General features: G+C 41.0%; 1 protein-coding gene across 1 annotated transcript; it reads left to right on the forward strand.

The window, feature by feature from the left end:
* Nucleotides 1–41,423: 41,423 nt before the first annotated feature.
* Nucleotides 41,424–60,553, forward strand: kcnk13b (potassium channel, subfamily K, member 13b). Its single transcript, XM_034228742.1, has 3 exons — nt 41,424–41,952; nt 52,234–53,012; nt 59,404–60,553. The coding sequence occupies exons 1-3, from the start codon at nt 41,628–41,630 to the stop codon at nt 59,557–59,559; spliced, it is 1,260 nt and encodes a 419-aa protein (XP_034084633.1). The 5' UTR covers nt 41,424–41,627; the 3' UTR covers nt 59,560–60,553.
* Nucleotides 60,554–60,948: the final 395 nt, after the last annotated feature.

Below are 60,948 nucleotides of genomic sequence, written 5' to 3' on the forward strand. Positions count from 1 at the left end.
CCAGTATGAACACTTGTATAGCCCTTAATAAAAACATTCGTTCCTCAAGTTGTAAAAATGTGCTAATAACGTTATTCTGAGAGTTATTTCCCTCTGCATTATGAACGCGCATCTAACCCACGGGACCGCGCCGCCCGGCACGTTCATGTTACGTGTTCAGCACTACATGCGTTTATCTTTACCCATGGATGCACAATAAGAACGGACCCATATCGCCTTACTGCCATCCCACGGAGCTGTAATAATGGATATATTGCACATGATTGCTGTAATTTATCATTTGTAAAATAGTATACTACATGATGTAAATCTTGTACCGTAAATGTTGTATTAAATAAAGTTAATATTACCGACGTTAGATTAACGTCCCTGTAGCTCCTTATTGCACTAAGAAGCTTATTGCACTGTGTGTGTATATATATACAGTGCATTAATTATTTCATGCTAAATGAAGCTATGTTGCTTGGATATCACTAGATCCTGTTACAGCGTAATATAAGTACATAACGATTTATGTGTATATTAGCATAACAGGGGCGGATCTACAGCTGCAGCTGCCCCCCCACGGTAGAGCCTTGCCCCCCTAACTTTTGTATCCCTAAAACTGTACTAAAACAAACCTACACTATTTCCACAAGCTTCTCAAGCAACAAAACAAGCAGTACATTAGTTAAAAGTGAATCATTTTAAATATCATTTTAGGCCCGTTAAAAACGCAGCTACGGCCCTGCATTAAACTGCGGAGCGGCGTTCACACAGCCCGCGGCTCACACCGCTGCAGAGAGGGAGCGAGCTGTCCCAGCACCTATGGATCAGCTTCCCCTGGGAGCATTTCCCTTTCCACTAGTTTTGTTTTTACTAAGGACAAGAGCTTGAAACTAAATATTAATAAAACGCTTTAGTTTGAATCGATAGCGTTTAACAGACGGGCGCTGTTTCGGGCATTAAGTTACAAAATACTACGCAGACAGCGTTAGCTGGGAGATCGATCACTTTGCTAAACTACGCGGTAGCCTCCTATTAAATCCACGTAAACTACACATCACAGCCATGAGGCCAGATCAATGAAACCAGGATACATCCTTTACCGTAAAAACTGGATCCAAACACAGCTGCCTGTGTGCGCTTGATCAATACTTTCTGATGTTATATTTATGATATGCTACATATTAGCTAGGCTACATGGCCCTAACGTGTAAAGTTATACAAGCATTTGTACCAGTGCTTTTCACAAGTAGACTCTTGCAGGCCAGAGTATAGGAGTGATTCAACAACAACAAAAAGACATATGAGAAGTGATCAGGACGAACAGAAAGAAGAAAAGGAAAAGAGAGATGAAGAGACCAGGAGGGTCAGAGCAGGAGGAAGAGGAGGAGATGAAGAGACCAGGAGGGTCAGAGCAGGAGGAAGAGGAGGAGATGAAGACATTAGTGAAGAAGAAGAAACATATGTGAGGAATAAAGATGAAGTGTCAGAAAGAGGGACAGAGGCAGGGATCAGGAGGCAGATGAAACTCCAGCTGGACCACATGGTATGTTCTTATTCTCCTTACATATTCCATTACAGCAGCACAATCTAGCAGCTCTTAGTATTGACAAATATTGATTGAAATGTGTTGCTGCACAGGTCACCTGTAGCTCTCTGAAGAGATGGGTGATGTCATTTGTGTACTTAATTATAATTAAGTACTTACAGTATGCAGAATTCAGAGTATTCTCTGAATCGGGTGCCTTTTGGGTCTTTATATCTTTGAAAAATGAAACCAAAATGTTTGGTCATAACATCTGGTAGTGGACTACTTACATTTTCCCACCTCAGGCACAAAATATAAATAATTACTAGGAATTTCCTTGAAAAAATGTAACAGGGTTGAAGTTTTTGACAAAAAGTAGGCATGAGACCTTGTTTAGCTAAGATATGGCACCACATGGAAGTCAAGGACATTACAAAATTGTAATATTTTGCAAAACTATTGTTTATTTTTGTAATAAACAATTATTTACTATTATTAATTCATACAATATAGTTGAAATGTTGAGCTTGTCAATCTTAATCTGAAAATACAAAAACTGAAATATAGGTAAGAGAAGAAACTGACACTTCTGTGATGTAATTCCCTCAATGCAGATCACACATGGACTGATCCATTATTTTAATAGGAGGGTATGGTATGGCGTGACGGGGTTGAAACAAACTGAGGGACAATATTGCAATTTCATAGATAATTCAAGTATTTTTTCAGAATTGATTTTTGATCAGTTAAAGTTGACCAGCATATGATTATATTAGCAGCAACATTTTGGGATAATTGGCCATTTTGATTTGTTTAATATTAAATTAATATGTAATAATGCTTAGTGAGGACATGCAAATATGTCTGTCTAAGACAACCCATTTTTGTGTCTGTCTAAAACAAAATATATATTTAATTTTACATTGTAATGCAAAACAACCTGTTCCATTAATTCATTGCTTTAAAATACATGTTGTAGTTTCCTTTCATTTAAAATAGTTGAGGTAAGCTTGGGGGACTCAAAGGGTACCCGATTGTTTGTCTGAACACCTTGTTTCTCTTGTGCATTAAAGAACACTTGTGTTAGGGCATGAATTAACAATAAATAGGAGTATAAAATACCACGTACTGTCCGCCATCCTATGCCACCCTGGCATGACCTCTTGCCTCCCCTTTGCCCCCCCATGTAAAATGTTCTAGAACCGCCACTGTAGCATAATTACTAGCTAGCCGCTAGCTGCTAACTGCCGCCTCGTTAATATCAAATCCATCATAATAACATCCATTACCATGCTGTCATGAGCGCACATACGGGTACTTCTCAGGCATGCCGGGTAATCTGTGACGTTTCGCTCTCTCAAAAGTTTGGCCATTTTATCATCATGCGCTAATGAGCAACTCTCATAGGACTTAATGAGGCCCCGCCCCCCACACTGTATCCAGTTATTATATTATACATCCATGAGCAAGATCCTCAGCTCGATGATTGGATGGTTTAGCCGCAATGCATGCTGTGATTTGGTGTTTATGTGATGTGAAATCTGAAAACGTTTTTTAAAAATGAAAATAATGCTTTATTCCGAGTGTGCTTGCTTTTCTCTTTGAAAGTCATCATATAACGGCATTGTAATACACGGTTCGGCTGCATTACATATTACAGATCTGCCGTAGTTCTCTATTTATAGAGCCCTGATGAGAAGACTTCTAGACAAACAGGAAGAACTGCCGCCATAACTGAAAACGTGGATCATAAATATATAAGCAATTAAACAACATCTTACATTTCTTTTCACACAATACGTCTCCTTGCAGTATCAACACTAATTCGGCTGACTTTTATATTTGATCCAATTGGTAGATAGGCTGTATTTACACCATATCGGTGCACAGCTGATAGAAAGGGACACCTGGTGGTTAAAGCACGTTATTTATTATTTTATTGACCCAAATAAAATACACAGAACTACTTTAAAATAAATCAACACAGCACTTGGGGAGTCCTCTGCACATTTGAAGGAAAAAATATATAATTAAAATGGGCCCACTTTGAAATAAATAAAACATATAGCTGCACCCTAAAAAGAGTTAACTGATTGAATTATGACTGAAGATCGTCAGCTGTCTTCCTCTTCCGTGTTTTTCCTCCCATACGTAAAGGCCGCAGCACCTTTGTCAACTTTTGTCCGTTGTTTATTTTTGTATGTGTCATGCACAGTATCACCTAAAAAAACAAAATACGAAACATTTCAACTGTGCAACAAAATATAAATAGTCAAATGTTTTTATTTTATTTCCTTCTTATTTTTGTCTAAACTCAAGGGAGCCAGAGTGGAGGGCTTAAAGAGCCGCATGCGGCTCGAGAGCCGCGGGTTGTCGACCCCTGATCTAGGGAAATTAAAGAACATTTCTTCTTGTGTTTATACTATAATTGTCATTTGTTGCCACAGTGGCTGCTGTTAAGCCAAAACGTTTTGCCAAAACAACTTAAGTATAGATGTGACAACTAGCAGTTTAATAAAGGAGTCCTTTATTAAGTTAAATGTGCTATATAAATAAAACTTGATTTGATTTGATTATAGATAGATAATTCACCTTTAAGTGCATTTTGATTACCTCCTCATAATTTGGCTTGCTGGTATCACTGGATGGTCAGAGCCAAAGGACCATATATGTGTGTGTGTGTGTGTGTGTGTGTGTGTGTGTGTTTGTATGTGCATATGTGGCTTCAAGCATACATGTGTGTTTGCTTGCATGAGCTTGGCACGTTATTTTTGGAGTGTGTGGGTTCCAGCCTATAGGTATGCGTGTGTGTATGAATGTGTGTGTGTGTGTTTTGGCTGAGTCACGGTTGTTCTGGCAGGGTCGGGCTGTGATGGGTTTCTGAGTTTGGAAGAGGTGGAGGAGCGGACGTGGGAACCCTCTCTCCTGTTCTCCCATCTGTTCTTCTTGGTGGAGGTGCGAGAGGTGATAAAGGTACTGACTATGTGTGTGTGTGTGTGTGTGTGTGTGTGTGTGTGTGTGTGTGTGTGTGTGTGTGTGTGTGTGTGTGTGTGTGTGTGTGTGTGTGTGTGTGTGTATGTGTGTGTGTAGGACAAACTTATAGGGACAGAAAATCACAGGCGTATAAAGAACTATACAGATATATGTAGGGAAATAGAAAACATGCATGTATGCCCATGCACAGACAGACACACACACAGACACACAGACACACACACACACACACACACACACACACACACACACACACACACACACACACACACACAGATGGCAGAGTGGAGGGGTTAAGGCTTCCTGAGGTCTGTGCCTGAGCATCCTGTGGGCAGCCTCTCTAGAGCCAAATGTCTCTTCTTCCTCCTCCTCCTCTTCACCTCCCCCCTCCTCCTCCCCTTTCTCCTTCCCTCCTGACATGACACTCATTCATCACCTGCAGGCAGGGACTCTGTTTTACAGCCATTAGGATGCAGGTGGTGCATCACTCTAACCTTGGCCGAAGGTCCGACTCCTTCAGCACTACTTTGAGGATCTGATGTGGCAGTGCGTGCACCTTGCTCTGCATTTTACTCCTGTGTTTACCATTTATCTACCCTTTATTTGACTTTGAGAGTGAAACTTTCAGAGAAAACAAGTTTATTACGATGAAGGTCTAATTGCTGAGATCTGAGGATGCCAGAGAGGGCTAGAAACATGAGCAGTCAAGCGTTTGGACAGGTGTCTAAACGAGCCAACAGTTAGTTATTTCAACTCTTGGAAAGGTAACAGCAAAGATATACTTAGCAAAGGGCCAAAAGGCTCAAATGTCAGGTGACCCCAAGCCTGGTCAGCATTTTATTTTTTATTTTGTCCTGTGTCAAAGGTTCTTGGTAGCTTTGATCATATTAATTTAACATCATCCTGTTTTAATTTTCCCATGTTTTACTTGACTAAAAGTCTGGGCACTTTAACCAAAACTTTAGATTGAGTAGTTGGAAAGGTTGCTCATTCAATTTGAGGTCAGATACAACGTCCCGTTCAACAGCCTTGAACGTCGATACTTGACAATTCAAACCCTGCATCATGACGTGTTCAAGCCAACTACAGTATGAGTCAGTTTTCATTTAGTTAATGAAAACATTGATCCTCTATAAAAGTTGGGACGAAAAATAAACAACTCCAACCCCCCTAACTATACATCAAGAGAACACCTATTCCTGAACTGACTTAACTTGGCATTAAACATAACTTCTGACCTATGTAATAGCCCATTATAGATTTAATTCATTAAATACTGGACTGGATCAAATACACTACTCCTGAAGTAAAGCTGCTCTAAACACAACATACATTGAAGACATTGATTTAAAGGTGACACTAGTTAAACACTGCTTGAGGTTTTTTGTACTCATTTTGGTGGCATACATTAGATTAGATCACTTTCATGATCTATTGGGGGGATTGAGTTGTTGCAACTGCAATGAATACTGTTAAAAAATAGAACAAATCCAGATTATTGAAGATAATACATGAAACAACTGCAACAACAATGTATGGAGTAAAATACAATACATTAAAGCATGACCTCTTCTCCTTAGAGAGTCTCTTTATGCTGACTATAAGCACATGTATAGGTTGGCAGATGTACAGTGAAATAGAATCACATTAAAAACACATGAATACGGTTATGACTTGATAGGATGAGACAACACATGTTGTCTTGAGAAATTCACCTCCATACCTCCCACACACGCTTCCCCCCATAATCCCACCTCCCCTGAGTCTCTCCAAACAGGTGACATCCTGTGTTGTATCTGGTTTGAAATAATCTCATACAACAGATGGGTCCTTTTCCCCGTGCCTGCCAGCCAGCCCTGCACCGCGGGCTCTGGTGGCATCGAGGATATGATACTGCCCACGCCAGGAGAGCGGTCCAATTCTCATCGCAGTGCCACCACACACATCGCTCCATCGGTACCGGTTTCTTTCCGGAATTACCGGTGGGCGTTTGATTCACTTCCTGTGCTCTGGGCTGAGGTGTTAATGCTGGTGTTTTTCTGAAAGTGTGGTGGTCAGGGAAGCTGAAGAAGAAGAGTTGTTTTGTGGAGCTGAGGCGACAGGTAGGTAGGCAGCAATCTGACTGCACAATGCAGAAGTGGGCAGGAGACCAACACACAGCGGAGGCAGGCAGTAATGTATGAAAGCAGGTATGTGTCTTGAGTGCTGCTTATTTCCTTTGTCCCCTTGGGTTTGCCTAATCAGCTAAGCCCCAATCTGCCTTTATTAACAACACGAGGATCAGATAATAAGTCAATTGAGCGACATGGAGAGAGGAATAGATGCATTAAAGATGACATTTTCTCTAGGACCACGCTGAAATAGACATTTAATGTTTTTTTATTGAACAATCTCAACAACTACTTGATGGATTACCATGGAGTTTGATCCGGACATGCATTTCCCCGCCAGGATTGATGCAGTTATTTAACTTAAAGGTCCCATGTCATGCTTTTCCGGTTATTACCCGTCCCCTTGTGTGTTATGTAGCTTGTTCTGCATGTAAACGGTCTGCAGAGTCACAAACCCTCAAAGTACACCCTGTAGCGAGTAAAACTCTAACACAGAAAAGACCTGTCTATGCTGCCCCAGAACGCCTCGTTGGAGATTCCTCTTTTTTCATTGTTTTCTTCCTGGGTAGAGTGACGTGCCCATACCCAAATGGAACCATTGGTCCAAATGGATCATTCCGTGGAGCCGTTACGTTAAGACTTCCTCACACACACACACTCAATCTTTTCTCAGCTGCAGCTCTGCCGATTTCTTCTCCCTGAGAGGGCGGGACGCGGCGAGGCTGTGAGTCCAACCCAGTCTCACAAAAAAACGTGTAATAACTACGTTGGTCCACAACGTAGGACGTAGTATTTCTACAAAAACGCCTCTGAAATTGTAAGATCCCTACGTTTTTTTTCACCATTCATTCCAATGGCTGGCGTCTATGTCACGTGATCTTCAAATTTCTCCCTGCAGAAAAAAAAAACATGGCCGAACTTCGTTTTATTCTCGGTGTAAAATGCCTATTTTAAAGTTAGTTTGGCCATTAAAATGCCTTTTGATGTCATTTGATGCAAGGAATATGAGTTGTTATTTCAGATTATGTGTGCAGTGGATGCACATGATCTTTAGTTTGCTAGTTATTACGAAGATTACTTCAGGAAATTGTGTCTATACAACGTTTTAATTGTTACCAAGGTGGTTGCTAGGGACGCTGCTATCGATATTGAGCACACACAAACTCCCAGCCAGGCTGCGGGTGTGTGTGCTCAGGCTGGTTTCGGGCTGGGTTTTGCTGTGTCTCGCTGTCTCGCAGACGGCCACTGGGCTCACAGGGAGGGGGGTGCAGGAGCTCCAACAAGGCGTTTAGGACAGAGAGTGAATACACATACTATACAGAGATGCTGTATGAGAAACCAATGTGAGTTTGGAACATTGCACAATATAAATCTATTTTAGTAGACCTCAACAATGGAATTATGATCAGTAGAAATGACCATGACATGGGACCTTTAAATATAGGGTCAATGTGAGATAAAAATAATCTGCACCACATTGGTTAATAAGCAATAACCTGCAAAACTACTGGCATTATGTGAGTGCAAATTGCCAATGGGATTCACAATAATGTGTGATACCTGAGCAATTAAGAGAGTGAACATTGTTAACATACCTGTTTACAGTCATCATGTTGGTATTGTCTCTATTAGTATGTCAGCATGCATGTATGTGAGCATTTAGCTAAAAGCACCACTGTGCCTGAACAGCATAATAGAGCGCTAGCATCGCTGTACTGTCTTAATTTGCGTTCATAATACTGACAATATATGGCACGATACACTATGAGTACCTTGATGGTTTAGCCATAAATGTCAATAAAATAGAGTGGTATATTATATACTTCTCAATCGTGATGGTCATGTTAGCCACTAAGCAGAAGAGGAGGAACCCCCAACTTGTGAAAATGGCGGCACAGGACCACTGTGCTATTTTTATTGGCTACGTTATGTCGTTTTTTTTAATTTTTTATTAGTAACATCTTCAAGTGAGCAAACAAGCTAGCAGATATTTTGGAGGGCAACAATCAGTTAGACATTTGTGAAAAAAGCCGTCAAATGTTGAATATGTCATTTGCAAAAATGCCTCACAAACTACCTCAGTGATGTACACAGTGTACTAGACTATTGTAAAGTGCTCTAATGGTTTATCCAAACTAAGACAGAGCTTAGCTCAAGTTTCTTTTGTTGTGCTAAGCATCCCTTTGCTGTAGCCTCATATTTAACAGACTGACAATGAATGAGAGTGGTATTGATCTTCCCATCATATCTAGGCGAGATAGCAAATAAGCACATTTCTCAAATGTTGAACTATTTGTTTGAACTTCTTTTTAATTTGGATATTTACAGCATCTTGACTGGTAGTTACAGCAGTGCTCTTTTGAAAAGCCTGATCTGACATGTTTTATTATGTATTGATACAAAACTGTGAGACCTGGTGGATATTGCATAAGGATACATTTGAGTTTGAAAGGCCATTTCGCTACAACTACTACACCCATTCAGATGCTGATGTGTGTGTGTGTGTGTGTGTGTGTGTGTGTGTGTGTGTGTGTGTGTGTGTGTGTGTGTGTGTGTGTGTGTGTGTGTGTGTGTGTGTGTGTGTGTGCTCACTGCATCCTAAATTAATCACGCCACTTTAACATCTTTGTGTTCTCTGCTGAGCCAGCTCTAAAGTTAGAGTGAGTGTGAGAGAAAGGAAGAATGCTAAGCAGCCTCCCCAAACTCTCCGCATCGCAGGGGAAACTCAGCACGGTTACAGAAACACTCCTCCTTGTCCTCTTCTTCTTTTATATCCCTCTATATTCTTCTTTGTGCCAACCACCCCATCAATTCTCTGTCCACCTCCTCACATATCCTGCATCCGTTACCTCATTAATAACACCTGAAATCCTCCCTCCTTCTCAATACTTTCCATCTTCCACCTCCTCCCCCCTATCCTTTTCTTACTTCCATGCCCTCCGCCTGCATTTCCTCCCCCCCCCCCCCCCCCCGGTGCCATCGGAGCACTGTTCTGTAACAGCTCAGCTGGTGACGGCGTGCCATGAGACTGCTCCTTTTGTGCCCCGCTGAAAAGGACTCATAGCTTGTGAGTGTGTGTGTGTGTGTTTAAGGGAAGGGGATGGTGGGGGGGGGGGTCAGAAAGATTGACATGGGCATCCATCAACGAGCATGCGACGTGCCTATTGCTGTCACAGAGATTTCAGTCGAGCTTGTCCACATCAATTATCTGTGGTAGATAACTGGGACATAACTCTACGCCTTTACACACACACACGCACACGCACACACACACACACACACACACACACACACACACACACACACACACACACACACACACACACACACACACACACACACACACCTACTACTACTACTACTACTACCCTTAAATGCCACCTACTTCAGGTTCCCTTAAATGTTATTGAAGCCAGTCACTCTCTTACAAGTATACAAACACACACAAAAGCTCAACAACGTCAAAGTCAACTCTTTCAGCAGTGGCTATAATAAAGACACACAAGAGGGCTGCGTGTGTTGAAGGCCAGTAGAGCATGACACTGAAGAGAAGAAGAAGCCTTGATAAAAGCACGAGCAACTCCGTCTTCTCCCACTAATGGATGGGTACATTTCGAAATATAGTCAAATGTTTCAGCCTGAGGAGCTGTCCTCCTCTTTTTCGGTTGAGGATTGTAAAGAGCTTTCCTTAATACACTGAGAAGGGTTTTCAAAAAGGAACAAGTTGCTCAAAGTGTTTTGATCTAGTGCAAACATATATAGAAAATTCCCTTTGTAAGAACGATACATGCGGTAAATTGAAGACCACATGGCAAAATGGTGGTGTGATGGTCAGCCATAAAATATGATGAAAATGACAGAATAAAGAAAGGACCTGTGGGGGATGATATCATCATAATGATATTCAGCCTAATGCACCATCTGGAGTAATGGCTTTTGGATGGTCCTTTGACCGAGCCCCGAGCCACAGTGATTTAATGATTTATTGACAGTGGCATGCCTGATGGCTATACGACTAAATAAAAGCTTATAATCACGCCATTCTGAAATCATTATTTTCTGTACATGCAATGTAGGAGGCTCAGGCAGATAATACGGAAACTAATCCTCGATGATCACAGCCTGTAACTTGGATACTTTGATGCTAACCAGCTCCAGAGGTTGCGTTAACCGAATATTTCCCGTCTATGACGGATTTTTTTTAACAATGACGGAAAAATCTGAAAGCCGTCCGTCATTTTTGAAGTCAGTTTGTGTTTTGACCTGCTTCCCAGCATGACCAGCAGTTGAAGCTGCAAACGTGCTGGGACACATAATTACGGTGGCCCTGAAGTGCAAGACACTACAGCATTTCAGAAAACACCACAGCATTTCACAAAACACAACAGTATTTCACAAAACACTACAGCATTTCACAAAACGCCACAGTATTTCAGAAAACACCACAGCATTTCAGAAAAAACGCCACAGCATTTCACATGGAAAGGGTATTCCTTTAGGTAGAACACTTCTTGTTTGTGATTGGACAGAGCCAGCCAGAGAAGCACTGCGGTGATTGGTTGTTTTTGCTGCCAGTCAAGAAATGACGCTTCGTGATTGGTCAACACCCGACAGCGAAATATGTCCCAACACATCAGCCATTAGCACACACTCAGAGCTCACAGCTCCTCATATCTGTTCAGAAACTGGACAAAAGTTAAACATATACAAACCACAGACTGTCTGTGTCATGGCGAATACAGTCGCTGCTTTATTTATGTCTGTATGACGTTGTTGTGAGTGTGGACGGAGCAGCTACAGGTTAGTTTAGCCTGATGGATCCGATTCCATTCAGAAAACACGCATTTTAAAAGCTTTTCGCCTGCCGTCTTATCTGCAGACTTGTCAAAGCGTTAATTTATGGTTTTTACTAACCGTTATCAGTATGTAGTTACTTCGGCATCACTTTGAAACGTGTATTACAATTAAATCACGGTCAAATATGTTCATTTTGTTGTAGTTGGTATCTCCCATAGAATTTACATGGAGATACGCCCCGCCCCCTCTCAGCGCCTCTTGTTTGAATGACAGGAGCAAACACAGCTGACAGCCGCGGTGAAACTCGAGTGATTAGAGCGATGCGAATATTGGGTGGTCTACCATAGTATTTACATGGAGATAAGCCCCTTAAAAACCATGAATTAATAAAGCATTAATTCTGTGTTTACTCCTGTCATTCAAACAAGACGCTGGAGAGGGGGCGGGCCGTATCTCCATGTAAATCCTATCGGAATCGGATCGATCAGGCTAAACTAACCTGTAGCTGCTCCGTCCACACTCACAACAACGTCATACAGACACAAATAAAGCAGCGACTGTATTCACCATGATATAGACAGTCTGTGTTTTTTATATGTTGAACTTTTGTCCAGTTTCTGAACAGATATGAGGAGCTGTGAGCTCTGAGTGTGTGCTAACAGCTAACGGCTGATGTGTTGGGCCAATCACGAAGCGTCATTTCTTGACTGGCAGCAAAAACAACCAATCACAGCAGTGCTTCTATGGCTGGCTCTGTCCAATCACAAACAAGAAGTGTTCTCCCTAAGGAATACCCTTTCCGTCCAATGTGAAATGCTGTGGTGTTTTGTGAAATGCTGTTGTGTTTTGTGAAATGCTGTTGTGTTTTCTGAAATGCTGTGGCGTTTTGTGAAATGCTGTGGTGTCTTGCACTTCAGGGCCACCATACATAATAGAGGCAAAAAAAGTACTTAGGCATTTATTTATGTGTTTTTACATCAAGACCAGGTTAACAGGATATGTGCAACTATTTGGACAAATTAGAAAATTGTACAACTTGTATGGACTTATTGGTCTTATTGGGCTACTTCCAAAATGATGGGGGGGACCTGCCTAGAGAGAGCTATAGGTGGTGGCTGGCCTCTGGCAAAAACTCGGCACATCAACCTTCTAGAGCTACGGGCAGTAGTACCGCTCCTACAGCACTGCAAACCCTTACTACAGGGCGAACATGTGCTGGTGAGGAGCGACAAACACACCACAGTGGCTTACATCAACAGGCAGGGCGGAGTCAGCTCCGCCGCCCTGTTTAGCACAGCGGAGAACCTGTGGTTGGGGGCCTCAGAATGTTTTTATCTCTGAAGGCCCCCCACATTCCGGGACTGGAGAACAGGGCGGCCGGCCTCATGTCAAGACGAATGGTGGTTCTCCCTGGCTCGGCAGGACAATCCACCTTTGGGGGTGATCACGTTTCCAAAGCCATGGCCAAGATAGCTGCTCTACGCCTTTTCACCGCTGCGTCTCATTCTCCCCCTCCTGGAGAGGGTGGGATGAGAACGTCTGTCAGTCATCCTAGTGGCCCCAGGTCGCCGCTTGGCACCGTGGTTCACAGAAGTGACACAGATGATGGTGGACCAGCCCTGGGCGATTCCTCAGTTCTCGGGGGCGATGTCTCAGGGGCAGGTGCAATAGGGGCGTTACCCACTCTGGGCCAACCTCTCCAGGCTTGGCTCCTGAGAGGGACAGGCTGAGACAGGGGGGACTGTCTGACAAAGTTATTCAGACTATCCAGGCAGCAAGAGCAGGATCCACCACAGCCTGTTACAGGCCAAAGTGGATGGGATTCCAGCGATGGTGTGAAGAGGGGAGTCTAGAGCCCCTATCTTGTACGTTGGGCTCTATTCTGTCCTACTTACAGTTACTGGTGGACAGGGGGCTTGCTCATTCCACAATTAAAGTTTATGCAGCAGCCATCTCGTCCTGCCATGAGGGATTTGGCGGCAGGTCAGCCTTCAGTCAGCCGCTTCTGTTGTGGTTTTTGCAGTGGGGGGGTAGCGCCCAGTAGTGCACGCCTCCGCCCCGCAGTGGGACCTGCCGTTGGTGCTCGAGGCTCTGGTCACTGAACCATTTGAGCCTCTGGAGCTCTCCTCCCTGAAAGCACTATCATGGAAGACAGCGTTGCTACTTGCCTTAACTTCGGCCAGGGGAGTGTCCGAGCTGACCGCTCTGTCAGTGCACCCAAGTTGCTTGTTGAGCCGGGGTGACCGTAGCGGGGTGACACTCAGACCGAACCCCTCCTTTGTTCCCAAGAGCCTAAGGAGCTCGTTCAGGTCAAGGGCTATTCAGTTAGGGGGCTTTAATCTTCCACCCCACGTTGGGGCCAGGGAGGCTAAATTGCACCTCCTCTGCCCAGTGCGTGCGCCGGCATGTTATGTGGAGCGCACGGCTGCCACTAGGCACACTGAACAACTGTTTGTGTGCTTTGGGGGTGGCGTGGCCGGTAAAGCTCTGTCCAAGAAACGCCTGGCAGGATGGCTCTGCGAGTGCATCTCAAATGCCGACGGACAGGCGGGGAGAGCCTTCCCCACGGGGTCCGTGTACACTCTACACGGGGTATGGCTGTGTCAACAGCCTTATTTAACGGAGTGCGTGTAGAGGACATATGTACGGTGGCGTATTGGTCCACGCCAGGCCCCTTCAAAAGGTTTTATCTCTTGGACATGTCTGGCTCCTTCTCGTCATTTGTGCTTGCTGAGGCAACACAGGACTGGTAGGGGGGGGGGGGCTGTGGGTAAGCAGGTATCTGACCCCCTTCCTCACTATTTTCCATGCACACTCTTCACGGGGTAAGCGTGTCTGAGTGTGCCCTACCAGCCAGGTAAACTGCGGCCCCCACTTCTCCACGGTCACAACCGGAGGAGAGGAGGTTGCGGTGCAGTGGCTGTTAACCAAAAGCCGGTCAAGGGCAGTGTGGTGACTCGATGTTGTTGGACGACAGGGCGTTTAGGCATCAGGGCTCCACCCACTGTGCCCATAGAGTCCAGTAGAGGGCGGAGCCTGTGTGAGATATAACGGTGGGTTACGTATTCTAACCCTAGTTATATAAGCACAGGCGGAGCCCTCTACTCGGGCCCTGTCTGTCCTATCCTCCTTGCTGAAAAGAAGTGTAGGATGACGGGAACGGGAGGTGTGGCCGCCTTATATACGGTGGGCTTGTGCTAACTGATGACAGCATGTGACCTGCACTACAAGGAGAGAGAGAGGAACAGTTGTCTTGAGTTTGTCTGAAGCGGTGCACAATGCCTAGAGCATGGTTTCAACAATGTTTCGGGAAAAAAAGCGTATTTTCTTTCTTCCTGGGAGTAAGACGAGGAGATTGATCCCACTCATCTGGTAAACATATAGCTACATCTATCAGCTAGCTAGATCAGCTAGCACTAAAACTCTACAAGTGTAAAGGTTGGTTCCTGCCCAAAAAATAGTCTGGATCATAATCCCAATTGGTCTTTTTAACACTTTGGATTTTGAACAGATAAAAAAAAAGCCATAGGTCAGCTAGCTCAAACTAGCTGTTTTGAATAATTAAGGTAACCTAAGCAGTTCCTTTTAATTAAAATATATTGGAGTGGTATGGACCCTTTCATCTAAGGAAAGAATGTGAATAAGTGCAATGTCCCGAAAAATTTCAACCTGTTTAAAAAATACCCTTCAGTACTCTACAGTATCTGATGAGCTTGTATTATCTATTCTTCAGAAAAAGCCAATGAGGGACTGAACGACAGAGTTTCGGGAGACGGTCTTCCAGGACAATGCACTATTGACCCTCTAGGATCAGTGCTAACTCTTTGAGCTTCACACAGCCGGTTGGACTTTGGAGAAGTGGGCTTATAAAGATAAAGTAGAGGGTTTTACTGCATGGTTGGGAAAATCACTGAACACATTCTCTCCTCTCTGTGAAGCCACACAGAGACACCTGAACGAGGCATCTGTGCTGGGATCTGCCCCAGTGGAGATGCTCGATGTCCACAGGGGCTGAGGCAGAACCCAGGTATGTTCAGTTCTGCCACTGAAGGAGGATATGCAGAACATTGCTGTATAAGAGCACATGTGTTACGTCAACCCATTGCAGGGTGAGAAAACTGTCAAATTTGGCTTTTAGAGCATTTTCCACACTGGTTTAAAAAAAAAAATCTAGAAAACAAGGCAGTCCTTTGTGAGTGTGATCCAAAACTGAAACATGTCAAATTAAAAGAAAAAGGTAAACGTGGCGTGTTTCTATTCATTCAATGAAATGTTCCAGCGCAATTATTATGGTTTCAGCGACAGCCTAAGCGCACGTCTCCTGCCTGCCATAAGACAGTGAACACAAAGACACACGCCGCAGCCATGCTAACAGGATTTTTTACACTTCCAGACAAAATGAGATTATTTTTTGCCATTGACATAATTCCAGGCAAGCGTTCATGTTGTGTCTCAGCCCTGCTTAAGCTCATATTGCACTTCTGGTGGCTACATCCAAGAAAAAATAAATCATAATATAATAAGGACGGAAGCCTGGTTTCACCTACAGGGCTGAGTGGGTTCGGACAGGACTTTGCTCATTATTCACGTTATTCATTCTTGTGTTTTTTTATGCAAGGAGAAATGAATTGTCTGCTGGGCTGTAGTTTAAAATAAACAAGCGGCGCTTTCAATCCAATTCCAAGTCGGGGATGGTAAGCCCCGGCAATAGCCACTTTATCCTGTGGTTGATAAGTGGTTATTGTGGGCAGGGGATGATACAGTGATGGTGAATGAGCGGCTGCAGACATCCCATCCTCCCGGCAGCATCACAAGCACTTGATCTTCTTAACGTCCCTCCTGGTGAATATGAGCAAATTAACCACCAACTGTGCTTTGATCTACCTTTCTTCTCCATTTTGTTTGTCCTTCACGCATAGATTACAGCTCAGACAATCTGCTGTTTAACTCTTAAAATGCTTTAAGTGCCACAAGACACCGCACATATACTCTTTCTAATTTGGATGTCAATGAATTTAAGTGTCAAAAAGATCTTTGATCTAAAGTTTCTATGGGCCGCGCTAATTAAAAGATCAACATCTAACAGGTATGTCTGGTGGAGACGGCAGCGCAGACACTGTAGTAGTTAATTTCCCATACTACTCCTGTGTGGCTTCAAATTGCAGCAATTGGATTTTAATCTGTGTACCACTGATTAGTCATTTGGCTCCCCAGCCGCTGTGTAATTTGTTCCACAACAGAGAGCGGAACAGGCACGTGCGCACACATATACTGTACACACTGAGTCACACACACACTCAGGCAAGCATGCAGAAAAACACACACACACACACTGAGAAATGTGGACACTCGAGACAAGCGGAAAGAACTGATGGAAAGACGGAAAAAGAAAAGGAAAGACTTGTGAGGCAAAGATGAGCAAGAGCATTTGAGAGATTCTAGAGTATCTCAGCTCCCTCTCATGGTGTTTCACTGCATGGCAGGCGGTTCAAAAGATTGATTGTCTTCACTGAGTAAGCGTGCAGATGTCCAGATGGGATGGACAAGGTCATTCACTCGAGTCAATCTGTTTGGACTGTCACTGCAAAGTGGCAGGGATTCCTCCAGCCAAAGGTCAAGAGCCTAGCAGGGGGCCTCAGCGGAGAAGAAGAGAGTCATCTCACCTGACAGGCAAGGGGCCCGAGTGTGGGCGCCGTGTGTTTTTGTGAGTGTGATTGAGTGTTAGTGAACGCAGCTTAAGACCCTTTATCCTTTACTTTGGGCCACCTCTCTGTGTAGTTACAGTTTATAATGCTTCAAAACACACAGACACAGTATATCATCATCACCGTTCCCATCAACATCCCTTAACACCTGCATTGAGGAGATGAAGGCTTGGATGCAACAGAATGTCTTGCAACTTAATAGCTCCAAAACAGAAGCTATTTTAGTTGGCACCCCAAACCATGTCCAGTCATCCCCCATAACCCACATTACCTTCTCTGGCCAAAACATACCCCTCTCCACAGCAGTTACCAACCTGGGTGTAAGATTTGACAGACATCTGACCTTTGACACCCACATCAAACACCTGTGCAAAACCTCCTTCTACCACCTCAGGAACATTGCAAAGCTCCGTCCCACACTCGCCCTGTCAGATGCTGAACAACTGGTCCATGCCTTCGTCTCCTCAAGGCTCGATTACTGCAACGCTCTCCTCATCGGGACTCCTAGCGGGAGCCTTCAGAACAGTGCCGCTAGGATCCTGATGAGGGTGAGAAAATACAACCACATCACACCCGTTCTTCATTCCCTCCACTGGCTTCCTGTCTCATTCAGGATCGAATACAAGATCGCACTGCTCACCCATCAATGCATCCACGGGAACGCTCCTCTATACCTGAAGGAACTTCTCACATCACAAACCTCGACACACAACCTCCGCTCCACAACCAACCATCGGCTTCGCTCCCCGAGGATTACGCACAATGGGGGATCGGGCTTTCTGTGCAGCTGCTCCTCGTCTGTGGAATTCCCTCCCAGACCACCTGAGGACTCCACAGACCACTGACGCCTTCAAGAAAGGCTTAAAAACCTTTCTTTTTAAAAAAGCTTTCAAAGCTTTTGATGACACTTTTGTTTATTTTGTTTGTTTTTATTATGCCTCCTGTAGCACCTTGGGATTGCTATTAGCAATGAAAGGTATTTTCAAATGTATTATTATTATTATTTGCAAAGATAATTTTTCACCCTTAAAGGTCACCTATTCTGCAAAATTCACTTTTTCATGTATTTTATGTTGTGTTAAAGGTGGGTAGGTAATTTTGGAGAAACCAGCTCGAGTGTGCTAGAATTTGAAAATACACAACGGAAAAAATCTGCCACTTCCTTCCAGAGCCCCTCCTCCAACACACACGAACGCACACATGACCAATGACAACGAGATAAGTTTGTGCACAGATGGAAGGCTGACAGGCAGGTAGGCCATCCAGTTATTTTAGCCGGGCCGGCTAAAATGATTGGTCGTGCTTTTTACAGTACTACGGCTTCCACAGATGACATTTTGTAATGGATTTGTTGTCAAAGCACTTAAGATATTCATTGCTATCGGGATGTTAAGAGCATTCCATGGAATATAACAAAAAGTGTACCTCGAGCCGGTTTTTCAAACGTACCTACCCCGCCTTTAAGAGATTGGGAAAGTTTCAGGAAAAAAGATTCTCTCTTTTTGTCCTGAACCATCCATACAAAAACCTAGAATGAACTGATTAGATTTTGGTCACTTTTTGATGTCACAATGTCACAACTTATCACCTGAATCTCCTCCTAGAGCACCATTGTTTTAAAAAAAAAAAACAATCACTTCACAGAGGGGCGTGGCCAGCAACAGCTCATTAGCATTTAAAGCTACAGACACAGAGTCAGCACTTTTGAAACAGGGCTGAAACAGAGGGGTTTGTGAAATGCTACAAAGGGTGATCTGTTTGGTGTTCCTGCCAAACACTTCAAAGACATGTTTTGTATATATCTGAGACCTATTATATATTGAAACATATTATAATAGTGGATCTTTAATGTTTGCAGATGTTTGAGAATTCTGTCATTTGATCATAAACTTGAAAATAAATAGTTTAATCTAGTGTTTTGACTTTTAATGTTTTGGTTTATATGTTCATAAATGTTTCATGGGTTAATGGTGAACTGCTTTCCACGATCCCCCCTGAAAAAAGACAGCAAATGTCTTACTTTTACATATTTAGCTCTATAATCTATTCATTTTACCACAATATTTTCAGATTAGTAATACTATATGGAAACCAATAACTATCAACATTAGAACTGTTTTTCAGTCCCAACAGTAGTATGAAAAGTTTCATTAAAGAAACAAAGTTGTTTCATAAACTATATTAGGCTTACCATGTTATTATTCCCAGTACTTCAATAATAGAACTATGTAAAATGGTAAAAGATCTTTGTTTATAAGTCGTGAGATAAGCGTTAATAAATAACAAGTGTGATTTTAGTGAAGACAAGGGAATGTACATTGATTTTCATCTCCATTATAAAAAGTGTGTTGCATACATTTGGCCACTAGATGGTAACAGTAACATATCGCTCTCACTGTGCTTCGACAGCATCATCCCATAGGATCAAGTGCTAACTGTAGGACTTATTTTGAAGTATTGGACATTAGGTAATGCTTTTTTCTGTAAGGAGATTGATACACTCCCCTGGTCACAACATTTCATTTATATTTAAATAATATTAGTTTGACTTGCATATTTAAAATTTGCATGAAGACACAAGACAAGTTATTGGATTTTGCACATAGAAATGTTAAAATGCTAAGGGCAACAGGTGAAACTCAAAATAATGCAATATCTGGCCACTTGAGGACAGCAGAAAGCGTTTAAAATAAATACTTTGAAATCTCACATTTTAAATCAATAAGGAGCGCATAATAGTGAACATGCTTATTTGCAAATAACTTTTAGCTCTGTTTTGGTCTCCACTTTTAGAAATAATATACACTGTAGATGTATTGATTAATACCTTTGGCCATATAAAGAGCCATTACGCTAGAAATATATAGATCTTCAGCAGAAAGACTTCACACTCCGTCCTCAGCAGTTATTTTCCAACTTAAACCCTGTTTACGGTTTGGTTTCAGGCAAGAAGTGTGGGTTCGTTAGAGCTTTTTTTGCTGAGAAATGTGGCCTGCTGAGGCTGAAAGCAACACTCAAGACAGCGGAAAGACTGGACCAAACTGTTCAAATTGATGTAAATGACACCAAAACAATGGGAAAGTGTAGGGGATCTCGAGGTGATGATAAGAATCAGAATAAGCATCTGGTTTATAGTCGTTCAGTCTCACGTACAAGGAATGTTGTTTGGTGTAATGGTGCATAGTGGGACAATATGCAAGCAACATCTAAAACAGAATACATTCACAATTTAAATATGAAAAAATGATGTGAAAACATTTCACTACACATCTAAATAAAAATGAAAGCGCTATGCAGTTTGTAGTAGTTTTGTGCAGAATCAATGTCTTTGTCACACAAGCTAAATAACTATCTGACTTATACAGTATTATAGCAGTGTTGTTTCTTTAGTTCAAGATTTTAAATACCCAGCATCATTCTTTGGTTTCATTCCACTTGAACCTTTTATATATCAGTTTTATAGTCTTACAAAGATTGAAACTTGACCAAAGAGCATCTCCCTGTCAGACACGAAACACTGGTGTACCGCATTTGACTTACAAATGTCGACCTTTAATTGTACAATCACCAAAAGGTGTGTGTGTAACTAGCAAGGTTTTTAATCTGTCAGTCACATTTTCTGACAGAAAATAGCAGCTTTCAAATAGATATTGACCTTCAGTTGTGTTTTTTCAGTTACATTCCTAAGGGTGTGGCCTCTCTTGTCCTGAGAATCAGACTGTGATTGTCCCTTGCTCTTCGTGTTTCACATTCCACTAATGTAGCCGGAATTCATATCGATGTAATTATAGATGAATCTCTTCAAAAGCTATAGCAGATTCCCTTTTCCTCCATCTCTGTAAGTACCTGTAGGAATACTTGCCATTGTATTGTAGTGTAATTTCCCCAGAGAGTGCATCAAGAGCCATTCATTGCATCACGCTGCTTTGCGTTTAACCTCTGACTCTCTGATTGGTTCAATCTTGAACCTAATTCCCAGGTCTTAAAATAGCTGGATAGTTGTTCCCTTTCTATCCTGATCTCTATGTTGCTCTATTAAACTCAATGAGAAACCAACTGCATTCAAGTATCCTATGTTGCATCCACCTCTGCTGGCTGCTGTGATGATGGCCGTTTACTTCTTGACTGTTAACAGTTTTAATGGAAAAGAAGAATTAAGTTACTAAGCACTAAAGAGGGTAAAAGTCATTTCCTAATGTTGATTTTCCTTTAATCCAGGTGACATTTCTTGAATGCTCTCCACTGACTTTAAATCAACCTTATCTACATTGATATCGCCCTCTTTAGGAACTGCCCATTGGTTCGCCATCCAATTATCACAAAACCCCAAAAGATTGGACCATTATACCAAAAACAAACGCCCATTGTTCCAAAGGCACGTTGTTCTGAATGGCTTCTTTGATTTAGTTATGTTGAGGAATTATGAGTGTGATTGGTCAGGGCAAGGGTACAAATATTAGGTTAGGCCAATCATCGCAGAGTAGAACGGGTCATGTGAAAAAAAACTCACTATCACAGAAATATGATGATGCCATTTTGTTAGGATGCCAACAATAGGCATTTGTTTTACATGATATAAGGATGTCCGAAAAACATTCTAATTATAAACCATTTTTTAAACATGTGTAAACGACTAAATATTCTGTGTTCAAAGCTTTGAAACAAAGTCTCCACTTGATAGAAATGTCTGGAGTAGTCCTTTGTATGCGCATTGCAAAACTCCTCGAGGAAGCATAAATTAATTTTAAAAACCAATTTGCCCACAGTTTGTTTAAAAGCAAATAGCAAGAAATACACATAATATGAGATAATATAATAGCTTTTCTCCATTATGTGTAACAAAAAGGCCACATTAGTTTTGGTTTCCTTATAAGTTGCATTAAGCTGGTGTTGGGTAACAAGCACATTTGAAATGTCCAGTGCTATCCAGTGCTTCATTCTATCACTGTGTTTTGTTGGTCTTTATTTACAACTCTGATTCTGATGCCAGTATATCAGACAGCCTTTTACATTTTCACAGTGCATTCACTCAATCATTTGTAATAAAGAAAACCTCATGACACATATTCTCTGACCTTATAATATCTATTTTTGCTGCTATTGCCTTTTTTCTCTATCAGGCCTTTTCTATCACGCTTGCTGAGTCACATGCAGTTACATAATCAAACCATGGAAATCCCCAAAACTGCCACTTTGCTGCTGATATAGCCTCTTAGTGAAGATTTAGAGTAGCTGTTTTTTACTCACACTTATTGCGGTGGATTAGAAGTGGCAGCCTTTCTTGCCTCACACACACAGAGACACACACTAGATCAGGGATATAAAATAAAGATACAATCAGCCCTCCAGAACTCCCCAATGCTTGAGAAGCTCAAACACTCCATGGGTTCCATAAGCCACAGTTTTATGTCCCGATGCAACAAGAAGATGTTAATTGGGTAGGCAGTTAAGGAGGATATCTAAAAATAGTAATGACACCGTAACACCAATACCTAAATGGGCTGGCCTAGACCTGGACTCCTTCAGGAATCGAGAGTTTGGGGGATAAGAAGTTCCAAATAGCACTTATTGGGCTGAAACGTGACCTGCCTTCAACATTGCAATCACACACAGAGACATTTCTACCCGCAATAAAAGCAATGTTAGGTCCTTCAGGTGCATACCATTTCTCAGGACAAGAGTCATTTATGCCCGCCTGTAAGCTCTTTCTCATCTGTTTCACTTTGTCATCTCTTTCGTGCTTTTCCAGCTCCTTGTGATTGTTCCACTGTCCTCGCGGTACCCCTGTGCGACCTCCTACCAGAACTCAACAGTCTTAGTAACAAGCAAACTGATGATGGTGCTAAAGAGCCAATTTATGTTTCAGTCACGTAATTTAAAGACAATGGGAGGGCGTCACATTAGCTGGAATACTCTTTCTTTCTAATTTAACTGGAATTACTCAATGGTGAATATGTGGTTGTTGTAGAGTAAATTAAATATTATTCCTCTATGTTCTTGATACTTGTCCCCTGTCCTACCCCTACCACTAAACCTGCTGGTACTATCACGTGTTGGTTACATGACGTCTTCAAAAACCCCAATCGGTGCTTGAATTCATCCTTAGAGGTCTTCAAAAAGGCTCCTGATCACCCCTCCCTTCTTCTTAACACATTTGCTTCTCCACCTTGGCCCCTCCCCACCTTTGGCCCCTCTATCGCCAACACACCTCCCGCCCAATGGGTTGCCAGGGAACGGTGACCCCTTGAAGTTGTGTGGGCGGACGGCTGGACAAGTGGAAGTGTGGATGAAGGCAGGAGAGCGAGGTAGGGGGTGATTAAAGAGCCTCTAGTGCTTGACTCTATCTTATGCTTGTTTTTGTATCCTCTTCCCTCTAGGCACTCAGAAACTATCTGAGCCCAATTAGACGTTTTACTTATCCCGTGAGAACTGATGGCATTGTATCTATTGTGTTTGTATGTGCTTGTCCAGTGTTGTTATTTGTACGTATTCAAGTTGCATTGGGGAGTTCAGAATCTTGCTAATGACTACACATCTACTAGCCGTCCGATATGGCTGAACAAACACTTCTCTCATAAATCAAATGTAAGTGGTTGTGAAGGAGAAGAGGACCATTGGTATCACTATGCTATAAAATCAGAAGCACTAATCATACTGTATACAACATTGGATAGACACTAGATACCATTTTGCCACAGCCCGTTTTCAGTAGTTGCATCCTTGCTTATTTGCTAGCAATTTATGCACTAATTTCAGAGAATGCAGAGCAGGCTCAAAAGTCCTTCAGTGTGAGATTACCCAGCTCCCACCTGGTGGAACATTTCCATTTCGGATAAGCTCATATTTAAATCTGCTTTTTATATTCACAATGGATGAAATGATGATGATGGTATTTTGTGCGAGGGGTGGCACATAGTAACAAATCCAGAGAACATTGTAAGCGTGACCCTGCATTCCTCTCCTGCTCTACAAAGCTTTTCAGCATATTTTAGCTCATTGATGGAGCTTTTTCTTTGGTTTTCATCTATCCAATCTTACTTTTTTTGTTAACACTCAGTGTAGTAGACAGCTGTTTCTGTGAAAAAAGTTGAAAAGACCACAGCAAGCAAAATGCAAGCACTACACAATTAGATAAACTAGTCGCAGACCGCAATGGAAAACTTAGCTGCCAAATAGATACTTGTTGTGGAGTTGGTGGAGACCAAATAAGAGCTAAAAATTGTTTTAAGCTAGTTCTGCATCCAACATATTCTCACATTAACCCTTTAGTTACACTAGAATGCCATGTTACTTTTTGATTAAAGCTTACCCATGAGTTATTGTACCTGTTGTCAATCAAACAACCAATAGTGCTGTAAACGAGAACCAGTTAGTGCCGAGCAAAATGAGCTATCACTGAAATGTAAATATAGGATTCAAATCAAAATCAACTTTCTATCCTCATACGTACGCAGCACATTGCACACTGTGGAATCTAGACACAGCATTCAACCCATCCTTGTAAAGCAGTAGGCAGCTACTCTAAAGCGCCTGGGTAGCAGTGTATGAGCCTGGTGCCATGCTCAAGGGCATCTCAGCAGTGCCCAGGAGGTAACTCTAAAAGTACCAGTCCACACTCTGTACTTGGTACAATCGGTGACTTGAAACCAGCAACCATCAGGTTCTCAAGCCAAGTCCCTCAAGACGAAGCTACGGCCGCCAAAGTTGTAATAAGTTCACTATAGTTATTTAAGTAGTGTATTTGGAATACGATTTTTATAGGTGCATCTATGTTTAACTAATGTAATAATGAATTAAATCACCTTTGTTATTCTGAAAAAGACACAAAGCTTCTGTATTTAACGTTTAAAAATACTTTCATAGACAGATAAACGGTAGTTAAATATCTTTGTTTCAGTTTTTAAAGTATTGACATATTGGGCAATATGCTTATCTGCTTTCTTGCTGGAAAGATCAATACTACTCTCAAATGGGATAACATCATATGAAGATACAGTCAGGATGAAAGCAGCTCATTTTCACATAAAGACTGGAAACAAGATGAAACATTTAGCCTGGCTCAGTCCAAAGTAAACAATAATAATAATAGTAATCTGCCATATCAGAGTCTCTAAAGCTTAGTAATTAACATTTCATATATTTTTTTTCATCTGCAAACACATTCCGCCTTGTCTCTGCTGGTTGCTAGGCTGCCAGACATTACATCACTGTTTGTGTACAAGATGGAAAAACCCAGATATAACGTCTTATTAGTCACATTTTTGAAAACTTTTGACACAGCCAGGTTAACTGTTCCCTGTGCTTCCACGATTTAGGAAAGGCTTTCTAATTGCTTGCACTTTTGTTATATCACTCTCTAAAGACAATACAATTAACTGTGATGTCTGAACCTCAAGGAGTTACTGTTTGTACATGAAAAGGAGATACAAATGTCTATGGTTAGTTAGAGACGCGAGGAAAGAAGGAACATTGCAGACACTGCCCCGAGTTCACAGCTTGGGAGCTCTCTTGCCTTTTGCAATATCTATTCAATAGATCCCCAGGTCTCTGAGAAGGTTTATTACAGCTCCATGCTGGTGGCTAACTGCTGTGAGAGTAGATGAGGAAGGGAGAGATGCTAATTTACAGCTGTTGCAGTGACAGCACAATCACAGAGGGAACATGGATTGCTTCCACTCCAGCTGGATGCGGTGGAGATAATGAGGAAGGTGCTTGGTTGGTAAGTTAGTGTGTGCAAGTTTTTGATACGCCTTGCTGCTGTTATTGATTTTCTTAGCATTTAATTAGCTGTTTATCATTCAGGGAAATGTATTTTGAGGCAATTTCAAGCAGCTGTGTGATTAATACATAATTTGCACTACAATGCGGCCAGGCAAAGTAATAGAATGTACTATTTTAAAATGCATAGATGTGACAGGTTTTCTGTTTTAGTGCTATAGCTTGCAATAACTTGAGGTCTCAAGGTTTTATTAGAGGGAAACGGTTTGTAGAGTGGCTTAGACAGGCCGGGGAGTGTTACGATTCGTAGACACAGCGTACCTCCCTATCTCTCATCAATATCCAACTAAGGCTCCAGTGGGGACCTTGTTCCCTGAGTGTGCCTCTCCACCTATGTTTCTTACTCTCTTACTTGCCACCCTTTGCCCTCAACCTATTCTAAGGGAGTGCTTGTTCTTCCGTCTCGCTGTCTGTGTCTGTGTATTCTCTTGTTCCGATTAACCCAGCCAAATCTTGTTTCTTGTTTTGTATCTATATCTACGCCGGTATCCGGAGTCGAGGCTGATCCTCTTGCTGTGGTCCAGTGTCCTGGATCCTCTATCCTGAGTTCTGGATTAAGTCGTGGACTTCGGGTCGTGGCTGAACCTGTCTCTGCGGTCCTGCCTTGGGTCTCGCCATGCTGCTTCCCTGATGGCTTCCACAGGATTGTAGCTGACATCCTCGTAGATTCATCTTCTTATTACAGACACATGCATTTCCTAACATTCGGTCTATATGCTGTAAAATGTATTATCTCTTCGATTTACACACGGCATCTATTGCATGTCTGTCCGTCCTGGGAGAGGGATCCCTCCTCTGTTGCTCTCCCTGAGGTTTCTCCCATGTTCCCTTAAACTGTGGGTTTTCTCTGGAAGTTTTTCCTTGTACGATGTGAGGGTCTAAGGATAGAGGGTGTCGTTTTTTCTCATACTGATATTCTGAACAATCTGTGCTGTTGTATTTAATGTAAAGTGTCTCTACTGTAGGCTATTTTTATTATATGTACAGCACTTTGGCTCGACCAAAAATCGTTTAGAAATGTGCTATATAAATAAAACTTGATTTGATTTTGATTTGATTTGATAACACACTGTAATATGTCTTAATGCCTACACCGTGTATTAAAGGTCTGATGAAATATATACCCATTATCAAATTCCGTACCTTTACTTGCACTTTGTGTATTAAAAGCTTAGGTGGGACCATGTCATATTTTCACAAGTCGCATGTAAGTGGTTCGAAGTCTGTCCAAAATGTGTCAGTGCATGTGACACACAAGTACATAATCACCTGTGGCAACCGTTTAAAGAGCTATTTGCTTAATAGATTATATATCCTGGGAAAAAAAGTAAGACCGGACAACGTTCTTGAAAACAAAAAGCGATATAACAACAAAGAAGAACAACAAGTCAAAAACTTGTTAATGGGGCACATCCCCCTAACACTATTGATGCTGTAACACAGATTTACGGTGCACAGAGGCGGAGGTCTCAGCGGACAGACGAGACAGCTGCTGCCGCTTTCATCAGCCCTTAATGCAGGCCCTAATCCAGTGTTAATTTCGTCAACGAAAACTATGACGACATTTTTTCGTCAACTACCTTTTTTACATGACTGAGACAATGACGAGCTAAAAATTGATTCTTGATAATACAAACTATGACGAAATGTATATATAGTTTTCGTTGGTGAGACGAGACGGGACTAAGGTGTTAATGGCGGACTATCGGACATTCAAAATGCAGGGTATTTTCCCCCAATTGTCCGTCTTGTCTGTCAAAATGCATCTTACGTTTTTAACTTGCAATATAATTATTTCCGCTCTCTTCACTCCAGAAGAGCGATATCCGTGGGTGTTTCTCAATGTCGAGGACGCTTCCTTGGTAGGACAAGTCTTCCGAGTCAGGTCCTTCAGAAGCTAGGCAAGAATCCTTCCTAGCATCGGAGAACCAAGAATGGAACAGGCTAACAGGTGTGCAGGCAGTGCTGTCCCTCCCTACAGGCCGATCATGCAGATAATTTACTACACCACTGAATATACTTACATTTAAATGTGCAAAGATTTGGGAAATTGGTCCGTGCGCAAAGCATTGTGGGGATTTTAAGACCGCGGAGGATACACATGTGCATCCTCGAAATTTCCCACAACGAAGGACTCCGGCCTCGGTAGAATTCCAAGGATCCTGGACATTGGAACAGTCCTTCGGCAGGACTCGATGACGTAGCATCCTTGAAATAATAGGCTCGTTTGAGATGAGCGAGACCGACGCAGACCTGCGCAATTGCGACCGCCGTCTTGCTAGTGCGTTGCATGATGGTTAGTAATTGTGTCCGACTTGTTCTGGAGGCTCGACTGCATGAGACGTTGAAATCTCGCGGGACAAAGACGCGAGCAGCCTTGAGAGTGAGGCGGAGCAGTGGTTGTTTCTCAATGTCGAGGAAGGCTCCTCCAGAGCCACTATTTCAAGGATGCTACGTTATCGAGTCCCGCCGAAGGACTGTTCCAATGTCCAGGATCCTTGGAATTCTACCGAGAATGGCGTCCTTCGTTGCGGGAAATTTCGAGGCTGCACATGTGTATCCTCCACGGTCTTAAAATCTCCACAATGCTAGAGAGGAGAGATACACAAACAATACTGCACATAACACCTATGAGATCGAACCACGCTTTGACAAAAATACATCACCTGAACACAGTATAACATTGGGGCGCATCCCCTGAGTGTCACCAAAACACACATTGTAACCTGCGTAGAAGGTCTAGACATGGGACAGAAAATGCTGAGAAGTTTCACAGGTGGGCTGGAAAGGTCTGCCACACCTTTAGCTGTTTAGGGCTGCAGTTCATCAACTCACCAACAGGCTGCAACTACTCTTCAATTAAGGCAGAAGTAGAGAAATGGGTCAGATGGAACATTTAAAACTCACTAACTAGTCTGAGCTCTGGTTTAAAGACTAAACACACATTGCAATGGCTTTGAAGCAGGTCATCAAATACAGCTTAAATAGAGAGTAATATCACCAGCCACTTCACTATCACAGGCAGACTCAGTTCCCAAGAGCAGGGCACTGGAGTGGGCAGACTTCGAGCCACAACAATCTTGCGGCACTATAACTGGTTGCTTGCCTTTCCTTTGGACTGCTTTAAAGCTGCCCCCTTCTGCTTCAGAACTACACACTCGGCAGCCAGGATCCAGACAAAAGAAACACAAGCTCTAAGTTGTACAACGCGACAGAGGAACACAACGACAAAAGGAATCGCGCTGAGCAAAAACCCTGAAATTCAAGAGTGGCAGCCTGCTGCAGGGTGGTTTCTTTTTAGTTGTTTAAATAAACCACAGTACCCTCTGGCTTACAGTTTTAAAATTCTTAGAGAATAATCAGTTCACAGACTGAGGCTATGTCATTGCACTATCTATCTAAAAGCATTCTTTGCTCTCTGGCAACATCCACATAAACCTTACCTGATGTTTTCTCAAGACATCAAAAACACTGTCTACAGGCTTCTGGCACTTACTTATGCGATCTTAGACTAGTGTCTGTAACCTTGACATAATTAAGAGTATCTTGCACAGGAAGAGATGAGAAAACCTCCTGAGCCTTAAAACTAACCTGCAGTGTAAATGTATTGTCCACACATTTTGTGGAAGGTGCAAAGCAGCAGCAATACACTAATAAGCACTAAAGTACTTGAACTAGATAAATGCTTTTTAATCTCGTCAAATGTGGCAGCAGAACCAGCTATAATTGTGTAAAAGGTATAAACTGAACTTGTCTGCAGTTCTAGCTGACACATCCAGTTATCCGCCTCCCACTTTTGAATTGAAGCTCCCTCCCGAGCTGGAATTTTTGCTCATGCTCCTCCTTTACCCACTGGAGACGAGCTAACCGCACTTTAAAGCTCACCTATTATATATTTGAACAATATATTATAGGGCCATATCTATGTCTCTGAAGTGTTTTGCTCAAAATACCAAACAGATCACCCATTGTAGCCCTGCCTCATACCCCTCTATTTCAGCCCTGTTACAAAAGTGCTGATTCTGGGTCCATAGCTTCAAATGTAACCCGAGCTGCTGCTGGCCACGCCCCCTTTGGAGCGCATGCAAGCAGTGAGCTCTGTGAAGAGAAGGCTGTCTGCTCTACCGGCAGATACTCAGCAAAATGCTGCCGTGATTAAACGCCATATTATGTTCCAAACAACATCAAGGATTATTCCTGAAACAGTATGGAGCTCAAACACTTTCTCTCTTGCGGGTTTACCACAAGGACAGTACCTTTTTTATATCCTGCTTCTTTACACATATTCTGTAGCATTAGCTCTGAGTGTTAGAGATGCTTGCTAATTTAAAAACAGACCATACTACTTCCAAAACACGTTGCACATGGTTTCTGATACAGCAACATTTCTGACAGGGGAAGATAGGTTGGGACGTGGTCGGAATGTTGCCAGCAGTTCAACGTAAAGCTGGCCCACACTTTAGTAATGTCGTCATGACCGAATCAAATCTGGATCAGCTCCATTGTACTCCGTTTTTTAGAGATGTGGGTAAGGAGGAAAAGAGAGAGGGTTGTATTTCTTTACACTTTGTGAGTCTCCTCACATATGTATGTATAAAATACATCAAAAAGTGCATTTTGCATATGAGGTGACCTAGGGTATCTAATTTAGAGGAGGCCATACTCAACACATACAACAGTCAAACAAGTTTGCAACACTAACGCCACTGCTTCAGCCTACCAGTCTAGATTATCAGCTTCTTATCACACAAACAAAGTCCCAATATCCTGCCTTACCGCAAACTAAACCTACCTGGCTAGGGCGACTTGATAAGCACACATAGTGGCCATACCCTGAAACGCCGAAATATAACTTAATCCTCGCCCAGTGGTACTACAAAAACAAAGATAAGCAAAACAGTTAAAGCCCGCAGGAAGGACTGATAAAGCCCAGTTAAACACATTCCTGTCTAAACTGAGGAAGTTGTTGACAACTAAATGATTTTGACAACGCTATACATCTAACTTCACTATACACCACATGGGCCACCGGAGACAAACACCAAGAGGTGAAAACAAATCAATTACTCAAATAATTGTATTTCACCATCCCGGGTGAGCCCCCAATTGTTAAAAAGGTCTACCTTGCTGTATAAGTCATCAGCAAACTCTATTTTATGATCTTTCTCTAACAAAAACTAGAAAACTATCACTTCATTTAGGTACGATCATGATAATCCCCTCGGGGATTAATAAAGGTTCATCTTATTTTATCTTATAAGACTTGTCATCAGCAGCTTGACTACTAATGACCGACTCACACACATGTGTGATTTTTCCTTTGAGAGACAATTACAATGATAATTGATTTAAATGCTAGGATCTTTACCAAATAATTAATTGGACTCCAATAGGGTGCCATGAATGAATGAAAGACTCAGGGATTAGTGTCCTTGGATTGAATAACCAAAGATGATAGAGTGTTACATCATGGGCAGGAAGAGCTGATATGACACATCAAAGGGCCAGCCAGTGGAAAAAGCCATAGCAACCAGTCTGGCTCACCATGACATTGACACTGAGGGCAAAGACACGGTGTGTGGTCTTTTAGAATGAATTATACGTTTGATAGTCGCGCCAAGGCTGGATAAATGGCCAAATGGCAATATGTAAGTGTACTCTTTTCTAGGACACACTTGTGATTAAAAGCAACAAATCCCAGTCCTCACATCGATTATTAGTGTGACCAGGTCACTTGAATAGACTCAGAATTTAGCTATTTCATTCATATAACACTAACGTCTGAATGTACAAGGTTGTATAATAGAGAGATGCCATCCTGAAAGAAAGGGCAGTCTCAAGTGGAAATAACTGTCCTCCTCTGTAAGACCTGCCACATCAGAAACATGTGTGAGAAGACGATAGTGTGCTCTCTGGCACCGAGAGGGGAGGAACATAATAATGTTTCAGAAAGTGAAGCTTTAGCACAGGTGAATGTTAGATATAAACTGTGTTTTAGCCATACTTTTTAATCTATTTTGCAACATCAACAACCTTAAAAAAACGATTTGGTTTCAGTTTGCAGTAAGAAAGGTTGCTGTTTGTCAACAAACCAATCCAGAATGTGTGTAACTGCGAGGCCACATAACCCATTAGTAATCAATCAATTTAAATTAATCCAAAAAGGCATGAGGGAAACTGATTCTAAAGATTATAGCACGGTTTTTAAATTGCTTGTGTTAACAAACTTAACCAACAAAAAAGTACCTGAAGCATGAATATTGCATAATACACAATAAAAACAATACTAAAATGTGCTCTAAATAGGAACGTTAGACATATTACACAGTTTGTGTAGGCTTCCCCCCACTGCAGCAATCACTGACTGATGGATTTGCACCAAATAATGGCATCATTATATTCTCACTGATCAGCATGAGTTGTGCAATTCTCTAAATGTTAAAGGGCAAACTTGTCATTCAAATTGTCCCATGTTGATAGCATATTTCAGATGTGTTAATTCAGGAGCATATTACTGTAACATTCCTGAGGCATACATGATTACACCTGGCTGCAGGAGTCATTTTAGAACTCATTCTGGAGAAGATATTGAAAGACATAAAAAAAGATCAGGGTTCTTAAAATCTGAAGTGTGAAAAATCTGTGGAGTGTTTGACAGAAGAAGAGTTGTTTCTTCTTCTGAGCTGTTCCTGACATTTAGAAAGAAAGGACCCAAGGAGTTTTCTTCTATGGCGATCTTTGCCAACGGATTTCCATGTGAGAAAGTGCTTTGGAACTAGCGGTGAATTTAAAGTGGTCAGGTAATATTGTGCTCTAATTATATTCAATACAGTACATCTTTCATTACTTCTGCTAAGGATGTTATGGGGTTATTTTTCTTAGTACAGACAATTTATGAATCAGACAACAAACAACATTATTGGTTAACACAATTAGAAAAAGAAACATTTGTGATCTATGAGTTGGTTTGTTTATCAGCAGCATTACTTCGGAACTACTGATCCATCATTAAAATGGTGAAAGGGAGTAGCATAGAACCCATACAAATGTGCAATGAACTCAAATTAGATGACATTTAACACACGTTTGTTTTTTTTGTTTTTCTAGAACATTGCGGGATAAGGCCTCGGCAGAGTCTAGTTTTCTCTACTGTGAAATTAACTGATAACATCAGCGGGGGAACATGCTAGACAGGTTTATTGTTTCCTTACCTCACCATTAGAATTGAGCATATTAGCATGCATTGACTCAAACACTCAACACAAAATACAGTTAAGCTTGAGTTCTGAAGATTTTAGTAAACCACATTGTGGGAAAATATGTACAATATAAGATGATGATGGCATTAGAAAGTCAAGAGATCTAACGTCTGAAGGTCTCAGTCAAGAGAACAAATGTCTGAAGGATTCATCCTGTGGAAGATTTAACCGCAATCCATCCAATAGTTGTTGAGCTATTTCAGTCTGGAACTAAAGTGTTGGACCAAGCAACATTTATATTAACATCATCATCATTGGTCCTATTTGGGGTGCAGCTCAATATAAGGATCAGATCAGTTTCTGGGCTTCAGAATTTCCAATAAGAAAAAGTGAACCCTCCAGCAGAGGTGGGAGAAGTCCCATCAGTCAGGATGGCCGACCACAAATCAACTGTCATCGACTACACAGGGAGTACGAATGCTTTCTTTGACATCGTTGATGGTATAGAGCCAGAATAAAGGTCAGGTATTCCAATTTAGTTTTGTTATTACAGCTCTTCGGTTTCCGCAGCTGTTCGCTCTCCCTTAAATGGCGTAAGCTCATTATCCCTTCCCGTCCAATTACAATGGACTTAAGAGGCTGCAGAGTGTGTACTGGCTTTGGACAGTCAAAGTGCCACGCTGCTAACCCACTGTGTTTTTTTTTAAAAAGGCACAAAAAAGCTCTGGGCATCATAGGCACATATGTAACAACATGAACTGAACCACGTATGTGCTAAGAGAAAGTCTTCTGCTTAGACTCCAACCCAACGTAGCAAGGCCAGAGTCCTTTAAAACATAGTAATCTGAGAGAAGAAGAAAACAGGAAGAGAGTGTGCTTAGGAAAAAAACGTAAGTCATTCCTTGAAGCCACGGCAATTAGCTAAAGGGGAAACATTTTCTCACACCTCCAGCTTTAGCATTTTAATTAATGTGGTCAACAAAACGTTTCTTCTTAAATCAATACTTTTCAGGATTTCTTTATATGATTTGTGTGTGTAATGGAAACTTGAGTAAACTACTGATGAATGTGTTATTGATAAGGGAAAAGCATTCATTTCTAGCTAAAATAATTGAGGCCTTAGGGTAATTCAGTCTTCATTCAATTTTTGTGTTAGGGTTGAGGAAAAAAAACATGAAAACACCAAAACAATGTTTTACAATACTTTCTTAATTCATACCCTACCTGTTGTTGCAGTAACCCTAACCCAATAACAGGTCAAGTTGTGTTTCATAACCTGTAGAATAGAGTGCAGTGTATTTAAGGTGATGCATTGTGGGAAAATCCCATTGAATGATAATGAGAAAGAGAATTAGAAAGAGAGACAAAGCTTCGCCTCCTGATAAATAATATTTATGATTTTCAAAATCGTTCTCTGGAACATCTTGTTCTTATTCACAGTCCAAGAATACGCACTGTAAGCTTCTGTGCACTTTTTTGTTGTTTATATACAGTACTTAATAACCTACTTTCCAGTTACTATGGTAACTCCATGCTCAGTGGAGAGATGTCTCCAAAAGAAAGAAAGAGAGATAATCGCTGCGCATGTGCTCAATTCAAATCGTGTGATTTGGTTGAACTGGATTTTTGTTCACTGTATGAATAAATGATTTGTAGTTAAAATTGTTGAATGGGGTTCTCTAAAAGCAATTAAAGCTTTGAACATGGTGAAGGTGAAAGCTTTGGTTTGTTTGTTTGTTAGAGGCAGGACAGAAATATTTGGTAAAAATGCAATATGCCATGCAAGCGGCTCTAAGAGGATATACTTAATGAAAATGGCGTCAATTTATATCATGTTAGCATGCTGACATTTGGGCACTAAAGATGGAGTGGGATAGGATGGAAAAAATGACCCGATGATGGTTAAACTCATGGAGGCATCATAACGATATTCAAGAGATCACCAAATCAAAGTAGCTTTTGTCTTTTGGGGGGATTAATTGTTTGCACCAAATATCTTGGCAATCCATCCAATACAAAACAATTACCAATATCTAGAGCCATGGGGCATTTGGCTAAACAAAGGCCAAGTTCCACGAAAAAAAGAAGTGTCACCTTTTTCGGCATTTTGATGTATATACAGTAGTTATAATGGAAATATGTGAGGAACTTGTGTATTATCTAAAAAGAGACGATAAAGAGGGCATGATCTAAGAAGGAAAACTTATACAAGATATTCGGACAAATACACCAAGAATTAATTGCATCCGGATGATAGCTCCATGAATATCAGATCAATTGTGATCACCACCTGCCTCCTCTCAAGCTCCTAATCACAAAAGATTTGGCAAAAATATAGTAAACAGTATGACAGCAAACATCCTCCCAGCAAAATGCTGCCGTGATTAAACGCCATATTATGTTCCAAACCACATCAAGGATTATTTCTGAAACAGTATGGAGCTCAAACGCTTTCTCTCTCGCGGGTTTACCACAAGGACAGTACCTTTTTTATATCCTGCTTCTTTACACATATTCTGTAGCATTAGCTCTGAGTGTTAGAGATGCTTGCTAATTTAAAAACAGAAGTGAGTGCAATTTGCCCTTTTTGGAGTCTGATTGCAATTATTCATGTTGAATGTTGCCTATGTGGCCACGAACACAGTAGGCAGAACAACAGAGAGCAAAATAAATTCAGTTTTTTCAGATCGCCAGGTATATGTTCTGACTCAACTAATGCACAGTGATTCCTCAAAACATCAAGCAAGGAATTTGAGGGTGAAAGAGAGAAACTTGGGATTTAATAACTAAGTGTTGGTGTGAGGCCCCATATAAATGTACTTCAGCAACCACACCGTCTGAAGCCATTCATAGTTTCACTCTAGCTGTACAGTATGTGGCTATCAGCGCTGAACTTGGTCAAATTGACTGTATAACATGAGGCTAATTTGCATAGAAAGGGACATTTTATTATGCATATTACCTCATTTAAAAACATGCAAACAGCACATAAAAGCACATGTCAATTGCTTGGCAGTGCGGTGAGTGGAGTATTCCTCACTTAGCTGGGGCTTGTTTCTTTTCTTTTCGTTTGTGCAGGTTTAGCGTGCAAAAAAAGCCATACAATCCTTTTAAAAATTCTCCACAGTGTGAGCCAGACCGGAGCAGCAAACCCTTTAGTCGAAGATTACAAAAATAAACGCTCAAGCAAAAGAAAGTGCTTATCGAATGATCAGACCAGCATCTGGAACACCCTCGTCCACCCCTTTTTAACATCAGACTCATGCTGAGATTGGGAAGCAGAAAAGAGAAAGGTGAAACAATTTCAATTGATGTGCTCACATGATAAACTGAGGTTTTATCGTTTAATGTGGATTGATCAAGAAAGTCCAGCTGCTCACATGGTTTCTATGGGGATCAGAGTAGCCAACCCGCTTTTATAATAATAATAATAATAATAATATTAGTAATAATACATTACATTAAATCATATTAAATAATTAAATGGAATAAAATAAAAATAGCTGAAAATAAAAAATATATTAAAATAATGATGTGCGTTTTTGTACTGTTTGCTTGGTCTACTCTCATCCTTCTCTTTATCAGAAATATGTGGCCCTACATAACCTCCCTTAGTATAACAACATGGTTGCACATTTATTGGAAAAAAGCAATATGTTTCTATCATCTTATGTTTGGTTGGTTTTGTTTGTTGTGTTCTGTCTAATATATTCTTTATTGTACATTATTTCTTTCTTTTTCTGTATCGAGTATCACTACTACATGTGCCTCTCTCACCAATAGCAATAAATAAAACAAAAATAAATAATACACACAAGCATAAAAAAGGATGTTCCTAATGTGTTTTAAGCTAAGTGTTTAAAAAAGCCCTCAACCATGATTCTAACAAGCATTTCTCATTTTTTAAGTGCATGTGTACATGTGTTGGTGTGCAAATCATTAGAGTCCTCGCCTCATGACGCTGCTTATAAAGTAAGGTGAAGTGGCCACTTATGGATGTAGAGGCTGATGGCAAATGGCTGCGACCTTGGCTACAGGGTATTGGGGAGATTGTTGTCAGTTGTAAAGCTGCAACCTTGTGTTCACATCAGAAAGCAAAAGTCCCATGATTGTATACAAGAAGATCGTTATCAGGTCTGCTTCTGCGGTAAAATGTCTCAACACTGAGCTCATGAATAACCCTTATTTGAACATTCCCGATGTATTTCCATGGAAACAGATCGTACTCGTACTTTCCAGAAAAAAACAACAGTAAATTACAAAAAGTAATTACATGCTTCAGCATCCTCTAAAAATTCACATTTTCCCACCAAGAACGTGTCAAACATTGTGTTCTTGTTATACTTTGATATATAATAGCTGTATATGGTATAAGGAAAGTTATGAAAGACCTAATATTTGTTTTCCCCATGTAAAGCTTTTTGAGCATCTTATTCATCATATTAGGTTTGATGTTAATAGACTAATGTGTCTCATTTTCTGACAGAATGTGTAACTAAGACCAACATTTAGAAAGGGAATTTATCTTTCCCTTTTCTTCGAAGTGATTTCTACTTCAGTGGCAACGTTTTTGTTCAACTGTTTAACAATATCCTATAGTAAATACAAGTCAATTTCATCCTCTGCTTTAATGTGTATATGAGGAGAGCTGAGAGGGTGGTTACTATATACAGTTAAGTAGCTCTCTTTATGCCGTTTTCATTCTGATATACTTTTATAATCATATGCTGTCAGATGTGGTTTCCAATGCTGAAGGACATTATTTGGTACAAAAGGTCACCAAGCTGTAAAAGTGTGGCTTTCTTGGCAAAAATACAAATCCATTGCTTGCATGGAAAACATAGTGAGTTTTGCAAAATGAGCACAATGCAACAGCTTCTCACAAAGATAAATAACTTGATTACTTTTTATTTCAACAATGTATATAAGAGAAATATTTTTAATTAAATGTGCATTTTCCTTATTTTGTCATCAAAGATGACATAGTAAGCTAATGTTCATGTTCACATCTGTATTTCATACCTTTACTGTGACATGTCTCCATGATTTGATCAAAAAGCTCCTTAGCCTATCATGTAACAATGTGCTGGAGTGCTAGCCAAGTGTGCGTGGGAGAGAAACTCCCTCTGGAGGGAACATAGGAATTTTAGTCTTTGCAGACCATTTACATGCACAAAAACCTATATAACACACTACAGGAGAGAGTCAACCCAAAAAAGCATTATAGGGATTCTTTAATAATTAATGAAAGTTTGCCGACAGAAAAATAGGTTACCTTTAAACAAAAATCCACTGGCTATTGGGAAGAAATGACGGCATGTAAATCAGATCCAGAATTATATATGTGTCTGTGTGTGTGCATAAATAGGACAATTGCATATGTACGCACCCACACGCATGCTTGTGAATGCCCAGTCACAATTACTTACAATCACAGCCATTTAGTCATGAATGTTTATATGAATGCATGTATGCTGAACTCTGTTCATGATGTCAGTGTTTCTAAATAAATATGTTTATGCTGGTTTAACAACTTTCACTTTAACCAGCCTGAAGAAGAGTGGGGCTTTCAGTCTTTTCACTCAACAAAGTGTATTGAAATAGTAGTGCACTACTATTGAAACAAACTAAGCCCTCTCTCAAGGGAATACAGAATTAAAGGGAAGCTTTTCAAATGTAGTGGAGCCTGACTCAATACCCATCTCTGTACTAGGATTTATATCATTAATATAAACTACAGCCCAATAATTTCCAGTGCTTTATGAAACAAGGACAGAATACAGTTAGCTTTACTAATACTTTAAAAAAGCTGTAGTTACAGGAAAAAAGCATGAAAAAAATACATATAGCTAATTTTCAACTAAGCTATCATTTTGTATTATTAATAGGCATGTATTTTATTTTGTTGTTACCACTATCCGGGTAGTTAGTAAAGCCACTGTTTAGTATGGTTGACATCGAGAGGGACTGTAGGTCAGTTTGACTCTCCATTTTTTGGGGGAGATGCAGAAACTTCCAAAAAATCGGATTCTGCTTCAATTTGAAGAAAGACACCTAAGGAGGCAGGGCCGGTTCTGACCAATTTTCTGCCCTAGGCGAGATTTTAGCAGGTGCCTGATAAGCCAACATCCCCCACTTTCATCACTTACAGCGCCCATCGTACAGGGCAAATGGAATGTGTAACCGGGGTGAAAAGGGTACCCCCCCCAAAGCAGTTAACCTAGGGGAAACACTGTATAGTATATTATAGTTTAGAGTATATGATATAGTATACTATAGTTTTGTACAGTAGCGTTGCATCGTATAGTGTAGTATGGAATAGTATAGCATAGTATAGAAAAATAAAATGTATGGTAATGTGGTATAGCATTATAGAAAACCTAGTATATTATAGTATAGTAAAACACGGCATAGTACAGTACAATATATTGTAGTATAATATGGTATAGTTCAGCATGGTATAGTTTAGTTTGGTATAGTCTAGTAAAGTATAGTATGTAACAATACAGGGTAGAGAGGCGTAGTAAGGTTTATTCTAGTAAGGTATAGTGTAGTAATTTAAATGTTATAGTATATTAAAGTATATAGAATACTTCAGTACAGTATAGCATGTTATGACTATACATCAAGCTCAACAACATGAAATCCTAAATTACTTAAAACAAACCAGAATTGACAGTGCTGTTCAACCATGAAAAACCAGAGAAAATGAGTCTTTGATAGCTTTCAACAACCACTTTAGATAAATAGCAGTTGCTCTGAGAGGAGAAACAACAATCAACACTAATCTCAAACTAATTGCCAGTAAAATATCGATACTCGGCAATGTGGAATGGATTTGGCCCAGTCTATTAAGTCCTGTAATCAGGGGGTGAGTCATGTACACAGTAGGCATCAAGAAGACTGTTGACTTTCTCTGATGTTGCCTATTATTACATAAGGGTTTCTTGTATTTATTAATTTACATATTTGTCATGGTATGATTATCTGTGGGGTGTGTACACAGTGCTGCAAGACACAGCCCAAGAAGTGACTCTCCCCTTCCGACGTCATTCCTGATAGACTTCCAGTTTCAGTTAAAAAAATCCTTGATCAATGTCTTAAGTGTTTAAATCAGACATAATTGTTAACTGTAAAATATTACATTCATCTGTTGTCACGTTCCAGTGAACAGATTAGAAATAACGCTTCATTTTTGTACTTTTTTGCAATATTTGTACGAATTCTTTTCACATCACGACAGCAATAGAATAAAATTGAATGCTTTGACACAAAAAACAAAATAAATCGGATATCCCCTATAAGACTTCCTTTTCTGTCGCTGCCCAATATTTAAAGTTTAATTGGCAACTTGAAACTGAAGACTGGAGTTGCGATACAACTTCTAAGCTCGGTAAAGTCAGAAAGATATTGATAAATGCAGGTATAGGCATATGGAATATTTTCTATCAGAAAAACTAAATAAATAAAAAAAACTGTAATTTCCCCTTACTTGTTGATGTGGTAAAACCAAGACCACTAATGTGTGAAGTGAGTTTGGTAGCACTGTAGACGGTCCCTGCGCATTCGTCTCTCCTTCGGCTGCAAATTGAGAACAATGCAAGTTGTCCAGCTCTGAAAACTGCGCGTTTTGGCTTGTTTTAAAATAAAAATTAGGTTTTAACTCATTCGTCTAACTGTTGTTAATAGACGTCTTTTGTTATCGATCCTCGAATCAGTCAATTTCTCAACTTTCCCAAACTAAGTGTGACCTGAACGTCTTGCAGCTCTGTCCATGGTTCTGGAAAGTTATTGAAAAAATAAATCCCAATTTTACAGAAATAGCTCTTTGTTGTCCCCGTGATCGTGAATAATTGATCTCGCACCGCCGTTCCGTGCTGACATTTGCTCACATGTCCCGGGGTAAGCGCGAACAGGAGCATGAATACCTCATCAGAAGAAAGAGAAAGGTCAAGTCTTATTGATTTCCCTATGCAAACGCGCTCTATTTTGTCGAAATCAAACCTCCAAAGTTGGACTCAGGTCATTCTCATCTTCCTCTTCATTCGACTTGTATTATGCAGGCTGAAATGAGATAATAGTCTGGATAGTAGTAGCTCTAGCAAAATAGAAGTATATTTAGTGATAAATGTACAGAGGCTGTAAATGCTTCTGTATGTTGGTGGTCAATCAGCGGTGCGTAAAACGCGCGCTCAGGGGTGGGGACTCCTTTGGAGAGGCAGGACCAGAGAGTAAAACAGGACGAGTCTGCATCCACAGGTTGCCGCGCGCCTCTCTCCTCCTCTCAGTGAATCTTTAGATTGCTGACAGTGGAGGAGAACCGTTTTGGACTTGGGCTGCATATAATCTCATTAGCAAAATGCCACATCAACCGCCTCGGGACAACTCCATATATAAGAATGTAATCTTATTGCGCTGTACTTTTCTGTCGTAAAAAAAAAACACCTGTTTATTCCGAGGACGGTGCGTTTTTATTCCTGAACACCATGCCACCTCACATGAGCTGCACCACGCTGACAACAGCTACATAATGGCATGTAGGAGCGGCTCCGGTCCAATAAACGAGGATAACGCAAGGTTCCTGCTGCTGGCATTGTTCATCATCATCTATCTCCTCTGTGGGGCCGCAGTCTTCTCCGCGCTGGAGCAGCCAAAAGAGCGAGAGGCGAACGAGCGCTGGGAGCAGAGGTTCGAGCATTTCAGCCAGAAGTACAACCTGAGTAAGAAAGACCTAAACAACTTCCTGAGGAACTACGAGGAGGCGAACGTGGCGGGGATCCGCGTGGACACAATCCGACCTCGATGGGACTTCACCGGCGCGTTTTATTTCGTGGGGACGGTGGTGTCAACAATTGGTGAGATGGAGAAAAGTCGCGTTTTAAAACAGTGATTTTGCGATTTTCTCTGTCAGCTCTATCATCTTTTTATTGAAATTATTTTAAAATCCACTATTTAGTATCTCCATAATCTTCATAAAGTCCTTGTTTGCAAGAAACTATCTTAAATATCACAGCTACTCGCTCTCCACGAGCCAAAATAAAAATGAATGTAAATAGAAATGTACCCCCTTAATGTATTTCAGGATGTTCAAAGCCCAGTTATCTGATGTTTTAATTGTTATAGAAGCATAAATACTGGCCCAACAAAGAGCCAGCATACACACTATTTCTGGAACAAGCACACCTGATTATAATTAAGCCGTAATTAGAGACATGAGTTGCACCTGTGACAAGTCGAAATCCTGATTTGCATTCAATTAGGACCTCCACTTTTCTCTTATCTGTTTGTGTAGGTTTATTTAGTCCTAAGAGATATACTTCAAGTTATTCTTTATAGTAACATCGCTGTGTAATATTTATTGGCCATGACGTGTGATTTGATCCAGTATAGGTTCAACTGAACAAGGCTAGGAAAAAGGCAATTTAGAGCAAGATTTGTCCTTGACAACTGTTTTTTCCATTTCAGACTGCTTCTGAGAGTCAGTATTTCATAAACAGTAAAGCCATATTCCCCTAACCAATAGCACTGTTAAACGATAGCCCTGTTGATATTCTGTTGTCGATATCATGGATTTGATCCTACCCTACACTCTCAATGTTTTTTTCCCTCATTAGCTAATCAGTAGTCATCTTCACCTGTAATTGGAGTGAGTTGTTTCATGATTATTGACAGTTTGACAGATTGATTATTGGCATTAGTTATGTTAATAATGGTCCAGACTGTTCTTAACTGAACACATTGTGATTAATGTTGGTCTAAAAAAAGTGATCTCCATATTGATCTGATGATTCACCTGTGATTACTAAAATACCAGGGAAAAAAGGAAGACAATGATTGTTTGTAACCTCATTATCAGCTTTTGGAGGATGTATACAGCCCCTCATCGAGAGCACTTTTTGCATCAACAACCCAAACCTGACTCGCGCCCTGACAAAAAGAGGTGATAGGCACCAAAGCTACTTCCAATATACACTGAACAAAAATATAAATGCAACACTTTTGTTTTTGCTCCCATTTTTCATGAGATGAACTCAAAGATCTAAAACATTTTCTATATACACAAAATAACCATTTCTCTCAAATATTGTTCACAAATCTGAAAAAATCTGTGATAGTGAGCACTTCTCCTTTGCCGAGATAATCCATCCCACCTCACAGGTGTGGCATATCAAGATGCTGATTAGACAGCATGATTATTGCACAGGTGTGCCTTAGGCTGGCCACAATAAAAGGCCACTCTGAAACGTGCAGTTTGGCTTTATTGGGGGGGTCTGGGGGGGTCCGAAAACCAGTCAGTATCTGGTGTGACCACCATTTGCCTCACGCAGTGCAACACATCTCCTTCGCATAGAGTTGATCAGGTTGTTGATTGTGGCCTGTGGAATGTTGGTCCACTCCTCTTCAATGGCTGTGCGAAGTTGCTGGATATTGGCAGGAACTGGAACACGCTGTCGTATACGCCGATCCAGAGCATCCCAAACATGCTCAATAGGTGACATGTCTGGTGAGTATGCTGGCCATGCAAGAACTGGGATGTTTTCAGCCTCCAGGAATTGTGTACAGATCCTTGCAACATGGGGCCGTGCATTATCATGCTGCAACATGAGGTGATGGTCGTGGATGAATGGCACAACAATGGGCTTCAGGATCTCGTCACGGTATCTCTGTGCATTCTCAATGCCATCAATAAAATGCACCTGTGTTCGTCGTCCATAACATACGCCTGCCCATACCATAACCCCTCCACCACCATGGGCCACTCGATTCACAAGATTGACATCAGAAAACCGCTCACCCACACGACGCCACACACGCTGTCTGCCATCTGCCCTGAACAGTGAAAACCGGGATTCATCCGTGAAGAGAACACCTCTCCAACGTGCCAGACGCCATCGAATGTGAGCATTTGCCCACTCAAGTCGGTTACGACGACGAACCGGAGTCAGGTCGAGACCCCGATGAGGACGACGAGCATGCAGATGAGCTTCCCTGAGACGGTTTCTGACAGTTTGTGCAGAAATTCTTTGGTTATGCAAACCGATTGTTGCAGCAGCTGTCCGAGTGGCTGGTCTCAGAAGATCTTGGAGGTGAACATGCTGGATGTGGAGGTCCTGGGCTGGTGTGGTTACACGTGGTCTGCGGTTGTGAGGCCGGTTGGATGTACTGCCAAATTCTCTGAAACGCCTTTGGAGACGGCTTATGGTAGAGAAATTAACATTCAATTCACGGGCAACAGCTCTGGTGGACATTCCTGCTGTCAGCATGCCAATTGCACGCTCCCTCAAAACTTGCGACATCTGTGGCATTGTGCTGTGTGATAAAACTGAACATTTTAGAGTGGCCTTTATTGTGGCCAGCCTAAGGCACACCTGTGCAATAATCATGCTGTCTAATCAGCATCTTGATATGCCACACCTGTGAGGTGGGATGGATTATCTCGGCAAAGGAGAAGTGCTCACTATCACAGATTTTTTCAGATTTGTGAACAATATTTGAGAGAAATAGTTATTTTGTGTATATAGAAAATGTTTTAGTTCTTTGAGTTCATCTCATGAAAAATGGGAGCAAAAACAAAGGTGTTGCATTTATATTTTTGTTCAGTGTAAATACATTGTTTTTAAAATCATTCTATGTGACAAAAATAGTGTTGGTGTACACAAATCAATAGATTACATTTTGTGACTATAACACGAAATGGCTTCAGAGATTTAATAGATACATGGAAGAGAAGCCTTCAAGAGAGCATTGCAGCCTTTCATGTTTATGCATAACATATGCACATCATGTTCTCGTGCAGACTTTCACTGACGTGGAGTCTTCAGTGAATGGCTTAGTATATGTTTTTTAAGGTTTTGCTATATATAACATAACAAATGTGGAAGCAATAGCTTGACTTTTGGATCGTGGGTTGATATTACAACAAGGACCATGTCCCTTGAATTTACTACATACTGTAAATGTCAAACTGAGGATATCTTTAAAAAAAAAAAAATGGAATAACAAAACCGGGAAAAACTGGAACAAGCAGCTCTTCCCACTACCACTTCACAACTTTGAATACTACAGCTAGCAACCTGTTGGCCTAGCTTAGCTTATCTTAGCACACAGTCTGGAAACAGAAACAGCATGGCTCAAGGTCCAAAAATAACAATATATGTCTAAAGCTCAACCTAACCCAAACACTTAATAGTATGTTACGGATAACAACAATTTGTTTTTTTTAAGGTGCTTATGTGAAATTTGGTAAGCTTACATTTGGACAAACAAATAAAGCTTGTATTACGCTAAGCTAACAAGCTCTTGAATGTAGCTTCATATTTACTGGCAGGAAATCAAACTTCTCATCTAACTCTCCCGAAAAAAAAAGCATCAGCCATACTTCCCACAAACACAAACAAATTATTTTTCTTTGAGTGACTAATGTTTCATTTGAGAGTAAAATAAGTCAGCACTTTGTAGCCCATCTCCAGCAGCCCATTAACGCTTATCAGGAATAGACTTTTTATTCCTGATGCTGGTGTCAAACTGACAGAGAAGCACAGTATCTTCTATTTCTTTCATGTAGGCCACTGTATTTCATTGAATAGGTCAAATGACTCATCCACACTACATTCAACTGAGTTCACGAAACAATGAGGAAGAAAATCATTAAATCCATGCCATTTGGTATTATCGTCATGGTTAAAGGAAATCTGAATGTGGAGGCCATCAAATCCTTAGTCAGGACCGGCCACTAGCATAACCACAATAAGCAGTTATTTAGGGGGCCACTGCGTTAGTGTTAATGAGAGTCTAGCTTTCTATATGTGGCAGCAGTTATACTCATTTGAGGCCAGTCATACATGTTACTATTACAAACCATCACTTCAAAACATTGGTGCATGATAGAAAAATCGTGTGTCAGTTCCGCCCCACATGCTCTGAATGCATTTCATGTGAGTGTAAGAGATGCCCAGCTGAGAGGCTGTATCACGCAGAGATAGCAGAGTGTCGTCTTCAGTATTAAAAAATATTACCAAAATTGATGCCAACATTCATTAAGAATTGTGGTGAGCATTAAAGAACGCTGCATTTCTAAGTAGCAGGACAATGTCATGACATGTACGGAAAATTAGACTGCCTCAGCCTTATACATTTTCATTTTGTCTTTTAACACTCTAAACTTTCCCCTGAGACATGCTTTAAAATGTGATGCCCTGGAACTCCCTGCAGTAATTTGATCAAGCATATAGCTTTTTCCTTATTATCAGTGGCGTTTCTATATGTACAAAAGTGATGGGGCACAAAAAACTTAGATGTCTATATACAGGGCTGCACATAACTGGTGCGCAGGTGCGCATGCGCACCGCCGCCAAAAAAAGAGCACCGGGTCATTTGAAAAAGGAGCATTTGCGTACCAACATTGAGAGAGAGAGAGAGAGAGAGAGAGAGAGAGAGGAGAGAGGGAGAGAGAGAAGAGAGAGAAGGGAGAAGAGAAAAGAGAGAAGAGGAGAGAAAAGAGAGAAGAGAGAAGAGAGGAGAGAGGAGAGAGAGAAAGATATTTGCGAGTTGCATATTAACTGAGGGCCGGCCCGTAGCACTGGCGTTATAGATGTTTGCCTAGGGCGCCAGATCTGGGAGGGAAAAAACATTTTTGACTGTTGGGGCTCATCCTAATTTTCGGCCTTGATGTAACAATATTCATAATTAAGTAAATGTAACACCCTTTACACCCCGGTTACACGTTTCATTTGCCCTGTACAATGTATGAAAATGGGGGATGTTGGCTTATCTGGCACCCGCAGCTCACAGCCAAAGTGCGAGGGAGCGAGGGAGAGAGGGAGGGTGCACCGGTACCGGCGCTGTTGTTATTAGAATCTGGTGCTAGCTGCTCGAACGGATATAAGAAGAAGATGTTTCTACAATGATGTGGAGGGAGAGTCCTCTCCAGTCAGACTGAGAGGCTGATACTACAGCTCAGTGAGGTAAAGGACTCTGAGTGTTTAGATAGTTCACTTTAGTCTAAGTTATCTCAGTGGGTCTCAAACGTTTTGATCACAATTTATGTAAACACATTTACAAGGCACTCCTTTATAATTATTGGGATAAACAGGTTTGAAATCATTCCAATGTATACTATAGGCAGGGGTGCACATAACTTTTTTGCCCTGGTTCTCAAAGGAGCACCTGGAGATGTTGCTTGGTGCTCATCCTTAAAATAAAATAAACCGTAACTTTTGAGGGGGTCTTGACTTTATTTGCCAGACACACGGCACTGGACACACAGAGGTGCACACAGAACACACATGCAGAGGTGAAAACAAGACAACATTAGCACGACCAGTAATCCTACAAGCTGTCATCACTACCCTCCTCACTGTTCTCCTCACTGTCTTCCTCTCTGTCAGACATGGTAGCTGATGATATAGGCCTACTACTTCCTCTCTGGTTGAGTCTGTGATTAGCTGCTGGTTTTGGATCGAAAGTCTCTGTTGTCATCTTAGACAAGTGGATGTAATCAAATAAGTATGTGAACATAACCAATAACCTACCATAGCCAATAACAAATTAATGTAACTTCTTTTATTTTTGTTGTTCATATCTTATTTTACCTTAACATTTATTTATTTATTTATGCATTTTTTTTTATCTTTCCAGTTTTAAAGGATATTTTTGGTTTACTGTCGTATAGTATACATTGGAATGATTTCAAACCTGTTTATCCCAATAATTATAAAGGAGTGCCTTGTAAATGTGTTTACATAAATTGTGATCAAAACGTTTGAGACCCACTGAGATAACTTAGACTAAAGTGAACTATCTAAACACTCAGAGTCCTTTACCTCACTGAGCTGTAGTATCAGCCTCTCAGTCTGACTGGAGAGGACTCTCCCTCCACATCATTGTAGAAACATCTTCTTCTTATATCCGTTCGAGCAGCTAGCACCAGATTCTAATAACAACAGCGCCGGTACCGGTGCACCCTCCCTCACTCCCTCGCTCCCTCGCACTTTGGCTGTGAGCTGCGGGTGCCAGATAAGCCAACATCTCCCATTTTCCTACATCGTACAGGGCAAATGAAACGTGTAACCGGGGTGAAAAGGGTGTTACATTTACTTAATTATGAATATTGTTACATCAAGGCCGAAAATTAGGATGAGCCCCAACAGTCACAAATGTTTTTTCCCTCCCAGAGCTGCCAGCGCAGCCCCTCCCCCTCCTCTTCTCTCTCTCCCTCTCTCCTCTCTCTCTCTCTCTCTCTCAATGTTGGTACGCAAATGCGCCTTTTTTCAAATGACCCAGTGCTCTTTTTTTGGCGGAGGTGCGCATGCGCACCTGCGCACCAGTTATGTGCAGCCCTGACTATAGGACAGTAAACCAAAAATATCCTTTAAAACTGGAAAGATAAAAAAAAATGCATAAATAAATAAATGTTAAGGTAAAATAAGATATGAACAACAAAAATAAAATAAGTTACATTAATTTGTTATTGGCTATGGTAGGTTATTGGTTATGTTCACATACTTATTTGATTACATCCACTTGTCTAAGATGACAACAGAGACTTTCGATCCAAAACCAGCTGTTGACTTGTGGATGCAAGCAGCTAATCACAGACTCAACCAGAGAGGAAGTATCTAGGCCTATATCATCAGCTACCATGTCTGACAGAGAGGAAGACAGTGAGGAGAACAGTCAGGAGGGTAGTGATGACAGCTTGTAGGATTACTGCTCGTGCTAATGTTGTCTTGTGTTCACCTCTGCATCTGTGTTCTGTGTGCACCTCTGTGTGTTCAGTGCCGTGTGTCTGGCAAATAAAGTCAAGACCCCCTCAAAAGTTACGGTTTATTTCATTTTAAGGATGAGCACCAAGCAACATCTCCAGGTGCTCCTTTGAGAACCAGGGCAAACAAGTTATGTGCACCCCTGTCTATATATAAGCTTCTGCAGTGAGGTTCATGGCTGGTGAGGCACTGGCACTGATTCTTCAGGTTTACAAATATTATATTTTGACCTAAATCAAAATATAATATTATTTCCAAAAGCTTTTTTTGTCTGATGCTTCGATTAATTTTAAACAGACAGTTCAACAAAAGATACCCAAAAAATCTAATTTTATCATTTAAATATTGAATTGTTCTCTCTTAGTAAGATCCCATTTTCAATGAAATTGTGGTCTTACCTTGACTTGAAGATGAAGTCCATTTGCCTATCCTTCTGGACAAAAATCTCTATTACTTTTTTGTAAAAGTCCTCCTTATCTTCTTGTAGTTTCAAAAGTCTATCATAAATCTAAATGATGGATTTATGATTCGAAAATGATAAAAGTAGTGGATGTGGATATTATCCGGCTGAACAAAACGTACATTTATCTATGTTTCCCACAGATCTTATTTTGAGCTATTTTCTAAAATCCTATGGAGAAATCTCATTGCTTTTTTGTGGAGGGAAGCCATGCGCAGCTTACTTCCTGGTTTTAGGACGCGTCTCTCTCCTCCTCTTCACACAACACACTTTTCGCGGCACACGTACTTACAGCCAATCAGCTCTGAATTATGTGAGATGACGTATGGTGGGGATGGCAGCACTATGCCCCTATGGTCATTATTTGTTGCCACACACATTAAATAGGAAAATACTCTGAGCATGCGCAGTGTAGTTTTTACAGTCACCGTTCACTTAGACAGTGAGAGGGAGGGGCAGGATCGGGTTTTGTCCCACATGGCTCTAAACAGCTCAATAGGCACACACTGTAGACACTAATTAGAAGAACACATACTAAAACAGCAATGTACAGACGAATCAGATGATTAAACATGATCTTAAAATATATTTTTTAATTTATTTTTTGCATTTTGTTGTAATCATTATTTTAATACTTTCTGCTGACACTAGGTCGGGCTGTGCCCCACCTGCCCCTAATGACCAGTCGCCACTGCTTATTATACATGTTGGCTTTATTCCTGCATGGAGCCCTATCTGCAGAATTAGTTTAGGCCCACCACAATCCTAGGGCTGGCCTTGCTCAGAGTGTTATTTCATGAAAGGAGATTCAGTCAAATGTATCTTTGCTTTTCGAGTGAAAAGGCTCTTGTCAGAATTCCAAGCTGCACAACAAAACAGCGTGCATGTAACTGAATCTGCAGACAATAACGTTGTTATTAATATATCAAACTCAAACAGGTGAACAGAGACAGACAGTGCTTCATTGAGCGAGACACCCCAGGTGAATAGGGTAATTTTTTTAACTTAAAGGTATCAGCTAGAAATGTCTCCAGTTAATTACTTACAATAAGGCAATTGTCTTTTGTATTACAAGTTTTCTGAAATAGCATGTTTAAATATGCAAATTATCCATTATCTCATTAAATATGCACATATTTTAACACATTTCAGGAATCGAAATCTGAACTTTGGATATAGCCAGATTCAAAATTCTTGTTTCATTTTGTAGTCATATTAGTATCTAAGGCTTTTACAGAAGGGATATTGGATATCTCTTTTTATCACTCCATAAATCAGAAAATACTGTCAACAGCCCTAAAATATCAATTTTCGCCATGTTTTTAGGTATACAATGTTGTATAATTCAGGCTATGAATTATATATGAACAAACCCTTCTGTAAAAGCCTTCATAATATTGATGGGAATATAACTGGAAGGTTTGGTGTATGTACGTGCTACTGAAGTTGAAATGTCGAACTCAGAGTAGGAGAAAAAACTCATTTTGAGAAAACGACCTTTAAAGATTGCAGTGAGGCGCTAGCTAAACCCTCCTGTTCTTTGGATGACAGCTTGCGCATCGACACACTCCGTGAAGGTATTTCATGTTCAGGGTCATTTTTTTTTTTTATAACCTTGCTTCGTGCAAGTGACAATTGTTGTCGTCTTCTCTGTGAACGTTTTTTTCGCCGTTCTTTTGGCATTTTGAGATTTCAATTTCTAGCTGAAAGCTAACCAGGAAGTGTTTTAGCACACCACGTGACGCATCTGAACGAATCACATTGTCAGAAATTGACACCAGCCAATGAGATTTCGTTTCTTGGTTTAAGACCCCTTTGTGCTTTCACGATTGGTTGCTGATACAAAGGAAATGACCATATTTGGATCCGATGAGATTGTGCAGGAGAGACACAGCTTTCCAGCGATACCTCTGTTGACATGGTGCAAACAGCGGTCGCGGTACTTTATGTTACGTTAGAATGCTAACTTTTGGTGAATTTAGGAGAAACCTACAGACGCAAATAGACAAACTATAGTAAAATAAACACTTAAATGTGTATTTTGTACGTTTTCCTTCCAAAAGCCTGAAAGAAAACATGTTATGGAATCAAAATAGCACAAAATCTCAAAATGGACCAGTACTTGAAAAACGATGTTTTTGCCTGCCGTGTCTCGCCTTAAGTGCTAAATGAGGGATGAGACATCGCTGAGATCTGTGCGATCGATGGATGCAGCTCTCGGCTTGAGTCCTATTTTGTTTCTCTGTCAGTTCAAAAGAGACAAAGAGAGGTCACACACCAACAGTGTGTCTGTTGCCCTTATAAATAGAAAACAGTTTAATGGGTTCTTACCTTTTAAAAATGATAGAACATGATACAATTGACAAGTGAAGTGGCCCCAGTGGGACTTTCACTTGCTAAGTAACCGTAGGGAATACGGTGAAATGTTAAAGAAACAGACACCTTTGCTCTGATTGTCAAGATGTGCTTGGATTGAAAACACATTTGCGCTTTGATTAAGTGAGTGACAAAGAGACAGAGCGAGAAGGAGAGCACGTCACCAATGGCAACTAAGGGGTTCAGCCAGTTTTGTGAGAATGATTTCCCTCTCTGAGAAGAAAATATCAGTAATTAGCCTTCTTTGTTAATGGCATAAAGGATATGAGTTTGATTAAAAAGGTAAATACAATTAGCTGGAGGCAATGGACACAAACGTCTTCTCTACAAAGGATCCATTCATTTACAACAGTGTGTGTGATAGTTTTCCAGTGATAATAATGCTTCTTTTGTGCTTTGTGAAGCGTTTATTCTCTCCTTTTTATTCAGAGCCACCTGCATCTGCAAAAGTCAAGGAGTTTAGCTACTCTCTGAACGTGAGCTTGCAGTCCTATTATGTATATATTTCCTTATTGCATATATTGTGTGTTTCCAAGGGTTCGGTATGACCACTCCTGCCACCATTGGAGGAAAAGTCTTCTTGATGTTCTACGGCCTGCTCGGCTGCGCTGCCACCATCCTCTTCTTCAACCTCTTTCTGGAGCGTGTCATCACAGTCATCGCCGTGGTCCTCAAGTCCTGTCACGAACATCGGCATAAAAAAGCTGCGCTTGCATCAAATGGCCAGCGAGTGTCTGAGGGAAACAGAGCTGGTGGAAATGGAGGAGAAAGAGGAGAGGATCTGGCTGGCTGGAAGCCTTCGGTTTACTGCGTCATGTTCATTCTAGGCATGGCGGCCATTGTGGTGTCCTGCTCTGCCTCGCTCATGTACTCTGCAGCCGAGGGTTGGGACTACCTGGACTCGCTCTACTTCTGCTTTGTGGCCTTTAGCACAATTGGTTTTGGAGACATGGTGAGCAGCCAGCGGGCGGTGTACGAGGGCCACGCCACAGTCGCGTATAGGTTGGGCAACTTCTTCTTCATCCTGACCGGCGTCTGCTGCATCTACTCCCTCTTCAACGTCATCTCCATCGTCATCAAGCAGGTCCTGAACTGGCTCCTGAGGAGGCTGGACGCACCCTGCCGCTGCTGTTTCCCCAGGAGGGGTCACCACCCACACCGGCACCCCCGACGGAACGTGGTGGCACCGGGCCACCTGCGCGCCCGCAGAGACCCCTCCATCGAGACGGATGCCCTCAACGAAAGTGAGACCGACAACGGGCGCAGGATGTCTGGGGAGATGATCTCCATGAGGGACTTTCTTGCAGCCAACAAGGTGAGAGCTTCACGGTGTTACTGACAGTCATTTCATCTATCTAATGTCATTACGTGTTATGACGCTCAACATATTCAGTTATCTCCCAGAGTAATTTAATTTAAACTGCTCACAAGATTTGTAAAACAGATATTCATTCAATCTTGTTGGTTCCCTGTAGTCATGCTTACTTTAGTCATTAACTCCTCATTCACCCTGCTCTGTCATCTTGCTCCTCATAACCTGTATTGCACTTTGCTCTGCTCTACTGCAGATTTTCTGCATAATTGGCAATGAAGAAACTCCAACATAAAAGCAACCTATCATATAACAGAAGGGATATATGAAGAAAATCTAATATCCCGATATTTCTGATCAATTACTCCGATATTTGGCGATATAAACACAATGTGATGCAGTTTTTGAAAAAGTAAACATCTGGAATTTGGATATAATAGCTAAGAGGGTTCAAATGCATGTTCATAAAATTACAGCACTTTACTGCCTTTGAAAGAAGAAACATTTGCGATATTACGATATCCAAAATGTAGGACGATATCTAGTCTATCATGATATCCATTTTATATATATAAACCTAACACAAGAAGTAAGGCAATTTGTGTTGGGTTGATGATTTCCAAGTTGAAACAATGCTTTTTGGCAATAAATCTTATACCGTTATATCCTGTTTTCTTACCTTTCCAGTGGTACCACATTTATGAGGAACAAGCATTTGTGGGATGAGCAGCAGAGCTGAGTATGTCGGGTGCGCCCATGAAAAATGTGATACCCCACATAAATGTGACAAATCTCCTCTAACATATTTTGTTGCTGCTGACTCTAGTTTTGTGTTGTATGGTGGATTGGATGATTGAAGTCTGATGAATAAAGACATATTGGCAACAATTGATTTATTAACAATTGATTCATTTAACAAGCAGCCTCAGTAGCGTGTGGAAGAACCAAACACAGCCACAACAGCCTCTCCTCCTCATGCTGTCACCAGCCTGCTCACACTCTGCTGTGGGATGGCCTCCCATTCTTCAACCAGCATTTGTCCCAGGTCAGCCGGCGTGGTTTTGTTGGTCACTCTGGAGCGGACAACAGGGCCAAGCTGACCCAAAATGGGGTTCAATGGGGTTGAGGTCAGGACTGCAGGTCATCCCATCCTCTCCACTCCTACTCTATCGTTGCAGCAATCAGCAAAGCATTCTCTGCGTCTTCTCCACAATGTGACCCTACGATCCATGTGCCGTAGGCAGAATCTGGACTCATCGCTGAGCATAATGTTCCTCCACATGTTGAGGTTCCTGTTTAAGTGGGCCTGACGGTGTAGGGCAGTCATGGCAGGCTCCTGGCAGCCGTACGAGACCGGAGAGTGGCTGCTGTTTGGCATTGGCAGAGGAGATTTGTCACATTTTTCATGGGCGCATCCCACATACTCAGCTCTGCTGCTCATCCAACAAATGCTTGTTCCTCACAAATCTGGAAAACAGGCTTTCCAATGGTACAAGATGTATTGCCAAAAGTATTGTTACAACATAGAAATCATCTACCAAACACAAATTGCCTTACTTCTTGTGTTAAGTTTGTATATTACCCAGCCTCATAGTGATGTTTCCCTTTAAACACACCAATATTAAATCATCTGTTATAACTAGATTACAAGTATTTAAACTAAAGTTTACTTAAAAAGGTAGTGTAGTGCAAGTCATAGTTTGGCTTCCTGGAAGAAGCAGTATGATTTTGTTGCTGTTTTCTAGGCTACATGGATATTATGTGTAAAATGTATCTGAATACCAATTCCCTACTCCATTGCTATCACCCTTTCAAGAGCCCTCTGAGACACTCAGAGGTGTCAATTGTCCATACATTTCCATAACTGCCACCCTACTTTTCCGACAAGACGAATGAGCAGTGTGTCCTGTTGAATATCAAATTGTTGCTCACTCACTCCAGAGTTATTCTCAACTGGAAGTACAACATCTGAATGTTCACACCTGGTTATTATTCTGATTACTGAGCCTGAAGTTTCTGGCTGAGATAATTAGAAGACAAAATGGTGTGATGTTTCAAGGATGTGAATATCCTGATGCAAACTAGCCAAATCTCCAGCGATGTCACTTTGATTTACCTGCTTCATTGACTATTAATAACTATTAACAACATTCATTTATTCCAAGAGAAAGACAAAGGAAACGACAGGAAAATCAGAGATATTTTTATAGGCAAGGGGACTGGTAAGTGTTATTAGAAAATACATGCTAGCACGTTGTAGTGTTGCGACTACCCATCTATAGTTCATTATATGTATTTAAAAAGTTACAAATGGCATCAAAACTTCAGTAACACGGATCTAACAAGGCTTAATTATGCTTAACACGTGGCCAATTAGAGCTATGAAGAGATTACGGTGGCCGACAGGGGCAACTGCAAGGATAAAAAATACATATTTGATTATGGAAGTGCAACTGACAAAAAAATTATAATATATATATTTACATTACATAAAAGTATATGTGGTCAATACCAACAAAAGCAAACGCAATGTGGCAGTCCAATTTTGAATAAAAAGCACAAGTTGTTCAAAGCTGGATTCTGCCTCAGAACTATCTGATAACATCAGAGTGCCACAGGAATAGCATTTCAAGTAGGAAAAAGTAGCAGATTACATATTGTACGTGTGCAAAGAGGAATAAGAGAGAAAATGAGGGGAAAGGGAGGGGTGGAGACGATGTAGACGAGACATGTCATAGAAAAACAGAATGCTGCTGTTGCATAATGTATCACACGCGCCTTTAGATGTTCAATCAGGGACAGCTGCACATTGAAGATGTGTATAGACTTTAGTGGCAACATGGACCTATACTTTATTAAGGCCTTAAACGTTTCAATGCAGGGGGATAGGTGGAAACATTCTTAGAGATAGACCTCCAAACACTGAGTCATTTTTATAAATATGACTTTGTCTGTCATTGACCAGACACTGAAGACGAGGTCATCGTGTCATGGTCATCCTCAGCATATTATGTGACAATCTCATCCAATTAAAATGCTATAATTTCAGGTATAACAATATAAGTTTAGAGGTTAAGGTGATTCAGCAACTAACTAACCATACTCATACGTCCTTGAGAGGTGGTCTGAAGTGAAACAGAAAGAGAATTGAGACCTCTTTCAAATACATTCACACAAGAAACATATCCGTTTTCTGTTGGTCCACTATATGGTTAGTTTAAAAGAGTCTATATGTGAAAACATCCTTGATTTCCCTCACTTCTGGTACATGTTTAACTTGTAGAAGAACAGAATACTTTGATTAACTACACTCAGGGGCGGATCTACGGGGGGGGCAAGGGGGGGCAGCTTCCCCCCCACTGTCGAGCCTTGCCCCCCCAGCTGCCCCCCTAATTTTTGTTTCCCTAAAACTGTACTAAAACAAACCTACACTATTTCCACAAGCTTCTCAAGCAACAAAACAAGCATTACATTAGTTAAAAGTGAATCATTTTAAATATCATTATAGGCCCGTTAAAAACGCAGCTACGGCCCTGCATTAAACTGCGGAGCGGCGTTCACACAGGCCGCGGCTCACACCGCTGCAGAGAGGGAGCGAGCTGTCTCAGCACTTATGGATCAGCTTCCCCTGGGAGCATTTCCATTTCCACTAGTTTTGTTTTTACTAAGGACGAGAGCTTGAAACTAAATATTAATAAAACGCTGCCGTTTGAATCGATAGCGTTTAACAGACGGGCGCTGTTTGGGGCGTTACGTTACAAAATACTACGCAGACAGCGTTAGCTGGGAGATCGATCACTTTGTTAAACTACGCGGTAGCCTCCTATTAAATCCACGTAAACTACACATCACAGCCATGAGGCCAGATCAATGAAACCAGGATACATCCTTTACCGTAAAAACTGGATCCAAACACAGCTGCCTGTGTGCGCTTGATCAATACTTTCTGATGTTATATTTATGATATGCTACATATTAGCTAGGCTACATGGCCCTAACGTGCAAAGTTATACAAGCATTTGTACCAGTGCTTTTCACAAGTAGACTCTTGCAGGCCAGAGTATAGGAGTGATTCAACAACAACAAAAAGACATATGAGAAGTGATCAGGACGAACAGAAAGAGGAAAAGGAAAAGAGAGATGAAGAGACCAGGAGGCTCAGAGCAGGAGGAAGAGGAGGAGATGAAGAGACCAGGAGGGTCAGAGCAGGAGGAAGAGGAGGAGATGAAGACATTAGTGAAGAAGAAGAAATATATGTGAGGAATAAAGATGAAGTATCAGAAAGAGGGCCAGAGGCAGGGATCAGGAGGCAGATGAAACTCCAGCTGGACCACATGGTATGTTCTTATTCTCCTTACATATTCCATTACAACAGCACAATCTAGCAGCTCTTAGTATGGACAAATATTGATTGAAATGTGTTGCTGCACAGGTCACCTGTAGCTCTCTGAAGAGATGGGTGATGTCATTTGTGTACTTAATTATAATTAAGTACTTACAGTATGCAGAATTCTGAGTATTCTCTGAATCGGGTGCCTTTTGGGTCTTTATATCTTTGAAAAATGAAACCAAAATGTTTGGTCATAACATCTGGTAGTGGACTACTTACATGTTCCCACCTCAGGCACAAAATATAAATAATTACTAGGAATTTACTTGAACAAATGTAACAGGGTTGACGTTTTTGACAAAAAGTAGGCATGATACTTGTTTAGCTAAGATATAACATGGAAGTCAAGGACATTACAACATTGTAATATTTTGCAAAACTATTGTTTATTTTTGTAATAAACAATTATTTACTATTATTAATTCATACAACATATTGAAATGTTGAGTTTGTCAATCTTAATCTGAAAATACAAAAACTGAAATATAGGTAAGAGAAGAAACTGACACTTTTGTGATGTAATTCCCTCAATGCAGATCACACATGGACTGATCCATTATTTTAATAGGAGGGTAAATGGTATGGCGTGACGGGGTTGAAACAAACTGAGGGACAATATTGCAATTTCATAGATAATTCAAGTATTTTTTCAGAATTGATTTTTTATCAGTTAAAGTTGACCAGCATATGATTATATTAGCAGCAACATGTTGGGATAATTGGCCATTTTGATTTGTTTAATATTAAATTAATATGTAATAATGCTTAGTGAGGACATGCAAATATGTCTGTCTAAGACAACCAATTTTTTTTAAAACAAAATATATATTTAATTTTACATTGCTTTAAAATACATTTTGTAGTTTCCTTTCATTTAAAATGGTTGAGGTAAGCTTGGGGGACTCAAAGGGCACCCGATTGTTTGTCTGAACACCTTGTTTCTCTTGTGCATTAAGAACACTTGTGTTAGGGCATGAATTAACAATAAATAGGTTATACAGTATAAAATACCACGTACTGTCCGCCCTCCTATGCCACCCTGGCATGACCTCTTGCCCCCCCTTTGCCCCCCCATGTAAAATGTTCTAGAACCGCCACTGACTACACTCAGTCAGAAACCCAAGACATTTAGGTGATTGATGATTAAAATCTGTGGACTACAAACATTTAGGGTTAAGGCTCCAATGACAAGGCCAACATGCTTGTACTAGCCACGTATAATGTCTACAAGTACACCATCTCAGTTTGTTTTTTAGCTTATTAGCTCCGAACACAAGGTACAGGTGAAGTTTATGGGAATTTCATTATAGTTTTCCATTAAATTGAGAGCAATTGGTGATTTGCCTGATGATGGTGCCAGATGAAACATCATATGGATCACCAGAGTTCATAAAAAACATCCAGAGGGGAGCATGAAAGTCTATAACAAATTCCATGGCAATCCATTGGATATTTTTGGAGATATTACAATATGAGTAGTGCAAGACTCAGGGGATCACCAAAGTTAGAAGGCTTTTCCCGTGGGGCTTTCTGTACTGTACACATTTCCTGATAAATCATCTCAAGAGCTGTTGAAATATTTCTGTCTGGATGAAAGACAAACATCCAGTCATGCAACTACCATGGCTAAGAATACCCATTAATCCAAAATACAGTACCATTAAATATTAATCAATATTAATAAAACAATATTACACATCAGTAATGTTTATTCCCTACAGGTTGTTTTGTACACTGATAAAGCAAAAAGAAGGATCTGCTTTCTGTCAGTAACACTTGCTCAGTATTTGTCGTCCTTGTTCACATAAATCGACACCACAAAAGGAGAGGAAAGGCACCATCTGGTAGCCTCATATCACACCTGTGAAATCAGATGTGTGTGCTGCCAACACATTGTATTATCCTCATTGTGCAAGGCTTCACAGGTTGCAGCTACCACTTCCAAACGCAGACAGCAAATATATCCTCATCTGTTTATTCCTTTATCTCTTTCTCTTCCTGCAGGTCAATCTGGCTATTATGCAGAAGCAGCTTTCCGAGATGGCCATTGGGCACCCGCGCCAGTCCAGCTCCAATTCACGTCAGAACGGATTCTCAGGAGGGGTGGGAGCCCTCGGCATCATGAACAACCGTTTGGCAGAGACTAGCGTGGACAGATAGGGCAGACAATTATTTTTAGGGGTAACAAAAGGCTGCAAGGATAAGCCGATAAGGACACATTTCCACTCGGGAAAGCCTTGCTGGAAAAAAGAAAATGAGACTTTGGGTGGTTTAAAGACTGAATACATGACTAATTCATCCATTGACAGCACGCTGACTCCCAGCAGCAATCATCTCCGCCAACTTCCCTGTCAAGAACATGGCTACACTAATGATGAATTAGAGAATTAGAGGGGCTGGAGTCTGTCTTCTGAACCACAATGTTACCGCATGAGGAATTCAGTTGCCATGGTGATATAAAAAGAGGCCTGCCTGGAGTACTTGTATCTAAGCCTTAAAATCCTAATGCACTACACGCTTCTTCACCTTACATATCGTCAGTGTTGGGCAAGTTACTTTTAAAAAGTAACTAGTAATAGTTATAGTTACTGCTCGCAAAAAAGTAACTTACTTTATTAGTTACTCAATTATAAAAGTAACTAGTAACACGTTACTTTACTTTACTTTAAAAATAATTACAATAAAAATACAAGTGTTTGTGTTGTTCTGTGGCACCGTAAGAGAAAAGACAACACCCCATCATTGTAGCAATTATCATTATGAAATGTAGTGGAACAATAAAACACAAAAGATATATTTTGACATTTTGACAGGCATCTTTATTGTAGCCTCAACAATCAAGTTCTAAGTAGTGCACTTGTAGTGCAATATGAAATAAAAACAACTACACTATTTTGGCAGTGTAACAATTAAATAAGAACTACACTCTTTTGGCAGTAACTGACACTGACTGACACTGAAGACAAACAAACTATTTTCAGCCTCACAAAAACAAACTAACAGTGAAATAATTTACCTCACATCTGGCCATATAGCATAAACAAAATCAATAATGGTGGATAAACTTAAGAAGAGGTGCTTTCAGCCTTATAAGTAATCTCCAAGTTGTAAATGCGCTGCTGCTCTCGCTGATACTTGCATCTGCCATTGTGTGTGCGTGTGTGTGTGTGTGTGTGTGTGTGTGTGTGTGTGTGTGTGTGTGTGTGTGTGTGTGTGTGTGGTGTGTGTGTGTGTGTGTGTGTGTGTGTGTGTGTGTGTGTTGTGTGTGTGTGTGTGTGTTGTTGTGGTGTGTGTGTTGTTTGTGTGTGTGTGTGTGCGGGGTGGTGGGCGTTGCCGTGTATGTGTGTGTGTTAGCAAGTGTTTGTGTGTCTGTGTATTTTGTATTTTCCCCATAATTCAAGGACCCGCCCAACTCTGTCTCTGATTGGCTTACCCTGAATGTTTACCCGCGTTAACCAATCATCCTCCTCTCTGGTCACTTTTCACTTTTCCATGGTACTGTGAGAAGACATCGCTGTATTCGCCTGTAAATTACATCCGCAGGGAGAT

This window comes from Gymnodraco acuticeps, unplaced genomic scaffold, assembly GCF_902827175.1.
Source record: "Gymnodraco acuticeps unplaced genomic scaffold, fGymAcu1.1, whole genome shotgun sequence".
In the NCBI taxonomy this organism is placed as follows: Eukaryota; Metazoa; Chordata; class Actinopteri; order Perciformes; family Bathydraconidae; genus Gymnodraco; species Gymnodraco acuticeps.

What these genes read in the sequence shown, in the direction of transcription:
- kcnk13b (XM_034228742.1), top strand. Translation starts at nt 41,628, where the DNA reads ATGGCATGTAGGAGCGGCTCCGGTCCAATAAACGAGGATAACGCAAGG. An exon ending in GACGGTGGTGTCAACAATTG is followed by an intron (nt 41,953 to 52,233) that starts GTGAGATGGAGA and finishes TGTGTTTCCAAG; the next exon opens with GGTTCGGTATGACCACTCCT. An exon ending in ACTTTCTTGCAGCCAACAAG is followed by an intron (nt 53,013 to 59,403) that starts GTGAGAGCTTCA and finishes CTCTTCCTGCAG; the next exon opens with GTCAATCTGGCTATTATGCA.